The sequence below is a fragment of the Opisthorchis viverrini genome, assembly GCF_000715545.1.
Source record: "Opisthorchis viverrini unplaced genomic scaffold opera_v5_176, whole genome shotgun sequence".
NCBI classification, from domain to species: Eukaryota; Metazoa; Platyhelminthes; class Trematoda; order Opisthorchiida; family Opisthorchiidae; genus Opisthorchis; species Opisthorchis viverrini.
This window is the reverse complement of record NW_008751834.1, coordinates 106146-160186: the sequence shown is the minus strand read 5'-3', so window position 1 is coordinate 160186 and position 54041 is coordinate 106146. Positions and strand designations below refer to the sequence as shown.

At 42.7% G+C, this 54041-nt stretch overlaps 2 protein-coding genes across 2 annotated transcripts; one reads left to right on the top strand and one right to left on the bottom strand.

Moving 5' to 3' along the window:
- Positions 1-6141: 6141 nt before the first annotated feature.
- T265_07596 (hypothetical protein) lies at positions 6142-25989 on the top strand (the record flags this gene model as incomplete). Its single annotated transcript, XM_009173160.1, has 12 exons — positions 6142-6369; positions 10751-10851; positions 12783-12907; positions 14241-14406; positions 15309-15455; positions 15601-15799; positions 17879-18043; positions 20490-20672; positions 21103-21331; positions 23049-23214; positions 24965-25148; positions 25652-25989. 12 exons carry the CDS (start codon positions 6213-6215, stop codon positions 25795-25797), a joined length of 1968 nt encoding a protein of 655 aa, XP_009171424.1.
- Positions 25990-29304: 3315 nt separating this feature from the next.
- Positions 29305-34277, bottom strand: T265_14332 (hypothetical protein; the record flags this gene model as incomplete). Its single annotated transcript, XM_009173180.1, has 2 exons — positions 29305-29511; positions 34029-34277. Coding segments are annotated over 2 exons (456 nt in total), but the record flags the coding sequence as incomplete, so codon positions are not given.
- Between the last annotated feature and the right edge of the window lie 19764 nt (positions 34278-54041).

Here is a 54041-nt window from a genome sequence, read left to right as displayed (position 1 = left end):
TGCAGAGGAGAATCCGTTGAGGTTTGTTGAGTATGTATATTATTATATTTGCAATTGTACCGTGATTCCAGAATTCTGATTTCTTGGTCGTTTTCCTGGATTGGCACGCGTGACTCAAACCCAGAAAGCAGATAGCCTTAACATCTGAAGCTCAGGTATGTTGTAAGCCGTTTGCTCTCTGGACTGCCATGAGAATCTTCCTTATGTCCGTCATATGGGATTGAGTCCAATCCAGCCAATCATGCAAGCCGAAATATTACGCTCTCCTTCAAATTCACCATCATATTCAGATTCCCTGAATAAATGTGCTTCCAAAAGGGTCAATCTTTACACAATCTATGTGATAATGACCTGGCAGGTGACCGCAAGTTTTCTTCCGTTCAGCTGTCTGGGATCATATATCATTCAGCTAACATCAGGGTTGCCCACGTAGTCCTAATTCCACTGATCCCGTCTTTTTCTTCTAAGCTGTCGATGGTCCTTCACTCTCAGTCACCGACATATCCTTTCCTACCCATCCACATTCATCCTAACCGACCAGACCTTTTGGCCACTATCCAGCAGTAAATTTCCACCAACTCTTTCTGTAGCATATCCTCACCATCCACATCTCATGGCCCCAAGGGGGCAAAAGTCTGCATGGGTGACAATTGCATTCTACACCAAGTCCCTTCTCCAACGTAAGCTGAGCCTTATACTCCATCTTCTACCGTTGATTCAGACCCACCTGTTTCTATCCTACTACCCTACTCCTCTATCAGCGTCCAATATATCTTGATATACCCTGAACACGCGCTTAGTGAAACCTACTTCAAACACCACGCCTGCTCCCGCCCATGTCCCTTCTCTGTCAAACCTTACCGTAGGCGGTGCCGGCTCACTGGTGAACCTATAGATGCCATCAACAGTGAACACATGAAATCAAAAAGACGGGAGCTTTTATGGAGCGCTCGCGTCACCGGCTTAAACTTGCGCTGGCTGTGGCATATATCTCGGCAAATGCTGCTGTGAATCCAAAAGACCAATTAGAGGAGGTTGAAAAATACTGTTCCATGTCTGTGGCAACAAAGACTCAGTGAAGTTTCATGATGTAACGCTTCCAGCCTCACTCAACTTTCAAGAATCTTTTGAACTTCTTTGTACGAGGCCCGTAACATCAGGAAGTCATTCATATCCCCAGTCTGTATAGCACTGTTCACCTTAGCTCCCAACTAGTAACGTGTCCCTTTCTAAAGCTCCTTCATTATTTTTTTAAATGAGCGTTGCGGAACCGTGTCAGAAACCGACTGTGATGGCTCTCTCACCGCTTTGTTCCCAATATGCTTCAATACATTATATCATACACACACTGTTTGCCAGCTAAACACCGTCTCACGCGAGCTGGCTACGAAATGATGTGCGCTTCAACCACGATATTTTGAACCGACCACTTACCCCTTACCCCTCCTACCATGCTTTGCAGACGCTCACAGAACTAGCAGTTAGATTGGTGGGGGCACCATTCAGCTAATGCGTGTCGCTCAGATACATACATGGCCGCGCCCGTTAGCACCGACCACATGTTGCAATTTCCTAATATTTCCACCTGAAAGTGGATTCTCCTTTTTGAAATTTAGTGGTGCCGCCTCTGTTCGCCAATTAAAGGTTGCACCACTTCTTGCTTGGTGTCCTTACTGGTCGCAGTCTAACGTATGCACTGGTGCGCTTTGGTGGATGCTTTAGGTCGCTTCTCAAATCTTGAGTCATCGATGTAGAAACGGCCGGAGTATTGCCTCGTCCGTGTTGCAGAAACAAAGCACGTTGAGCCCTCAAGAGATCCAAGGATATCGTTGCTCCATAATGGTCTTTGCCGGAATTCCTTCGACAATCCTTAGTACCCTAACAACTAACCCGGCCAAGACGTCCGTGTATGCGGCTGTCCGTGAACCCAAGTACGACGCCGTGATGGCGGGACCCGACTACCCACTCAGTCTGATGGCTTGTTCGTAGTTCAACAGTTCCACGACAGCTTGCAATATACGCCCGCGTAAACAACTGAAGTTGTGCCGAAAGGCCCAACTACTGACTCTCTTATTGTACTGTTCAAAATTTCTGCACGTAGATCCGTCAATAACTTCCGTGGAGCTACCGGGATGTCACTATACAGGTGAAGATGGAATCCCGAAAGGCCAACAACTGACTCTCTTATTGTACTGTTCAAAAGTTCTGCACGTAGATCCGTCAATAACTTCCGTGGAGCTACCGGGATGTCACTATACAGGTGAAGATGGAATCTCAGAATAAAACCGCTGCGCTTATGGTTTGGTCGGCCTGGTGGGATGCCCGCCGCAAAGAGTGCGAGACATTTTTTCACGTAAGTCGCGAATGTGTGCTCGATTGTGAGTGTGTGCGGAGGCGCAATTATTGCCCACACGCCTGAAAAATTCCTTTAAGTCCAAAACAGGAAAAACATGCGAAGGAGGCAAATTTTCAACAGAATTTTACACTCCCTCATTGGATAAACTTGCTGGGACATGATAGTCAATTAAAATACGAACTCTGCGCTCAAAGTATTCCCTGAGTAAGTTTAAATTACAGCAAGCCATCTGAGTAGTTCTAACTATTTCGTATAAATACCATCAAATTATGGCTTCCGATCAGTTTGATCAGGTTGAGACATTGATGGTTTCATAGTTCACAGGGTAGACAGTGGTGGTAGGACGGTGCATGCAGTGCTCAAACAGCGTACTTTTTGTTTTTGGACTAGATAATCCTGTAAGCTTACGGCTCATTAATGAGCAAGATGTACAGCTTTACCCTGCCAGTTACGACGTTGCAACCAAGTTTCCCAGGTCTGCTTTGTTCTCGCCTTTCAGCGCATGCTGTTCACTTAAAAGACACAAGCGAAAAAATGGTGTAGCACTGTCCTTTAAGTTCTCAGCGTGCAGCAATAAGCTTGCCATTACGATGACTTGCACATGGTGTCTAACCATGATTTGAACTGGGTTATAGAAGGATCGCAGACAACGGTCGAAGGACGGTTACTCCAAGCGGCAGCTACCCGAAATCAGAAAGAATTGCCTACTGCAAGTGTGCGCTATGAGCTTGGAAATCTCATCATTCTCGGTCAATGGTGAAACGACTGTTGGCCAAACCTCGCTCAATCAGGGCATGAGTAAGCATTAGGTTTAGTCGGAGGCGACGATACTCCAAGGGGACGATTTCAAGCGCTCCAAAACGCATTTCATAGTCCACGGATTTTAGACGAGCAACCATTTTCCTAGCAGCTCGCTGAAAACGCTCAATGAGGATTACGTCCCTCTTGTGTCCTGCGTAGACAACGTGGTTTGAAACATTCAAAATGTGGCTTGACATAGTCCTTATTGAGTATTTGAGAGTCCATGTGAGTGGTGCGGGAGAAGGTGCGCCGGATCATCCGTAGGACGGCAAATGCCTTTTAGGCCGACTTCTCATCGTGCAATGAGGACTTGTTTGAAAAGAGTCAGATAGTAAAATCCGTTTTGGCACCCACCCTCGTGAGGTCTTCCATCCTATTCTCACTAAGCACGGCGAAGGCTTTCGCTGAGCCTCCTCCGAATGACATATGGAGAAAAATTTCGTCATTCAGAGAAAGATGCCAGTCCAACGACCACTGCTCTGCGGAGCATCCATACATTTGGAGGGTACTGATATTATAACTCTGGGATTTCGATTTGTCCGCAAAATAGACATGAACTTGTATGAGCATCTTGGACGTCGCTGACGAAAAAAATGGCAGTGGTCCCGAAATGGGCCTTACGGAGCTCCTATCGAGACCAACGCCGCAAAAGTGCAGGTTGAGCCTACTTTCACACAATGCTCTGCTTAACAAGAACGCCTTAATCCAAAGTAGAGTTATCCTTTTAATCCAGTAAAACTTGAGTTTGTGAAGCAACGGGATGTGTGAAACCAGTTTGAATGTTTTTTACATGTCGAAAAATATGGCAATTGATATGGGTTCCTCGTCGTTGGCTTGGATTAAGCTCTCCATAAGTACGAGCATACTCGCCACGCAAAAACGGTTCGGAGAAATCCGTGCTGAACTGGAGATATCAATTTGTTGGAAGAAAGTTGATCTAGAATGGATCGCTTCAGAATGCGTTCCGCCATCTTGCACAACATCTTAGTGAGGATAATATACCTGCAGCTTCAGGACGATATTAGGCCACCGGTTTTGTATATCAACGTGACAATCGCTTTCTTCCAACAAGATGGAAGCAAGCCTTTCTCAAGCGACTGAAGAAACAATGGGTAGAAATATTTCGCTAGTGTGAGCGACGTTTCCTTCAGGATCCTTGGATGGACCTCGTCTGGACCCATTAGAACAAGTACCTTGTGCAAGGGGCGGACGATACCTTCCACCGTAAAAACCAAGTCGGTTAGAGGCCACTTGCGGTGACGCCTTGGCAAGATTGAATATGAAGAGGACGCTTGGGATTTGGTGATTCTTATGTAGGTTGCTGACTATAGTTGCCTTTCTTTTGTGTTCGCGTGGGCCTTCGAGTTGCCCGCGATCAGCGTGTTTAACACAATGTGCGAAGAAATTTCAGGTTCAGTGTTGTGAGTCTTGTAGCTTTGGTTGTTGGGGTTGTGGCGGTGACCGTGTCCACAACCGAAGAGACAGCTTCTGAAGGAATGGAGCTGAAGTTTGACAGTTCCACGTTCTCAGTGGTTGTAGGGTTCTCGCCTCATCCCTAGATGTTGAGGTCAACGCCCACGGTTGATATGTCGGTAGGTCTCAGCGCATGTCTCCGCACGTCTGATCCAGCCCATTTCAAAAGTTTTGACTCAGGTGCGGAGTTCACTTTTGGGCCTTCATCGTCTGTTACGCATGATAACACACTATGATTGCACTACGTAATTTGGTTGCTGCGTCCACGCGAAACTCGAGCACCGCTGCCTTTGGCAGCGGGAGGTCTGTGGTGGTTGATTAATCCGGAGTCTCGGCCGGTTGCGTTGGTATGCTTTCAGGTGCAAAGTGGCTATAAGTGTGGGGTCATTGAACTGACACCAAGCGGAAGTGTGTTTCGCACCTTCACCCTAGAACTTCTGTGGTCCAGCTTTCGCGACTATAGAGGGCGATCATCGGATATACGCCAGATCGTTGGGTGGGCCTTTTGAATTTTGACAAACCGATCTAGGTTCTTCTGTGTGGCAGATGGTGTCGTTTAAAGCAATTTGTGTTTCGTTGTAGGTGAGGACACCACCAAAGAGCGACTTCTCCTGCTACGGTGGCGTGGTTTTCCTGGAGAACAACACCCTAGCCTGCTCTCACTCATGCACCCGTCCACCACAGACGTTGTGGTGATCTTAGGCACCGCATCACAGAGCTGTGCGACCTTCTTTGCAGCCGGAGGATCCGGGATAGATAGCGCAAAGCACCCGTTCAGGGAAGTAAGTTGATTATCATTTTTCGTCCACGTCGCTATGTTTTCGTGTTGTTGTCCTCCATAGCTTTAAAAAGCAATGCCTGTCCAGTCTCCCTGTTAAGGCATAGCATTCGCACTGATCTTTCTGATTTCGTTTTTGATGGCTCTGTTTTTAGTTGCGGAATGCTCTGCACCTTTAAGGTAGGGGCAGATGGTCCAGACAATGGGGTTAGGAGAGTTGACCATTTGGCTTTCCTGGTTATCCTGTAAACAAACTCATTTAAATTGCCTCCAGGCCTTGCAGGTGTTGGATCGCGTACTACGTCTGACGTTCGACGGACACCCATTCCTCCAATATCTGTTCTGGTCCATCGACGGCTGTAGAGACCGGTCTGCGTTGACATGGGTCACGATGGAGACCGGGTGCACCCCAGGAACTAAGTGCAAAATGACAAGGGTTATCACGCAAGTGTTAAGTTAGAGTGAAAAGTCAATAAACAACACCTGCAATCTCTGTAAATAAATTGAACCGCGAAAGAATTCTTTCACAAATTTACACGAGGGAAAATCGATACATATTTCGTATCGTGCGCTAATATGTCGTTAAAGAGAGAGGTTGTCGATTGAGGATAATCATAATTTCATCGTTTCGCTATCTGCATACATGTTCCCGTGGGTACTTAACTTGTAGAACATAATAACGTTTTATCTCGCACTATCAGTCTTCGGTCACTGTGTTTTACTGCCTTCACGACGAGGATCTCAGCTGGGTTTACTTATTTAAATAGGTTTGCTGTAACCGCTTCGCCAAAACGTCGCGTAAGGATGCAGGTCGAGCCACTGAAATCTCTGCAGCAAAAGATAATAAACGATGAAGCCAATCGATCTTTCACGAAGAAACACTTGACAAATAGGATTGTTGACCAGTATGCCGACAAGAAAACTTCCTTTGGTGGTTCGCTCGCACAGTGCGTCAGTCACAGTAAGTCGGCTTCCAAATGACTAGATACTTTCTTCCCGTTGAGACAACTGCAGGGACGGTTGCCTCTGCTTACGGCTGAACTGATGTGAAATCTTTGCGCAATCACGATCTGGGGGCACAATTTTTCATCGCTTGTAGTTTTCTATTCCCGAATTTGAACTTCTGTTGGAGGATTTGCATATTACTGGGGCATACTGGCCGGAAGGTCTACTAAGGAAGCACGCGTCATGGCACCCTCATATGTACGGTTTTATTACAGCTTTTGCGCTTTCAGAGTCATGTAGGACTGCCAACCAAGTTCTTGGACAAACGATTGAGAACTTTTCTGATGGGCTGATGGTATTACCCCAGCCATTAGCGAGATGGCTGCGTCGGAGCGGAAGGTCTGGGGTTCGAACCCGACCTCTGACTCTCGACTTCCCCTATCTAGGTTTTAGCAACCTGGCTGTGTCCCAGCCCTCGTGTTTCTTCGGGTGATATGGTAGCTAGTCACCGAAATGGTGTTACAGCTGTACGATATTACCACAACCTTAAAAATTTGAAATCGACGTAGTGCAAAAGTACGTGAACGTTGCCATGAGTAAGTTGGCATCCTTAACCGTGTATCTCAGCCGAGACAGACAGTTGCAACAATCGCTTGTATAGTTTAGGAATCCACAACGAGTGTGCCTCACTGGGGTGCGCAGACAATAATGTGAGTCCGGTTACAAAATGGAGACGGGAATTCCGCACGCATCTTTGATGGAAACTTGCTACTTATAGCGTGCATATTAGTATAAAATGAGGGAATACAGATTCGAAAAAATGAAAAATTGAAAGGTTGTGGCAATAGCGATATCCGTGATGAGTTACGTATGACTGTGGCTGCCTGCCTTTGTAACTTCCACCTTCCTTAAAACATTCGAGAGTGTCGTTAAAACGTATTAGAACCATCTACCAATATCTGATTTGACTAAACAGATTTTGTTGCTGTTGCATGGAAATCACCTGTTAATGGTACAGATATTCAAAGATTGGCTTTAGAAAATTTATGGTTTGACAGTGGGATATAGAAAGTATTCGACCTAGTGAATAAGGCGCTGCTACCTAGATGCTTTCTCAGACCAGAAGCCTTCACCCGTCAGATAAAGACAGTTGACCACCAAGCATGCTTCGCTATGTTAACTGGTTACCTGCGGGACTCCACACGACACTCCACTCTCAACCTAACTCGATATATTTTGGATGCATTATGCAGCCAACCAGCCTGTTGTTAGATGGTTGTTTCCCTCTAGGGAGGAAGACGACTCCAGGTTGTACACATCAGTCTGTTGTCACCAATACAAAATGCCCAACAATGCTGGAGTAGCCAAGCCAGTGCAAAGTCATGACTGTCTAGTGGGCTGTTCCTTTCGGCCAGTCCACATCATTCATGATCTTGAATTTGCACAGTTTAATTTACACATCCATCAGCTGTCAGAAATGGCATGCTTCTGGGAGCCAACACATATATGAGAGCTCAGGAGAGCATCCCTCTCAGGCACGATCAGAAAGCGCAGTAGCAGGCTGCTGCTGCAGTGGCAATTAATGATATGTCAACCATGTCAATCATAACATTCTTATAAGGAGAGTTCTGAATCTCTGCACAAAGTGGTGGGGCCAAAACACAGCTGCTATCGTCTTCACCATAGACGATACACAAGTAGTCATACAATTTGATGGCGAGTTTGAAAGACAGCTGCAGCCCGAATGATCACCGGTAAGCTTCATGGCAGACTGGAATCAGTGTCCAATGCAAGTAGCGTAGGGCAGCACCGTTGAAAAAGACTAAAGCATGTACTTGATCAGTAGTTGATAGTGACGCTTGCTTGGGATGTGCCGGGGCTCAAAGCTGGAAAGGGAACACCTCGTGCTCATGCTCATATAGGCTAAGCCATCGTCCCTTATCTGTGTGGAGCTCATGATAACATATTCGTGTCTGTTCAATCAAAGCTCCGTATTAAGGTGACTAATGACTGACCTCTTGAGGGCTTAGTGAATATCGCACTCCATCTACTTATGTTCATCTATTCATGTAAGGATCTGAACAATGAATGATACATTTGTTTTCAGTATCGGACGTCGCAGACGGGATATAATTCAGGCTGATGAAATTGCTGACATTGCACTACGCGGATCGATGACATACCCATCTGGACGCACCTTCCTTTCATTTTGGCATAACATGATATCTCTATGCTTTGAGCAACTTGTCTGTCGTACCGTTCAAAAACGTTTAGTACCGTTTTAATGAAAACGAATTAGGAGGATACCGTTTTCCCCGTCCATTTTACACTCGGTGACCCTCGAACAAACTGGATACTGAGGTTCCAAAGTAGTTGGAGCATTTTTCGAAGGTTTCGTTATAGAATTTGCATGCATCAGTTACCACGTTCTTCTCTGATGCTTACTGACTTACTGATCGCATGTTCATAGATATCCCCAGGGTCGGGGTGAGCATGTCTTGTGTCAACGGCCTTCCTCCTTTCTAAAAAATCTCGCAGCCTGAATGGCAGATGAACAGATTCCGTTCGGTTAGCTTTAATGCGTCGCCAGTCCCGCAATCATTTATTTGAAAGTCAGTGTCTGTCGGTGCTCACTGCAGTGAACTGAGGTTGTCCGTCTAGAATAATAAAGTCTGCTCAACATAAGGTTTGAGAGACAAAACACAGGTTTGTTCTTCGGCGAGCCCTGCCCCGTTTGTGTTTTTCAGATCGCTTTAGGTTGGATCGACAATCTGTTCATTGAAATGTTTATCTAGTTTGTGCACTTTGGAGAGAACAACTGCCCTCTACTAAAACTTTGAGAAGATTCACGCAAGCGTGATAACCACTTTCCATCGACAGTGGGTATCCATCGAAAAAATTTCGTTTCTTTGGCTCAGGCTTCAATATATATATATATATATGNTATACATCTGAATGACGACCCTGACAGCTTTAATGTAGCATAAATGGGAAAAGGAATGAATGCTAGTCAAGTGGACTGCTTTGATGTTAATTTTTACCCTCAGAAGTGACATGAGAACATCCACTCGGTGATCGTAAATCTAATGAGTCCTCTTCACAGGTTGGTCGATTATTGCGAAATGTGTCTGGTCGTAGTTAGTGGCGTGGTGGCCATGTTTTTATTTTGAGATGGGCTCTAACGCAGCATACTTCCTGCAACGGTAGCCAGTAGCGATGCCCGTCTTGTACTATCTCTTTCACCTCTCCCGCTTCCGGACGGGTTTACTTCATTATCTCACACGGTACATATCTTTAATTATATCACTTGCGGCTCCTGTATCTTACCATTCTTCCTAGTGTTATTTTGAGATGGGCTCTAACGCAGCATACTTCCTGCAACGGTAGCCAGTAGCGATGCCCGTCTTGTACTATCTCTTTCACCTCTCCCGCTTCCGCACGGGTTTACTTCATTATCTCACACGGTACATATCTTTAATTATATCACTTGCGGCTCGTGTATCTTACCATTCTTCGTAGTGTTTTGACACGACACTTGAAACCATTCTGTTTGCCTCTTACGCCTCGAGGGCGTGGCAGGTCGAAATGCTATTTGGTCATCCATACGCTGGCGCACTCATGGATTGGATTCTTCAAAAGCATACATTGTTTCGATTAGTGAAGATAATACTGCAGCGAGTTGTTGATGCCATGATGATAACAATCTTCATCCGCGTGATGGGGCTTACATTTCATACCAGCAAAATATGAACTGTCACTAGACTTGGGAATCCAAACCTTTCGTTATGGCTGCACACTAACAGCTGGCGCAGACAGCCAATGGGTTTTGATTAACCGTCGAAAGTAAAATGGTTTCTTCAACCGGAAAAACAAGACCAACTCTCCAATATCTGTGGCATCGGATTAACATTGGCCATCGACCGTGGAGAATACACTATTCCGTAGCACCGTTAAACTCAGTGCAGTTAATTTCATGATTCAGGTAGCAAACTGCCGGTCACTTTTAGTATTAGCTCGACACGCTATTTTTTATCCCATCAATAACCGCCTTTAAGTTACCGAAAAAAATTGCTATGCTACTGTGTTTTTATCCGTTTGAAGCATTTTCTGATTACTTTGATCGGTATCATACTGTCATGAAGTCTCCTGTTTTTTTTTCATTGGACGGGCTAGGTATGCTCATTGTATTGAGGCTTCAAGATGAATGTAGCGATTTTCGTATGCTATCCGTCGACTATTCTGAGTGACAGGATGTACGTAACTGGGTTTAGGTTACTTCATTTGTTTGATAATTTCACAATTTCGGGAACCGCCATCACTCAAAGCCAGATGTGAAAGTGAATGTGTTTTCCCAGAAAACTAACAGGAACGTTGTCTTTCCTGCTAATTCTCTCCAGATGCTCGTAATCCGCGGTGCATCCTTCCTCGCGCTTGTGATTTGGATGCTTACGAAGCTTTCCGGGAGTTCTTCGACGCCGTTATTATAGACTACCATAAGGTGAGCTACTTAATCGGCCTAATACCCTCGTGTTTCACCAAACGTTTCCAGCTTGTACGTTGAGGTTCACCGGCTAAAATTTATGGTACTTAATTATTTCAATCTTTTTATTAAGGTGAAAGGAGACAAAATAACTCATCCCAAGTCAAATTTTGGTGATCTGAATTCCTTGAACTTCAAAGATTTGAACGCAGATGGTAATATGGTTGTTTCCACTCGTGTGCGACTTGGGCGTACCGTGGCCGGGTATGGATTCTGCCCCACTATTTCCAATGAGCAGAGGCTTGAGTTGGAGAAGAAGGCAAGTGTAATCTGATTCCTATCAATCGTTGTTGGAACGTGCTTTTTCCCTTCTGCAGACTTATTATGTGGCTTCGAAGCTACAAATCTGTGGAGAGGATAATTGGAAATTTGTTGATTTTAGATATTTAACACTAGACACTTGGTGGCGTAAGGTGCTTTCTTCAATTAGTGCTGTAAAGTCTGTATTTTTGTCTGTACTTCACCGTTAGTAGACATGTGTCGTACTGTATTATGTTGGGCTGACTCGTGTTGATTTTTATCTATTTCACTAAAGGCTACAAATTGATCTACGTACTACCCGTCTTAACATTGTGAGCATCCGGAGTGCTAGACTTGGTGCAGTGCTAGAAGCGACTTCCGTGACTACCGTCGTACGAATCAGGCCAGTGGTTGACTGGCACTACCCAGTATTATCCATTGTATGCCTCGGGTGTGTCTTTTGAGTGAGTTTGCACGTAATATGGGCTCTCACTGTTCAGTCAGCTCATTTGCCTACTATAGACCATCAGTTGGGCCTGTCTATGGATTTATCTCCCTACCCACTCTCCGGTCTCATCCTCACTGGTTTTCAGCGAGAGGTAGGTGTTCGTTTACTTGCACACGTCTCTGGTGGCACTGCATATGACATTACCCACCCTGCGCCGGGATCCATGGCTTTTTGGTGTGACAGGTAAACCCGGTAACCGACACCAGTTAGAAACCACGCCTCATAGTTGCAAAAGGTGGTTTTCTGTCAAAAGGGGTGCCAGCGACCTCCAATCTGTCAAGCCTCTTCAATTTAACTTGTGCTTGAGTTAATGATCTGTTTTTGAATACTGCACATATTCCGGAAACTTGGACTTAAGACCAATAGCCTCCAAGTGAATCACCATTTGTTCGATCTTTGAGTCAATGAAGAATGAGGCACTCGGCACCAACGTTTGTGTTAACCGTAGGAAGCACAATGATATACTATCGGGTCGGTGAAACCTGAACAGATGGAATTGCGAATTCAGGACTGGTTTCGAACGACGAACTATATAATCAGGAGCTCGAGTCCTCGTCCTTTTGCTATCTTGTGCCATCTTGCCTTGTGCACTTACACTGGCTATAGCTGCCGCAGCCTTACCCACTGACGATCTGGGAGAATAAAATGGAATAGCTGCGCATCTTTGTTGCATGGAGTCAGAGGGTAGAAGTGGGATTTCCATTCGGAAGTTCAGGTAGAAGCTATTAATTAACGGCGATCGGTTGGATGCATGGGTGCCGCCGAGCGTGCAATCGGATTGTGCTTTCCAATTTCCCTATCCGTTGGTATGTCCACTCTCGAAGTCTTCATCCGGGGATGCAACGATGACCAACGCTACCGAGTGTGCTAGAAACGACTTTCCTCCTTCGCTACCAACTTCGCCTCCCGTAGTTATTCTCTACTCTGCTTGGTCGTACGAGTTCGGGCATAAAATGGTGTATTGCAGATCATTTGCCAATTCGGCCATTTTCTGGCACGTGCGGCGACTGTCCACCGAATTCCCGGATTCACTACACGACCTGTCATTTAGGACTCTTGTTACGCTTACTTTTGATAGATACACGATCTTGTGTGCCAATCAACCTGTCCTTACCGTTGTAATTTCTTCATTCATTCAAAGATTTCCACAGCACTAAAAAATTTGACCGGCGAATACAAGGGCACTTACTACCCGTTGACTGGGATGAAGGAAGAAGATCGTAAGAAGCTGGTGGAGAAGCACTTTCTTTTCCGCGACGATGACAGGTTCGTTTTTATGTCAATCCATGTTCTTGTACTGCTCGTAACATTTCACTGGAGCACAACGAGGTGCCTTTTTACTGTGCGGTTTAAGTTCATGAGTTCGTATATCCTACCACGTTTACTTATTTCCCGAACACCTAAAGGGGCTTTCCAGAGTGACCTCTGGGAGGTGGTCTCCTGAGGACTATCTATATGGAGAACGACAACCGTAGTTCATAGTTATTTCTTAAAAGAACTTTCTCTGCTTGATGAACAAACTGGGTCGTTCAGAACCGATCCAAAACGAGTTGATAAAATCCAATGATATCCGTTGAATACTACTGAGGTTTCCCGGTGCCTTAGAATACAACACTGAGTGGGCACAAGCACGATGATAGATGTGCTTTCTTGATGCAGTTCTATCCATGATGGTGGTAGTCTCTTCGCTAGTGGAAGGCACGTTCACTGTTAAGTTATGATTATTTTCAACACCGATTTCAAACCATCGTGTTGAAGATAATATATTCGATGCTTTATATGAAAATAGTGCAGAAAACGTTTTTCAGTTCGCTGTTCACTGATGCAGATTGATTGAATATTAACCGAATACTCTACGGTTTCAAATGCATACCATCTGTGTTCCACAGTCCTCTTCTTTTTCGTGTTGTGTTCAACCTCAGTTCGTCAGGAGGTCCTTTTTTTACCCATATTGATGGATAGAGAGCAACAAACCCGTTCAAAATCAGCTTTATACCGGAGTGATCATCGCATAAAACCTCGATTGTTTTAACTTTTGTTCTCGTGGAATCTACTCCTAATTCCCCCTCTCTTTAGGGTATCCGAGCTGGAATTAACACAGCAGGTGGAAAAAGAGCTACTGTCCATGAGATCCGTGGTTCGGACCCGAACCCGGCTTATTTGTAGCCTCTGCTTAAACTCGGGTTTCATTCTGGCAGCATGACAGCAATGAGCCGAAATAATAATAGTGGTAAAAGTCGTTTTGCTGTATTTCCCTTTTATCACACGACTGCCGTGCTACCCGAAAGCAGCACGCGCTTAGATACTGCCAGATTGTCAAAGCCTAGACAGGAGCAGTGGAGAGGCAGAGTTCGTGTTCGAACCACGGACCTTCTGGTCACTTAGTTCGCGACCTAACCACTGAGCCATCTCGAGCCAAAAGAATATTACAGCTGAAAAAAACAGTCAATGAGTACCCAGTTTCCATCGGTTGAACAGCTTTTGTTCCTCTTTGTCTCTCTCTATTGGTACGAAATCAGCCTAACAAAATGTTTGAACTGTTAATAACTACTTTGAAGAGATCAATATAAGGAATAATTTATCATCTGCTCACTCTCAGCGTGTTGCGCGATGCCGGTGGTTACATCGACTGGCCGAATGGACGTGGGATATTCATCAACGACAAAGAAAATTTCCTGGTTTGGATAAATGAGGAGGATCATATCCGTGTGATTTCTATGCAAAAGGGTGGGGATCTGATAGCCGTTTACAAACGTCTCGCAAACGTAAGTGCTATATCCAGTCTTGTCTTGTTTTAAATGTTGATTTATCAACGCTATCAAATATTTTGAACCGCTCTCAAGCTAGAAATCATCTGTAAGGTAGTTGGCGCGGAAATCTTTTGATGGAATAAAATAAGCTTAAAAATCATCACCCTGGAAGCGCGGTGGTGCTTGTTTTACCACTCCTACTGTTTTGCCTGGTCTTTGATGGAACCCTTTCAGGCTCACACGGGAGAGACTGCAGCTGTCCACGGTACTGTAATTGCCAGTTGTGGTTATCAGGCTTAGTTCTAAAACTTCATTTTGGTGAACTAGGCCGTTTACAATTCCTCTAAACGAGTTGAATCACTACCATCTGAAATGCGTTTATAGACCACATCGCCTATCAAATATTATCTCTTCAGACACATGTATGTTCTTAACGGACTTAAACTTGCTTCGGGTGACGTTGCTGCTGGAATACCGGTAGTTTGGTGCTGTCTACTCAGCCATCTCTATAAAAGACGACGCTCCGGTAGTTTGGTGCTGTCTACTCAGCCATCTCTATAAAAGACGGCACTCTTCTGCACCATTAAGTTTAGGAATTCACCAGCCACGATGAGTGAAGATATCCATGTAGATGCGCGGCATGTTTATGTTCGTTGAATTAATGAACGCCGCTTACTCGTGCAGCTACACAACAGCAGGTAGTAGCGGGTTGAATAAGTGAAGACGTGTGCTTCAAAGTCAACAAGAATATCTCCTACTCACATAGCTTCTCAACTGCATCGGTGTCCTTCCAGCAGTTGTTTCATTTCGTCCCTTGACTTTATTTTTCTAATCTTTGCAACCAATTTTTCATGATTGTTTGCGCGCATTTACGATATAATCTGGAAAAATGTCGATGTACTGCTGTTCTTTTTCAGGCGATTTCAGAATTGGGCAAGACACTGACTTTCGCGACCAGTGATCGATTTGGTTTTATCACCTTCTGTCCCTCCAATCTGGGGACTACTCTTCGCGCCAGTGTGCATGCTCGTGTCCCCTACCTGTCAGCTCTGCCGAATTTCGAGGTGAGATATCAAAACAAGCTCCACTTGAAGGAGTTTTCAAACTTTTTAGGATTACTGTTGCACGTAGCATTTCGATTATTTCTGAACAACCTAACAGGTGTCCATACTGCCGTGCAAAAAAGTGAGCCAGTTTTTTTTCTTTTAGCAAATATGTGAAAAATACAACATTCAGGCCCGAGGTACTCATGGTGAACACACCGCGTCTGTGGGTGGTGTCTACGATTTGAGTAACAAACGCCGTCTCGGTCTGACTGAGATTGAAGCCGTCACGGAGATGTACAATGGTGTTCAAGCCCTCCTTGATCTTGAAAAGCAGTTGGCTGATTACAACAAGGACGCTCCTGGTGGGTTTTGCTTTACTTTATTATTCTATTTCTCATGAGAATTCGTCGCCCTTATCGTCACCAGCAACCATGCATGAGTATTACTTGCCGATGCCCACTGGGCATGCAGTCACACCAGAGGCCCGTCGACAAATTCCCTCCTGTTGTAGCCACAACTCTAATTGGTGCATCATTCGATGCCAAGTAAAACCGGGTGTTCGCACAGATCGAGAATCTTGATGAATTGGAAAGGCTGAAAAACTAACAGAAGCGAAGAAAGCTGGTTTTTCCACGTGACTCATCCAACATGTTCTGGGAATCCTCTTAATTTCGAAGCTGTCTGCGTAGTAACTCTCTGAGATCTAGCACAAAAGGAGCGTTTGGGCCGTTGGACGCAGTACTTAGAACAATAGTACAATTGGCCACTGGCTACTTCTCATCTTGGCTGTCGGCCTTTGACAGAAATATGGAATATGTATATGGGCGCCATTTAGCCTCAAGTGGTTAGAGCGCGAATTTACTGACCGGAAGGATCGTGGTTCGAATCCGACCCCCGCTTCTCGACTTCCCCTGTCTAGGCCTGGGCAGTCTGGCAGTATCTCAGCCCTCGTGCTTCCTTCGCGTAGCATGGCAGCTAGGCACCGGAAGGGCGCTACAGCTGAACGCTTTATTTCTTTCTTTTAGCCTCAAACGTGTCCGGGTGTACATCCATACGAAAAATGATTGTGGTCCTAGTCTCGGCTGTTTTCAAGAGTTGTGGTGGATCTCCCAGTTTGTGGCTGCTTTAACTATTTGTGTTTATCTAGGATGTGATCGGCAAGGATACCCACTTCCATTTTCGTTCAGCCTCGTCATCTGCGAAATGGTGGTAAAACTGTAGGAAATCCTGATGTTCATATTTCTTTCGGCAAGAATCTCATCGGCCTGGATTGCACAGAGCACATCGTTCCGATCTGTGAAGTTGAGGACGAAGGACAAACACTGTGGAGTAAACTGTCTGCCACCACCATGTTACAGTAAGCGCCTTGCATGTACAAGGTGCCAAGTCCTACTTCGGAATATTCCACCTCTGAACATACCCCCTGCTATTCAAGGGGAAGCACTGGAGGTCATGGAATATTATACATACCTCGGTAGTTGTATTACCTCCGACGGAAATTTGTCCGATAAAATCACTTGACGAATCGTGTATGCCAAGTTTCGTCATTTGTGGCCTTTACTACGCATATCACTGGGCCCTACGGGCCCTGTAAATTACGGTATGGTATGGGTTGTGTTACTGTACGGCTACGAGATATGACACCTACGGACAGACAACTTGAACCGTCTTTTGGTTTCCGACCGCCAATATATCCACTGGAAGGAAGCATGAGGGTTGAGATACTTCTAGGCTGCCCAAACCTAGACATGAGTAGTCAAGATGCTGGGGTTGAGTTGGAACGATAAACTTTCTGACTAGTAAGTTCGAACTACTGAGATATCTCGAGCTCACTTATTGTGGTGACTGAACCTCCACCCATTTTTTCAGGACAAGTTGTACAGTGCACAATCAGTGGAAATGTATCGAGGTCTTTGGTGATGAGTTACGTCGAAAACTTGAAATTGGCTGACCTATGTGCTGTGCGATTCTGCTTATCAACCTAAAACAACATGCGTTTTCGTAGGCTGAAGTCATATAATATCTTTTGATCCGTATCACAAGCTCCAAGCTTCCTTCGTACCGACCGTTAATGTGGAAATACATTATAACCAATTTTTTTCGGAAATATTTTGTTTACGCAACTGCGAACCCCTTAGGCTACCAGAGTTCACATTCACGCCACTAGTTTGGACAGTTCTGTCATAGTAATTAATCATTCGCTTGAGCAAACCATTTTGTGGTTAAGACAATCGTAACCTACTTGTTTCAGACCCTCCAATCGAAAAGAAGAACCTAGGAACTCGTCTCTTTTCGCATTAGAGTCCTTTGACGTCTAATGTTGATGGCTGTGTGTTTGCCTTTACCCTTCATTTGTCATTGATTTCCGATGAATTACATGGACTCGTACACCCTTGTTACCACACCAATCATGTAAATCCCATGTACTGTGCATTCTACAGCTGGTGTTATGCCGGTTGAACCGCTTCCCTATCTGAGCCGCCTTTTGGAAGCTGCGGACCCAGTGAAGAACTACACTCGCAAACATTTGACTCCGGAAGTCATTAAGAAATACGATGGCGTACGCACTACGCACGGTGCCACTGTTGCACACATGGTTCGTAACGGTAAGTTATGCATGAACACACTGTTGGATTGACACTTTGGTACTATGAGGGGGTTTGTTCTGTTCAGACTTCAGAATTGGACTGTGGCACACATGAAATACTGAGCGCAGTTCCGATTGAGAAGGTCTTGTCGCAGTACCTGTTTTTGCTTTACACCACTTTAAGTAACGGCTAGTACTATTCATCAGTTGCTAGTGATTGATCCAGAGGTAAGGTAGCAACCAATGTACAATGACTGTCATCAACTTGCTCACCTAACTTCATGTGTCGGCTGATAGTAATTCTGCATTAAAAATAAGGAGCCACTTACTCCCAGTTGTTCGTTCCCAGTTATACTACCACCACAAAAATTCTGAATACTCTAAGGTTTCCAGTTCATATCACACCATATTTCCATCGTTAATAATTTATTGAACATGGTACATTATTAACATTACTATAAACACGTTCTGGCACGGAGTCTGCTGAGAGGCATACGTATGATGGGCTGACGTCCGTTTTCGGATTGAACCGTCACACCGAACATGGTGTTCTATAGTTAGCCGTGATTGGACTGGATTCCGTTGACACGATATAGCTAACTGAAAGTCACATCTAGCACCGTCGCGAGCTCAGTGCACCGAATTGCTTAGTATGCTGGGGTAGGTTTTGGTGTTTACGCCGATGGTCACAGAAAGTCACTTATAACAATGTTGCAAGTTCAGCTACCTGATAAACTCAGAATGCTAAGACAGATATGATAAACTGACTTCATCTACCAACGTTTTAACGGTGGTGTTGCATTGAACGTCATCGAAAAATGCCACAGACCCTGTGATTCTCAGGGCTTTAACAAATATGCCTCTGATCAGACTTAATTCGAAAGCCTGTCCCCGGTTCACCAGTGATGAGTAGCTCATCCACTTACAACTATTCGTGTAGTTTATGTCGACTGCACAACTCGGTGACTATCTTAACCGAGCTTTTATTCGATCGGGCACTAAGAAAATCACTGACAGTGCAATCGGCTGTGTACTGAAAACCGACCATCTGCACAGTCTGGGTACGTCGTTTGAGATTGTTTACCGTGTTCCCGTACACAAATTCAGGGTCGGAAGACGTCTTTCACCAGCCACGGTTGAGGCTGTTGTCAGGAAACTCAGCCGACCTGCAATTTGCTTACCAAAGAGTCAGGTTCAGGTTCCCAGACTTCTCTGGTCTAGAACACTGCCCCCTTTCCCATAGTCTAACCAAAACCAACCTCAGAATCCCGCAAGCTCCCATCCACACATTTAGCCGGGAGTCACAACAGATGAATACAACGTAGTCGCACCACGCCTCTGTTTTCCGCCTTAAATTTTGTCACATTTTGCTGTATTGGTCCACCGAGAGCTCATCGAAAGCGATTGTCTTTTTCATGTTTTACGATTATATATNTATATATATAGGCTGGTTGGCATAGTTTCAGTGGCATAACGACGCTAATTGTAGGGCTGGCAGTCCACCGTAGGATATTCACATATCCCGTGATTGGAGACAGGCCATCTAACACCGGATAGTGTTGTTCTCCATAAGTGGTCGATTTGGTAGCTAGGGTGTGATCAAACGGTTGGTTTCTTGGACTTAACGCACTTCGCACGAAGATACTGAAGTCTCTTCAACCGCGCAATACCGGTTTCACCCTTCTTGGGGATCATCAGGTAGACACAGTCGAAGTTTCCCTCAACTTTATGTTCCACTTGAACCCAAATTGGATGAATTCTGACAAGTATTGGTTTGCACAGGAATTCAGTTTTGACTGCAAACTCAACTGAATTAAGCCAATTCTTGTTTACGATGGTCTGCACCAGACCTCTTGTTTCAATTGGTACGATATTGGAAATATTGCGTTAAATCGTCTAGACGTACTGCACCACTCTTAAGGTTGCTGAAAACTCTTGGATAGCTCACGATCCGTTTCTCCATTCCTGGGGCTCACCAGGTAAGCATTTTACTAGAGTTTCGAAGGTTAAATAAATGCGTAGGTGAAATAATCTAAAACAGTCACTTAACTGAGACTGACACTTGAATAAATCTCTCGCCTGTCGTGCTTTCCAGCTGAATATGCGGCGCAAACGGTGCCTCTTGGTTCAGGAAATCAGATCTTGGAGTACAGACGACCGGTTACTTCGTTGGGTTTAATGCACACGAATTTCTAGCCATATCAGACACTTGGGAGCATCAGAAAATCAACCTGTTAGTCTGCAAAGCCTGCGTGCCCGACCGTCACATTCCTTTCTTTCTATCTTATTAGCTACTCTGGTGAATGTGCATGATATTTTAAGGCGTCACACGAGTAATTAGTCATTAGGTTAAAGTCATGCATTCCGGACGTCTCATCGACTGGGGTTAGTGGCTGTTGATTCTTCGCCAGCATCGTTTTCGGAATAATGTCACGAACCTAAACTTATCTTTTGCTGGTTGTCAGGTGCTTACAACCCACATTCAATCTGTCCGCGTACGGGAGAAGCTGAATGCTATACAAAGTTTGTCGACTACCTGGATGCTGTGATTTTGGACTATCATGGAGTGAATGATCCAGCTTTCAAACACCCACCGCCAACTTTCGGGGACTTGAACAATCTACCCTTTGGTGACGTCGACCCTGAAGGTACTTCAGTTTCTGCTGTTGAGATGCTATTTTTCCTTGTTGTTTAACAAAAATTTCAACAATTCTACCATACATCAATGAAGGGAACTTTAGGCCTCATTGATACACTAATTCTATTGTGGATACCAGTGAGCCGTTAACTTTAGTCTAGCTCGTAGCAGAACACGGCCTACTTTATTTTGATATGATATGCGGTAGGAGCGTCTCGATTTACTGTCACCCCAGGTGGATCCTTTTTTTCTCGCCTTACCCCTAGTAATGCACTGCGTTATAGTCACGAGGCCACATAGTTCCGGCGAACGGATATCTCTTGTTCGGAATTTTGGAAAACATGTTAGACTGAATTACTCTATAGATTTTAAATCCACAGATATTCCATAACCCCACACCAAGCCTAATACTTTGTTTACTCACTTTCTTCCTCACCAAGGCAAATTTGTGGTGTCTACGCGTGTTCGGGTTGGTCGCAGTGTCGATGGATTCCTATTCTCAACCATTATGAGCAAGCAGGATCGTTTGGATTTGGAAACAAAAGTTTCAACCGCCCTCAAAAGTCTCACAGGTGAACATGCCGGTTCCTACCATCCGCTGGCTAACATGTCTGAAGCCACCAGGAAACAGCTCGTGGAAGACCATTTCTTGTTCAAAAATGACGATCCGTAAGCTAATTTTTCAAGCCAAATTCATCCTGTTTTATTCATTTTGGTTATTTGATTTCTGACTCAGCATCACCACAGGGGAACACCGCAGTTGTAAGAAAGCCTGCGAGGTCAGGTTTCGATCTACGTGGATGTGTAGTGCAGGGTGTGATATACACGAATGACGGGGTGTTACTAGTAATTGGAGGTGAACTAATTTAAAACCATCATGTGACCCTGTCAGGCTGTCAGTGACCCTAGCTAGACATTCAACCGGTTGTAGTTTAGAGGAGGTAGATTCATTTATGTAAACCCATTGTATGAAATGAAATGCAGGCCACGGAACGGAATAGTGTTGATACAGATCTGAATCAATTTAATGGTGTGTTGTTTCGGGTTGTTAGAATATGAAGAAAAGGAAGAATCGTCAAAAAGAGTGGTGTTCTGGTGGTTCGGATAAAAAAAACGAGGAAAGGAGCGCAGAAGGTCAACATGTAAAGGATAACTTTAGAGACAAACGTGGGTGATACAGTGGTTACTGTGGCTGAAGGTTTGAGATAGAAGTGGTAATGTCTGCCGTGGTAGTCACTCAGTCGCTCAGCTGCAAAACATGTGCCAATTGTACGTGGTAATACTGACTGAATGAAGACCTGTGCCTATAGTGATCAGTGTACGGTGACAATCGGATGTCAATGGTGACAAGTACTCCAGAGTGAAATAAGTACTATGGGTTGGCTGGAATGGTGTCATAGAAGCACTTTGTGCAAGGGAGAGTTTGTTGGATAATAACCGTCCAAGCATAGCCAAAGATGGAATGTAGTCAGAACCCGTGAATGATCGAACTTCGAATGAAACACCAGGAGAAGTTAATATTTGGAGTGTTTGAATACTCAGTCGCAGCCACCGAGGAAAGTGAATCATCTAGAGCTCGAAATCACGAGGAATATTTTATTAGAATGAAAGGTCAAACTAGAGGGTGTATTCGAAGTGAACATTTAAAAACGTGAAGATTCAAGCGCGTCTGCTTTACTTGATGGGGTTTTGGGTTTGGGATAGGGCCAACTGAACCGAAGATGTGTGGCATGGATATCGAAGAATGAAAGATGGGAGCGAAAAGTAAGCAAACTTACCAACTCAACCCTCGAAATGAGGATGTCTTAAAGTTCCAGCTGAAATTTATTCCCGCAGGTGATATCTACCCATATAAAAAGGCTAAAAAGCGTGGTGCACCTCGTTTATTCTTGTTCAGAATCATAAATCTAGGCAAATTTCAACCTTTCACCTATACCTTGTAGGCATTCTGCTCAGGTTCAAAGAAACCCATGAATCTTCCTCCTAAGAAGTTATCAGTAGAAGAGCCATTCGATATAGGATCACGCAACAAAAATACTTGGTTGTTGGGTAAGCGTCACCGTTGCCCACTCAACTGCAAGCTAATTGCAGTCTTAGATTAATCTCCATAGCAATCTGTGGAATGAAGCAACTGTACTATGCCGTTAGGTGTGGGTTGATATCAGTTGAGGGATCAAACATGGATTGGGATCTATTCTGTCGCATTAGTTTGGTCCAAAACGCATCGCTTCCTCATGGATTTCATTTGGTTAAGCCGTACAAATGCAAGGTGTTTGGTTGTGCCAAGTCATCAGCTGTGCGACCATTTTTAGTGATGGTTGTTATCGGTAGCCTGTCACTTATTCACATTCCTCGATAACATTTATCCCCGCTGCCATTGTAACAGTGTGCTCCGTGACGCCGGTGGATATCGAGACTGGCCCCATGGACGTGGTATTTTCCACAATGCCAACAAGACCTTCTTGGTCTGGTTGTGTGAAGAAGACCACATGAGAATTATCTCTATGCAAAAGGGGGGAGATTTAGCAGCTGTGTACAAACGACTCATCCAGGTGAGTTTTACCTGTCAGCCACTATTTAGTATGTGGTATTTTCAACAAGAAGCTGCTACTGCTCTGTCTTCTTGGGTCTGTTGTTATAACCCCTCCCGAATTATTCTGTTCGGGTCCGGATGACCTTAGGATATCTTATCCTGGCGTTCCTTTCATGCTGTCATTTCTTTATCCTACATTTTCGATAATGACAAGTTATTGGAGTATGTTTAGCCGAACAGAGTCTATTGGCAGTTTTAGTTTTACTGAGCACGCCACTTAGAGTTACCATTCTAGGCAAGGCATATCTTTTCAGGTTCTCATTTTCCCTCCCCTATGTGGTCGTGTGACGGGTTTTTGGCAATCCAATGTGCCCTTCATCGCTAGTGACTCGGTTATTTTCTGTGGGCTGAGACCGAATCTTGCCTGCTATGTTCGCTAGCTTAACTTGCTTGAGATTTTTCAGCTTAATTTTCGAAGAATGTGCACTGATTATCGGAATAGATAACGATACGTTATGTGAAGACATTCATATTGATCGAATTGGAGTCTTTGGAATGGTACTCCATCATATTATTCACTTAGCAAATGCGTCTCCCACCATATTTTTCTGTTTCATGCTTCCACTATTATTCTATCGCCTCTGGCTAATTTAAAGAGACCTCAATTCACCACAATTCACTTTCGTCACGTGCTGACAACTGAAAAATGAGCATAAAAGGGCCACTAGCCGTAGTACGAATTGGTAGCTTACATTGCTGAGTTTTTCGGGACTGATTCACGTTTGTTTCTCATTGGCCATCATTGATAGTCGTTCTTTCCACATTCTTTGATGCAACACACCGAATCATAGCGCAGATTGTTCTAACGGGTGGTAAAAGTATGTTGTGGGAACAGATTACACGTTTTGAACCAGCCGATTGCCAAAAGACGACTCGCGGCAGTAGCCGAAAATGTTTTTGAGGCGACTGGAACCGTCATTTGGGTCAGTGTTTATATTCACCTGGGCGTTCACGTTTTACTCCCGCTTCTTCTCGAGCAGAGGATGACAGGTTGGCATAAAGCTGAGACATCAGGGCAGCTGACATCAATTGCTGCCTATGTTACTCATGTTGTTTCTGCTGTCAGCTTTTTGTCCCAGTTGTCTAAGTTATCACCTGGAGGTGTAAATTCTTCAGATGTTTGCGTAGCCATCACCAGATCCTTTTTATTCCTTCTGTTGCTTGAGTTTATCTGACTAAATTGGCATGGTTCTATGACTGGAGCCCCTGCCGATGATGATGACGATGAGTCCGACCAAGGAAAACCTCTTAGACTTGGAATTGCTCTACACTTTGGAACACTACTTTTGCACGACGTTCATCTAAACCCCATGGTCTCCGTCTAAAATTGTGCTCACTTGAGGAGCGAGTCAACATCACACTCTAAGTGAACTACTTAAGTGAAGGATAAATGGCGCTATACTCAGTATGGGTGCTTGATAACCAGGCATCTGATCCGCCGCCCGGTTGCCAAATAGAGCCGGTAACTACCAAAAAGGTTGGGAGTTTAAATCTTCCTAAAAACTGGCCGACTACGGGGCTCTGATGGTCTCAAGCTGGCCGAAACAGCTCTACTTTGTCCAACACATTTTGATTTCGTTTGCACGATACAATCCTGACATTGGTAACATGACCTTAAAGCCACTGGTAGTCCACTTTTGGATGGATTCTTTATGCGTCTTCTTGCGTTATCCTTGCCCTAAAACCCACCCATCCCTTCTTTTGTTCAGGGTATTCAAGCCATCGAAAAGACACTACCATTTGCACACAGTGATAAGTATGGTTATATAACCTGTTGCCCGAGTAATTTGGGAACCACAATGCGCGCTAGCGTTTTGCTCAAGATTCCCAAGCTGAGTGCACAAAAAGCCAAGCTGGATGAAGTCTGCGCCAAATACCGTCTACAAGCTCGGGGTAAGCTACAAATTATTTCACTTCAGGAGCTTAATATTCCCGTGCTAATTTGTCCACACTGTCTTCTTCAGACTACAGTAGAGAACCACTTTTCTGGCTCTGCGCGCCAATTTTCAATAGCTCAGAGGTCAAACGCCAAACATTTGTGAGGGTTGGCGTGGGTAGTTGATCCGTTTCATCCGTATGCCACCACAACAGATGTGCATATCCCGGTAACCAATGAAACATCTCATAGGTTCATGTTAGCCCCCATTCTGGGGGAGGCCATCACCATTCAATATCATTACGCATTGTACGCATCTGGGCGGTCAAAATTTCGACCACGAAAACGTTGATCTCACTGCGAATCGGTTACCGACGTTTCGAAGTTCGGGTATTCAACTCTGCTGTCATGTCAAAACTCATACATCTTGCATGTATTTCGGCTCCCGTGTTTTCTTCAGGCTATGTGACAGACATTCACCGAATTGATGCTAACATGTGATTCTCCCTGTTTTTCGTAGGTCTCCACGGAGAACACACTGAATCGCCAGAAGGCATTCACGATATCAGTAACAAACGACGTCTTGGTTTGACCGAGTTGGAAGCTGCCAAGGAAATGGCCGACGGTGTCGCTCAAATGATTGCTATTGAAAAATCCTTGCCATAAGGCTCGCTACCCGATTGGTGATGCCCAGAGCTGTTACCCGTACCACAATCGACCTCCGGATTCGCTTCAGTGACTTTGGACAGCAGCGTATCTAGATAACCCTCCTAGTTTACCAGACTCTTATCTCTGTTCACCCTATTTTGTTCATTTTTGCCCTAGACCGGTTGAAATAAGCAAAATATTTAGCGGATCTTTTCTCTCTCATTCGACTCTCGCAGTATTTGGGTGCAACCGAGCTCTCTGGGAATCGTCTTTTAGTTTTTGGCGGTCTAAATTGGGTTACGTCATTTTTAACTAAGGCTTACTGACATGAAGTCACAATGCATTGAATGTGGAGATTTGCTAAATTTCAGCGATATAACCTACGTTCGGTGCGGAGTTATGGTGAGGAGACTTCATTCTGAGCGTAGGATATTACCCACTTGCTCAGTTTACTGCCCACGCACTGGCAGTCCCACTTAGTCCATCAAAATATAATATAATCGAAATCGAATATAATCGAAATCAGCTTGCGGTCACTAGCATCGTGTCTCAAGGAGAGTCACGTTGGACTCTTTCTTGACAGCAGATCAAAAGTTTATTGGTTCATGTCGTGTTTGAATAGGGTACGTAGTTGTGGCTTGCAGAAATACTGTACGATGACCGTCCACGACTCACACCGTGAAACCGATGAACGCGTACTGCGCTTGTGTGCTAATTAATGCAGTTTTAGTTTGTTTACTGACGTCCTTACAAAGGGTGTTTTCATGTAATAGGCTCAAATACTGACAGAACACTCGGCTTTATTGCACAAGACTGTTTCTATTAGTTATGGTCCCACCGAAGTGAGCAGTTACTGAATTTCTGGACTGCACCTTTTTCAAGCAGTAGTAACACATTTTGGAACGGTTTTATGGCAATTGTCGCTCCTTTAATGTATTTGTTATCCCGTCAGATCCGTCCACTGACACGTCTGTGTGTCTGACTTGCGTCTGTGACTGTGTCTGGTAGAAATATCAGCAATCCATTGGCTAGGCTCACGCCAGTTGTATGCCAGCCGGTGGGAGCAACTATGTGGACACGGGATAATGAAGATGGAACATCAGTTGTATTTTTTCGCCGATCAATAGGTAGTATCTGCACGGTGATAACTGTGCCTAAACAGGGTACCCGCGCTGTTTGAAAAGCACTTGCGCGTTGCATAGGCTTTTCTGTCTCTAGTCTATTTCACAACAAAATCTGGTGAATTCATCAGGCTCAGCACGGCGGGAAGTGGGCAAAAATGTACGCTGTTACAACGGTCTGTTGGTAGCCGGACCAGTTTCGAAGGCTATTTTCTAAGGCTGTTTTCGCGTTTCTCCGTGAATGTCTCGTTGACTTCGTAGTATCCCTAAGTGTGATTTATGTTCATAATTGATCACTCGCGATTATGAAATGAGAGATCGCATGATGTGCTATATTGGATGTGTGCAAAGGTAAATGCATGTGTACCTATCCGGGAAGTGACAAGGAGGAGCCTGGTTCCTTCAACATTTTTTCGCCGCTTATGCTTATTACGAAAGGATATTAAACAATTTACTGCGACCCACCACAAACGAAGATGTGGTACCGGTAACTCGGATAAGTACATGTGGTTACCGATCAACTAGGGAATAACCCATTCAACACCAAAGATAGCACCTAAAACGGGCTAGGCGCTGCTTTTAGAAAACTACGTGCGATACGAAGACATTAGTCAAACTCTGCTGTTGGTATTCTTGACGGTGACTTCCTACGGTAGTTGAATCTTCTGTAATTGGAAGAACTAATTTCGTAACATGATGGATCATCGCTCAACAATTTCCAAAGAATGCAATATTCGTTTGTTCAGTATTATTTCAGTTAAATCCTGCAGTAAATCTGCTTGTTTAAGGGCCATTTATGGACTCTAGGATGGCTTACTACATGATAGTTGTCGCTTTTTAAGGTACAAAACAAAATAATAGATTATCCTGTTAGGAGGCATTGAAAGCTTTTCATACGCATCTGATTTATGTCGGAAGAAGTCCGTAATTGAGTATACAGTTAGTAACCACCACCACTTTACTTTCTCTTGAAGCGGTCATTCCAGCTTAGATAAAATGTGCCTGCTACAAACACGAAAGTCAGGTATTCTTTTTTGTACGACGTTTCCTTAGGCGTCTATTTCACTTCAACCACTGTCTAATCCTAGCTAAGTGGTCTTATATTCGCCAGTAGACTATTCAGAATACAGACACAATCAAGGTCAACAGGACCAATCACGATAAAAACTTTAGTCAGGACAGACAAAGCGCAGATGCTGTTGTAGCATTTAAAATTAGACAGAAGGTACGTCTCTCAGTACGGTCACACGGACGGCTTTCATACTTGGTGTGAACACGTTACAAGCTATAGATCGAGCACCGGTATACCGCTCATTTCCAGTGGTCGACTTAATGCCGACTGTACCGCAGTTGTTCCGGCAAAATATGAATTTTTCTACGCATTTATTCGATCTATCGCTATTAAGGTTCTTATCTAATACAGTGCTCTCCCTCCCATGATCAGGAAGATGATTTTCTAATCATTAAATGGTATTCATTGTGATCCCTATCGACAAAGCATAGCTTCCATAACCTGAGCAGAGACCGCCTGCATCTCCTAGAGAGTTCACTGCCGAAGTACCGTATGCCACTCAGCAAGGTCATTTTGAGCGAATGACCACTCCGATGACTTTATCTTACACACGGCTGATACATTAATGCGCCATACTAATGGAATATTTTTTTATATATATGCATGGGGCTGTGTGAGCGTCCACTCGAAAAATGTATCAAACATAAAAAATCAGAAAATCGTTCAGCTGTAACACCCTTTCAGTGCCTAGATGTTATCCCACCCGAAGGAAGCACGAGGGTTGGGATACTGCCAGGTTGCCCAAGCCTGGACGGAGGAAATCGAGAGGCCGAGGTTGGGTTCGAAACACGGGCCTTTTAGTCACACAGCCCCGTGCATGGAGAACTTCACAGTTGAGTGACCGATTTAGGTTAGTGGGAGAGAGAATCCTACTATTTCTTAAGGTTTCCACAATAACTATTTTCATCGCTGTTTAAGAATGCGTTTCGTGACAGCTTATATTGTTTATGGATTCCTGATTACATTCAGCTGAATGAGAAAGCCACTAGTCCTGGATGAAGAAGGCTGGCGAATATCAGACATATCCATTGTGTTGTATCTGTATGCGGGACCTACTGGTGTGCAAGTGTGTTAGGGTCTGGAGCGTCTACTTCTGACGAGTGTGAAAATTTCTTATTCATTCCTCTCTTCAAGCAAGCTGTTGAAAAGAATCCCGATAAAACTGTACAAAGTGAACGATGCTGGTCTTGCCGACCATCCAATGATTGGGGAATATCTCCGTCGAGAGAACAGTCTGAAATCCATCTAAAGGGCATTTATATGTGGAAAATGTGAATTAAGAGAACTAGCAAGAAACGGAGAGAATGTGAATAGCCGGTTTCACTGGGGTGGTCACCATATCTTTCGTTTAGCTGTCCAACCGTTTCGGTGGCTAGCTGCTACGCCAGGATGCACGAGGGCTGCGGTAATTTCAGGTTGCCCAAACCTAGACAGTCGAGATGCTGAGGTTGTGTTCGAAACACAGACCTTTCGGTCCGTGAGAGGGCGGTTTAACCACCGAGCTATCTCGTCACCACATGGACTCAAGTCCACGGCTCTCTGAAGTGACGTTGTTCACAAGTGCGCTTTTGACTTCTCAGGGTATCGGTAGACTCCGGAAACTGTCAGTAATTAACGATGCACAAACAGGCATACATTGTTTACCTTGTTGCTTTGTCTCAAATTCACATGAACCCAGCCAATCACGACTCACTATACTGTCATGGGTGGGGCGCTGTTTAAGTCGGGTACAAGAGAATCAGTTTCAGCCGAACAACAGGATTGTGGAGAAGCCCATCGCTGGCGCTTTGTCTGGGTCAGCGGAATGTTGATGCGCTGGATCTCGCAGGATTGATATTTTCAGGCCCTCAATCACATCTGTCCATAGTAACGAGGTCCTTGTTTCGAAAGTTACTGTTTGCACTATCTGTTCAATTAGATGGACAGATGAACCAATTCAGGCGTACCTGTGAACGCCTTCCTCGCCATAGACACGATTGACCATTGATGCATGAAAACTGGACGGATTCTATGTTTAGAAAATTCGTACCGTTTTCTGCCGTCCAACAGACATTTGTTTGGATCGATTAATGATGAAAAACGCGTATTATCCACGAAAAAGCTGTTTATATCCCTTTGACGAAACACTGCCCACCTTTCTTTAGGCTAATCAGATCTTCGAGTTTCCGTTAACCTTACGTTCTTCTTATGCACAAATTCGTCAAATAAACCCCACCGAAAAGCCTTTTGTGTCTCCTTGAAATATGCCATGAAAGCGTTAGAAAACTGCCCGCTACTTGAAAAAAGAGAAGACTCGTTTACGGCTGCCCTAAGAATGGTAAAAAGTGTGTTATGGATAAATTGTAATAGTGCTAAAGATTTCGCATACATGCCTGAGTAGCTTCAGGTCTCTTGTCTATAACAGCATGAAAGGGCTTTTGAGCTCATTGGTCTGTGTTGATATTAGCTTTTGCGGGTAAGCTAAATTGCATTTTTGGCGGAGAAACGTTTGCTTGCTAATTGTCGAGTTCGGTGAAGCAACTGATCATCGGCAATTATCCACTGTTCGTACAGTCGAACGATTTAGATTTTCATTGATATGAGAACAAGAAAAAGCCTATTAACAAAACAGTTATTTCACCTATTCCGCTTATCTCGTTAGCTGTTTAAGTGCTCCCAAATCCAGGGTTAGTGCAGAATAACTTACAGATGATTTGACAGAAACACAGTGAGTCAGTCCCGGTGAAGATCTGATAGAAACAACAGGGCTGTATGCATGATTCGGCACCGACTTGATCGAGACAAGTTAGTCACATACCGCTTCGGCCAGTCTTGTTTTTTGCACTCGTTGCAGTCCATGAATTGGTGAGTGATTACACTGGATGGGACTTACAAGCTAAGTTCTTTGGGAGATGCCCAGAAATTTTTCTCGGTTACTCTGATGAGATAGACGAAATAGTCGAATTCAATTTTTCCTTGATTGCAGTCAAGCACCTACAGACCTGAATAGTAGCATCAGTCATTTTGGCTAAAAATGATTGTTTTTCTTCGATCCCTTGAATTAGCGAAACCCATGGGTTCGCCACTGTGTCCACCCACAACATTCATATGCAGCCATCACAAACAATTCTCGTGTGTCCAAACTGACGTTTGGATTCTCTCAAAGTCTTTGGTTAAAATCTATCGAACGCAAAGTCATACTTACGAGCATTCACTTGGTCACACTCCAGACTTTTCTATCGTTGTTATATTCACTCGAATTTTCTCAATTTTTCTGATTGCACAATTTATACGTTAGCTCAAGTTTCAATTTCATTAATCTAAATAGTAAGAAAGCGGTCTGAAACAACTAAGTATTCGTTGAAATCTCAGTTTGTCATTTGTTTGCCGAGCCATTTAGTACATGCCGTTTTGTGGACACAAATCTTTCACTCATTTCGCTCACTTCCCAGTACGCAGTCAGATAAAGTAAGTGCTTGTAGAGCGCAAATGATGAGATAACTTTCCCAAACAGCCCATTAATCATCTCAATCCGTAAAGTTAATTCAGCTGTCACTTTTATAAGCAGTTGCACATGAGAACGTTTTTAGCTATTATTGGTTTGTTACTGATGTAAAGATACTGGAATACACTGTGTTAGACAGGCATTGTCAACGGACAGTTTCGTGAGGGGGATGAGTGCTGCGCACATTGAATAAAGTTTCCTTCCGCCGTCAGAGGATTTGAAGAGAGGCAACTTATTTAGTGTAAAGCGATTGGAAGTATGACACCTTAGTATGAAGCAAAAATGAGGAATTTCGCACGCATTTTGGGCAGAAAATAGATGAGAAAATGTTGTCAATCGTTAGGTAGGTCGAAATTGCGGGAATCTGCATGGTGATGCCGTTGGTTCTGCCTACAAGATAAAGGACATGAGTGCAAATAATGGTGTATAACTAACAGGAAAAGCGGTAAACTCCCAGACCTGTGGATGAGTATAGATTTTGTTCGATTTTAGCCATATTGTAGGCACACGCACTACAACATTCCGAAAAGGACATATTTTTACGTTTAGATCATGTTGCCTCTGCAATGCTCTAAACAAAGGCTGCTTCTCTCGGAAGGTCGGTAACAGCATTTCCAACTAATCACGACCTTGTGTGTGATCAACAAAGGAAAGGCAAGCTCCCGTTAAATGATCAGTGTTCTGTGTCGCGACGTGATTCTTCTTTGAGGTGCCAGTGAAAATGAAATTCAGAATTGGCCTAATGTATTCAGAGGACAATTTTCATTACTATCATTTTTGTTGCACTACTATACTAAACATTCTAATGGCTACCCACCCAACATTTTAACCTTAAAGATGAAGACATCAGTAACTACAGGGTTAACTGAATACCGCTAGATTATCCATTAAAACTTTGATGGTGGGATATTGGGAGGCTTCTCGTAACAACTGCATGGTGGTATACTAGAAACAGTGCGGTATTACAGATGATGGCGGCAGCTAGATGATAAACAGGTAACTGATACTGATAACTGATAACTGATGGTTAATGTTATGCCATCGTTTTTAAGCAGACTGATGGATTGTTAGAATAACTCTGCAAGTTAGTCCGTCGGTCTTATTTCACGGGTTACCTTGGTCTTGCGTGCAGCACCAGATTCGACGCGGCGCATAACATCTGTCGCCTACTACCTCATGTAGGCCTAAATTGGCATGACCACTATTTACCGTCAAATCCGATTCAGATACCAAATCTTCATCTATTAGAATCAAAATGTGCGCAAATTTTCAAAAGCAATCCAAGATAATTTCATAAAGTAGACTACTCACAAGGTTGCTGAAAACTCTTCGACCTTGGAGTAGTTTCCTTTATGAAAATATACTGTGATATCTCGAATATCGTGCCAACTGAAACATGAGGCGGCCTGTGTACAGCACTTTCAGTTGTAGAATATCATAAACGAGAGATTCAGTTCAGTCTCTCGCAAGAACCAAATTGATTTGCAAATGAGTGTATTCTCCACTCCAAGATAGGTTTACACCAGTTTGGGTCAATTAACTGGGGTTAGCAAGATTGCCATATGGTAATATGAATGGTACGGTATTCTGTTTATTCGCCAATTTCGATTTGAAATCCTACATATTCTAGCTTACTATTTATATTAATTTCTGAAATGAAGAGTCTCCTCTCCATAGTAAGGTCTAGACGCATTTTCTAAGAGACTTGTATAGCAAAGGTCCTCCGGATGAAGCGTCGCTGAAATCCAAGTGCATACGTTGGTGTTTCTTGATAAGTTAGTTGGCTCCCTTGGTAAGACCTACGGAGGTTCACGATTAGAAAGTCAGGTGCTGACTATGAACAGTATAAATCATGAAGCACGAAACTAGCTAACTTTCACAAATTTAGATCCATTATTGTTACCACCATAACATCGCACCAAATGCGAATTCCTCTCTCACAAGCCTATTTTAGACCCTTTGTTTTTGCCATAATTCGTCGAGTGAAATTCGCTAGTGATAAAATATTCGCCCAACATTTACCGACTTTTATTCAATGGTGGCACGAGTGGTACTACCGCATGAGGTTAAATGACCTTCCAAGTAAACGGTGGCTATTGGTGTCCGACCAACTTCCTTCTGAACAAGGACAGATGTGCCCCCAAAACAGAACAAGGCCACAGAAGCCAAAAAATCCACTCACCGTGATGGTCGACCTCCCGGCGGATAAGTACGCCTCAGTTGATCATGTAAAAAGTGAGCGGTGTTTGAAAACGAATTTCGTCCTTAAAGATAATCATTGTTCATTCAGTACCCACTTTGTAGCCACACTGGTTCAATCGCCCGAAATCCCCAGTACGGGAAGTCATGATAAAGTGAAACGGGGCACATCGTATCTGTTACTGGACCATGGCTGCATACATTGTCTTTTACTGGATTGAAGCTATGACCTAAAACACCTTCTGAGAGGGATTGGCAAGCATCAAAATGAACAAGGAGATCCGGTTAGGGCACACAACGTATAAGTACAAGAAATAAGTTCCAAAAAGAAAGCCAGTCAAAATGATTTCAGTCTCTGGAGAGTAAAACTGACTCCCTGGTGTGGATCTGAGATACTAAGAGCACATCGTTCAACTGTAGCGCCCTTTCGGTGCCTAGCTGCCATGCCACCCGAAGGAAGCACGAGGGCTGGGATACTGTCAGGTTGCCCAAGCCTAGACAGGGGAAGTCGAGTGGCGGAGGTCGGGTTCGAACCACGAACCTTCCGGTCAGTAAATTCGCGCTCTAACCACTTGAGCCATCTCCGGAAGCCAATCGTTTCTGCATAATCGAAATTGTCTGACTGGATACAGGATTATTTCTGTTTTTAATACATGATACAATTCACTTCACACTATCCTGAGAAGTCCGCACTAAACTAAAGGTGAGGCTGACGAAGACGGTGAAGGAAATCCAAGTTAATCCATGCACATACCCATACGAGGAATATCGGAGTGATTGATTTAGAAAATGGACAACTTGTGAACAGGTGGTAAACTTATTAACTCTGTTAATAATCTGACAACCTAGAATGATTACCAGTGTTGTTTTGGTTAGAAATACTTTTTCATGGTTAAAAGGTGCTTTTTGGGTGCTTTCACTTCTACTCAGATTCGAACAGAACCTCTGAATTAATTCACGTAGCGACAGAAAACTTCGGCACCCTATCAACCAGTGCTACTCCATTAGTTAAATACAAATCTGTAGAAAGGCAATTCGGGTCGATCTAGGCCAATTCGCGTTTGTTTTCGTAAGTCATAAATGTGGAAAAACTTATCGACCTTTTAAAAGCGTGATTTCTTAGTATACCTCATGAATTGGATTTCCAAGAACATATGACTTCCCAAAAGCCGTGGTGTTAAACCTGAAAGTTTCCTTGTGGTGGAACTGAGAGTTAGCAGGCTTATGAGAGTAGGATTTGATTACGTTACTGATGAAGGGGAATGAGGTTGGCTCTGAAAGGCAGTGAGCTATGCTTTCCATCATCGTTGTGACGCGTAAAATGGATTTAGTAAGCCCGTATTGATAAGTCCTGATCAGTACTTATCAAGGCGCATTGGTTTAATCCACCCTTCTTTACGATTTAAAAGTAGTCTTTGGGTTGACACTACTGTAAAGACCAGATGTAGCTAGTGATTCCGGTCTCACTCAGTGTTTTCTTTGGTAAATTTCAAACCAGATTATATCAAAATGGCAACCTGCATGCTCATATGTTGGTTAGTTAAGTGGGATTGCTGCGTTCGTGCTATTTAGCCAAGAGCTCCCGTGTCGCCTCATTCATTCATGTATCTAAGTGACCTTTATCAGTCGATGTGTAGCGTGGTCAACTTGAATACCATGTGTGAATCGGTTTCTTGAACGTGCATTTTGCGCTTTCGGGTAAAGTTTAGGGTATCCCTCAACTCCATTTCTGTCATCTTGCTTAGTCTGCTTGCCACCAGTTATCAAGGATTATCGGGCAATGCCATGGTAATGATGAGTAGGTGAACAAGGTTGTAATAAAGGCAAATAAAACGAAAAACAAAAGAATACGAATAAACAAATGAAAAAGTTGTCTGTGTCATAGCAAAACTCACCACGACTTACTGAAGATACTTGAGATGGATCACTGATGACTAACGCTGGCTAGTATCCAAAGCACAATATCTGTATAAGTTAGGAGATGACGGTACACTTCTGTAACATTATAGGGAATGAACTGAACCAGTGAACTCTGCTATTGCATCCATTTGCTACATAGGTAACGCAACCCACAGACCAAATCGGCAGCCGAACTATGGCGTAAGGACTAAGACACTACCAAGTTGACCAACCATGGAGAAATGCAGTTAAAGTGCCAAGAATGAGCTCGAATTGCGCATACATTAGTCCGAATATCAAGCTGCATTCAACAGGTTGGGTAGAAATAAGGCAGTGAATTTTGTTCTCCGAAATTGTTCTCAGTAGTGGCAGTTGAAAATCGTCTCCACACTGCCAAATATCAAAATAATACTACCTGGAATACAATTACCACACCATAGGACTTAAGTTTGCACCTTATTGAGGAATTTCATCCTGTTAGGTTCTTTTAAACAATAATAAAGCAGCATTCCAAACGTGTATGAGGAAACTGTAGAGGTCTGTCGGCATCAGTAGGGTTCGGACCCTGTAAAAACATGAAGAATCGATGCCAGTATCTGAACTTTGACACTAGCTATCTAGAGGCATTCAAAAGAGCAAGCTTTGAACTTGAAATGCCAGTATTCTGAGGTGAGTATCTCAATTAGTGCAAAGTGAAGAACATAACTTGGCGAAATATCGGTGTGTTTCATACGTGCATGACCGACACGATTGTGTGCATCCCGATAATGTCTAGACAGTGTTCATAGTACGTGTGCGGTGCTGCCACATTGTACTATGAACACGACACGCACTGCGCTCTCGTTCATCGGAATCAGCTAGTTGTGCGCAAGTGCATGAAAGTATTGATTATCAAACTCCATTTTGAGATTTGAGACGCTTTGCGTGGGACAACCATGTGCAATACGTGGACAGCATGTTTTTTTCTGGTGTGCTCCAGATCACCTTGAAATAAGCTTTAAAGTTGTTGTCAATTAGCGAAAATGGATGACACAGTATGCCCCATCCAGTGTACCACATTTCACTGCTTATTCGTCCTCATTTTCCGCGCGCCACTTCCACCCTAGTGAAATCGAGGCTATTGATCCATTGATCGTTAGTTTTAGAAAACTTTTGATGTTTCCAAACAATTCAAAACTGCGTAACACATTTCTCCAAGAGAAATTCCAAAGGATAGCCCTCATCAATGTTCGCAGAATAAACTAACCGTGCTTAGCTCATCATTCAACTATATGAATTTCACGCAACGATGCGTTTGCTTACTGTCACATTACAAGAAATTGGTCGGCAAAATCTGTGGCACTGAACACAACCGTAAGCAATGAGTATTCAACGAAATGGATGGCTGAAGTTGCTCTTAACATCGTTTGGCTTTATATGGCTCACCAATGACATTACTTGTGGAACAAAGTTCTGTGCTTCTCATTTGAGACAGCGGAGTCGAAGGCGACTCTTCACTTAGACCGCTTCAGTCTTAAAAACGTGTCTCTTGAGAAGTATCACCGTTCGTGTTTTATCACTGTAGAAAGCTCCTCGACAGAGCTTTGTTTTCTAGTGGTTGTTGAAACACATCTTGCAGGATTTATGAATAAGTAGATCTTAATCAAACTTGAATAGCCGCGATCGCCAAGTAAACTACGCTGCTCACTTGTACTTAAAATGAAAAGGCAATTTTTCTGTTTTGTTTGTACCTAGCCACATTATTTTTTGAATGAGTGACCTAATTCTACATAAAACACCATGTGTACTGTTAGGAAATTCTTTTCAAACATATGTGATCTTTCTGACGAAACACACTGTCGCTAAGGTTGCTGAACAATGCTAGACAATTCACGACGCTTTCGTCCTTTTGAGGACTCATTAGGTAGACGCAGCTCATCAAACAGACATTCTAATTGGACATTGAATTGCGTGCAACTGGCAGATTACACTCACTTGCAAATTACCTTGGTGTTCACGAACAACTCAACTGATACCCGACAGAATCTCTAGTTTATGTCGTTCAACAAATTGTCGAATATCGTTCGGAGTAAAATATGAAGCACTACAAAAAGGGTTATACAGGGTTCCTAAGAATTTCCTTGCTAACAACGGGTATGATTTAGCCCACTATTCTAGGCGAGTTTTTAACAGTGAGTTCAGAATTGGAGGCAGAATGCATATTTCTTCCAGACGGGTGATTAGAAAGCCGTCTGGTTGGGAAAGGGCACTCCGTGCTTACTATAGACTGGGAATAGAAACATGCGTAGATGTGAATAACGCTGCTAAAATGGCTTCCTCCTTAAGACTAAACGATATAGACTTACAGTTGAAGCCTAATACTGGAAACGGGTTTACTCAGTTAGTCCATGACCAATATTCGACTGGTCAGATTATTGGGACGTGTTATTTATCATCACTCGATTCAGCTGGACGGTCACCTAAGGCATGCCTTGTCAACAAAAACCGGAACAGACCGACCTATCCGGATTAAATCTGATGAATAATCGCAGATACCCTCCAGGTTTTCAAGTCACAGAGGAGCGACAATTTTGAACAAGACGCAAACGAAATTCCTTAGTGTTTGATTCTACAAAACAATCGACTACGCATTCCGTTTGGATTGAGACTGAATCCAGTTTTTTAGCGTTTGTGTATGAGGTTAACCCCACATCACAACATTAAGTGGTCGACGATGTAAATGAGCTAATTTAAACAGATTTGCTTGACTTAGCACAAAGTTCGAAAATTTTTCTGGCTTCTTTCTATTGATGAACAACCAGAATCGTTGCACTTTTACATTGCTCGAAGATGATCTGATAACTATCAGTTCATGTGCTTGAAGTTCGGTAAGTGATATATTAAAACTGATTATCTGCTAATCAGAATCGACCATGACCACCGGTTATATTTCACTTAATGAATCAAATGTACGGAATTCTATAATTACGTCTTGCTTATCATGAAGTCCCCAGTGAGGTATTCGAAAAGTCAAGATAATCTCCTTCCGGTTAGATTCTCGAAAAAATTCTGCGCAAGTACCAAACCGTGAGAAATCCATCAGAAGATGCAATTTTCTAACGGATCAGATCAAAGCAAACCGGTAGTGGGCTGTCAAACAGCCAGGGTTTGTTTCAAGTAGTGATGTGTCGATGGATGGGAGACAAGTTTTCCGATTTTGGTAGGCTTAAACTGCGTTTGTAACGATGCAACCGCATTAAATTTTTTAGGTCAAGTTTATCACTGCACATACACTGAGCTGTTGCGCCTCATAATATCGTTGCGGCCAGTTTAACTGCCCACTTCAAACGCTTTCCTGAAATCTTAGCAGAACCTACGTTGATTCCTCCATACAGACTACCTCAGTTTTCTAGAGAACTGTGTTCTTGAGATTTCGTTCCAGTGTAAGAAATCAGGACAGTCTGCTAATTCTTACTTGTCTTTCAGCAAATACTAGTTCGGGAAGCCATAAAAAACTGATCAAATCTCACCCACTTGTCATTCCACCTGCCCATTAATCCTCAAGTTCCATGTAGCGGTAGCCATAAAAGTCGATGTTAATTGTATGACGTAATTATTAGTTTCCCTATTCCTCAGAATAATTCATTACCTTTCCGGTTTCGCCGCAACGACCGTTCGTCGTTGAGTTAGACTCAACCTTAGCTGTGAGATAAGACAACTAGATCGTCAATTTAGGCCCGTTAACCGATTCCTTGCTTTGGAAGCACGGCCTTAGCACAGAATCGTAAACTCAGTGTCGAAGTAAACTTTGCAGTGAGTATGGAGCCCAACTTAATGAATTTTAGGGGAAACATGCTTGGATTCCATCTCGAAGGCTTGTCGATTACGTAATTCTGCTGATTATAATTGAACTCCTTGTTAGAAGTATTCTGAGTTTTGACTTCATGCTAGGAAACCATGCATATAGTTACCCATTCAAATTAAACATTCCTGCGTGTCATTACGTCTATGCCCATAACATTCGATACCTGATAAAATTTGAGTGAAGGTGGACTTAACGTATGGTGAGCACATTTAAAAAACGAACCCATATTGGGCGAGCTTCTTTACTTTTCGTTAATTCAGTGTTGACCAAGTCTGAAGAATATCGGTTGTCAGATGGAGTTCTGCAAACTTTAATGAACTTCAGACGACTTCCTCGGGAAACGGTTTCCTGACATCATAATTTCCAAATGTCTAATTAGGTCTTCAAGGTTTTGGTACACATCGTATGAAATTCCCAAACATACAAGTCACTTTGTGACTTGATAATTTCCACCTTCAGAGTATGACATCTGTTCCATAAAGTTTCCGTCATTTGGAAATCAGTATCACCAAGTTATAACAACCTTATCCGACGAACCACCAGCCAGTCTGACCGTACTTCCGCCCAATCATTATTCCCGAGTACCGTCAACTTTTACTTCTATGAGGCGATACAGGAAGCGATTGAATGAAATTCTTGTGACGACATTTACTCGTGCTTTTATTGCCAAAAAATAAGGAAGTTGCAAGTGCAGAAAAAATACATTCCGAGGCCTTCAGGACATTAAAAACCCCTTGCTTGCCACAGTATGCCAAAATGCACTTGAGATACTAAGAAATCTCAATAATTTGCATATCCAGGGAAGTTTGTAAAATTTGTCACCGAATAGACCTGCCAAATGTCGTAACTCGGCTTGCACTCAAAGTAAGGAGGATATAAAAAGACAGTGAACAAAAAGAAACCCTGTCGGTGTCTCTGTCGTGTGAATTATTCATTCACTCCGTGACGAATTTTCGGATGAACATTTCCAGTTACAACAATCCAAGAAGATCATTGGATTCATTGGATTCATTGGATTCTGAGTAACGTGTCACACGTTTGTTGTTTTTTGAAACCGATATCCATTCCATCCAATTACAACCTATTGCTTATGAATGAAAATTTTTCAGTTGAAAACGCGTTCTTTTGATCTGGAATGTATCATTCGCCAGGGTTTACAATACTGTCTTAACCATTTATTCATTTTATGTCCGAGCGCTGTGTGCCGGGATAACTGTACTTATTTGAGCCCAACATCACTGCCCACAGTTTTGCAGACGAGACTGCAGTGACATGGGTAAAATTTACAGACTCAAGTGGATTTGAAAGCTGCTTTTTGGACTGGGGATGAAACAGGGTTGGCGAAGTTATTCAGTAAAGGCTTAAATGCTAACAGCAAAAAGATTGCCCACGTGTGATTGTTCGCATAATTTCCCATGAGAATTATGAACAGACAAAGGGCTAATATACCGGCAAATAGACAGAGTTAATACATTCAAATAGCGTCACCTATATAAAGTCACAAGTCAGCTGTACAAAAAATCTCACCCCCTATACAACAAACGTCCAGTCTTTATAAACATTTACAGGTGGAAGTTGATTATTTTTAGTTGATGGTCTTTGCAGGCCTGGTGTCTATGGCGAATATTAAAGGATCGGGGGATAGACAAATTACCGACGGCGGTGGCAAGACACCATATCCTTCCTCTTAAGTTCTCAAACAAAAATGCCCACAACGATTTCGAAAGATGCTGCATTTACTTGATATGTCTTTCGGTCAGGAGCTTTCGGCCAACAGTATGAACACCTTGCACTCCGATGGCACATAGCTCCAGTAGTCTTTAATCACTCAGTTCAATTCCGAGGTACGGTGTTGGTCACTTCCTCGTACGATGATCTGTTAAACTGAAGGTTCCGGGGATAATATCTTCAATTCACAGATGACAAAGAGAGCGTGAATTTTTAAGTGATTTTATAGATTTATTGGCGTTAACCTACACCGAAGAACCAAGAATCACTGTGCGGATGTTTGGTCAGGGTTACCCATGAGTAACCTTAAATATTGTACGAATATCCAGTGTATCTGTCAATCCGTTGCCAGGTGACTGAAATTCTCAAGCGTTAGAATATGCAGTGCGAATGTTTATGTCTGTCTTAACAAATGGGTTTCGTCAGCATGGAAACCGGTCAGCGGACACGCAACTGGTAGATGATTCTACGGGGAATTTATAAATTTCATGCACGGTTTGTTTTGTTACAGTCACTATTGATTCACAACGCTCTTCAGTTAATTATTTCAAAGGGAACCTCCCCATTTAGTGTACGTGATATTGACTGTTTTTTTATCTCCTCGTTGGCTACGGTTTTTCTCTCAGCAGAATATGCAGCGCAAAGCCGTCCTAGGATACATTTGGGTTGGCATCCGTCATTATACTACTCGTAGGGTCGTTGAAAACTGCTAAATCAAACATCGGTCTCGCCCAGTTTAAGCCTAATATGACATATTTAGATGGATTTTTTTAGGCAAACAGTGGTAGCTTCGGGAAAGGTTTTGAAAGTTTGTAAAGTGCTTCAACCTGAGAAAAAATACTTTAACTTTTTGGAAAATTGACTACCTGCCAACGAAGACTTATCAGTGTGATCCGTCTTATGACTGAGATTGTCAAAATAATTGTAAAATCTCTAGAAAAATTAATACCCCCCTCAATCCAATTAATGTGCACTATTGAAATCTCTGTTCGGTTGTGACAAAACGCAAGCAGATCCGTGCCGAGCAAGCCTGATTAGAACGGACACGCCCTCCGTCCTAAAAATTCACAGATGCGATATTCAGGGAGGTTGTTCCAACCGTGTTGAACAAATACTTTTTACTTGTTTCGTAATGGGTGTAACTGTTATTTTGCTGTTCCCATCATGTGACTGGTTGTTTATGTGCACATTTCGGAACTTTACTCGGGGAAGGAAGTCAAGAACGACTTCAGATGTGTGTACAACGAAAAAGGTTAGCATATTCGTCAATGTTATGTACATCGCGCGTGTTAATGCTTTTCAAGAAAAGCGAGGTGATTGCCTTTGGTAAGCAAAGTAGTGTTGTGATGGTACATGGCAAACTGGAATCTTTGGGCAAGCTTCAGGATATGACGGGGTCGAAATTTCCAGATTCGAGGCTATGCACACCCCCTGCGTTGAAAGCAGTAGGTTTTTACTCATTAAGCATTCCCTAAAACCATATTTCCGATCCTCATTTCAGCGGGGACGAACACCGTATCGGAAGGATCCTCATTCAGCAAGCTGAGCAACTTTCCACTCTATACCAACCAGTCTACCAACAACCAGGCAAACGGCCACTCATGAATATACATTAAGAACGTTTCTATGCCAATAGTGGTTGAAAGTTTAGTGAAAATGGTTGAAACCTACTTGAATAATCCAAATACCTTGCTTTTCCGCACAACTTGCACGCCTCATAAGTTCCGCCCCCATGATTGCTTACATATAAAAACTTAGGTTGGTAAACAAAGTAGTGTTGTGATGGTACATGGCAAACTGGAATCTTTGGGCAAGCTTCAGGATATGACGGGGTCGAAATTTCCAGATTCGAGGCTATGCACACCCCCTGCGTTGAAAGCAGTAGGTTTTTACTCATTAAGCATTCCCTAAAACCATATTTCCGATCCTCATTTCAGCGGGGACGAACACCGTATCGGAAGGATCCTCATTCAGCAAGCTGAGCAACTTTCCACTCTATACCAACCAGTCTACCAACAACCAGGCAAACGGCCACTCATGAATATACAATAAGAACGTTTCTATGCCAATAGTGGTTGAAAGTTTAGTGAAAATGGTTGAAACCTACTTGAATAATCCAAATACCTTGCTTTTCCGCACAACTTGCACGCCTCATAAGTTCCGCCCCCATGATTGCTTACATATAAAAACTTAGGTCAATATTTGGGCAAAACAAAAGCAGGAAGTTGAGATAAAGGGCAGAAGTTAAAACTAAACCATGCGAATGTCCGCAAAAAAATTTCCGGTATCAGTTCTGTTTTGTGTTTGCACTTTTAGTTTAATTCACTTCGTTTATGAACTGTCAACTACTGTCAACTACTGTCAACTGTCAAATACTACTACTATTTTTGTTCCATATGATACAATATAAAGCACAGGAGTGTGGGAGAGTGGGAGGGCTTTAACTGAGCAACCAAGACGAGGTCATAATCAGTTAGTTCCTACCGAATCAGCCTAGTTATTTAAAATAATCAAGAAACTAGGCAGCTGCGCTTTCCTGTCGTTGGATTTGATGCAAACGCGCCTCTGACTGCCTGAAAGAGCCAGGTCTGTAAGAACCTACTTACGACGCAAAGGAGGGTCCAACAAATTTATTTCAAAATGTAGGTAGGCACAGAACGGAGAACGAGAACACACGGTGACGCTAAAAAAGGAAATTTCATTTTACTGACAATCATGGTGGGATAGGATGAAAGAACATTTCAGGTCGGTTGAAAGAAAACTCAACTAAGATAAATCTGCTTCTTTGCAGCTACTTACGGACTCGAACTGTGCAGTTATAAGCGTAGCCAATTTAGATACATCAGTCTCTTAAGTGTTCGCTTCATGTAAGTAGATTTTACAACACACTTGTGGTAGCAGAACTTGCGTACGATAATCTACTAAGATTTCTTGAGGCAGCTCAATTATTTTGGTGCCAGCAAGCTCGAGAATTCCTGTCATACGCTAAGACTTTCCCTCTTCCATCAGAGGTTATCCAGGTTGACCAAGGTGCTAACCGTTAACATTGAAGCAACCTAGGAAGCTATGTCAAGGGAAGAACAATCAGCAAATACAGGCAGCAAAAACTCTAAATCGGTACTTGCTTTGCTTTAACTTGATATGGGGATAAATCTCACTGGTCGTCGAACAGTTCTTTCAGTCAGTGAACTTCTCTACTGGTTTAATTTTCCTATTCACTCATTCAACTCTCTCAATTGCGGTGATGCTACAGGTTATTTTTCGTGAACATGTGGACTGGATTATGTCAGACCACGCTAGTCTATCCGGATTTCGAATTTTTCGCCTCCAGACTACCTAAAGAAGACGTTGCTGTGTTCATCTGCTAGGCTGTTCCAAATGTATCTCCTTATGGCGCGCAATATCCCATAGTCGTAAGTCTACAGGGACGCTAAAGTTGTCTCTGTTGCAAGTGCTTCCCAGATCAAGCTAAATACTATCTAGCGCCAGCTGGACATATGTGTTTCTAGGACGAGGCTGATGACTGTGATGGGCATCACAAACGTATGCAAAATCCAAACTGCGTTTACGGTCACAAAGATTACGGGCTTGAGGGCTGGTGGTTAAGATTACAGAATTATCTAAGCTTTCTGAGAAAGTGGTAGCTTGCAACATACATTGCGGTAAAGTTCAGACATCTGTCCTAGGCAACCATTAGTGAACGCACCGGTCCAACCAGTAGTTTAGTACACTTCCGGTTACTCATTCCATCAGCTGTACGAAATGACTACTTGTCATTTGTTTTTTTCACATCAGGTAAATTCTCACTGACAACAAAATATAATGAACTTTGACCACACTCTAACAAGCATTTAACGATTTATACTGCTTTCAGTGCCATAACACCAAGGTATCCAAACACTCAAGTGGACATCGGGACAGGGTATCTCTATCCACGGTGCTTCACTCATTCGTTTTGTTTATATATTTGATATAAATATATAAATATATGTTTTAATATAACCCCCATGCATCAAAAAGTCAACATAACCAGTCCTAATATTTCGCTTACTGTTACAGCAGTACCAAAGTTAATTACGTGGATCGACGTGTGTTTACAACTCCTCCATTGGGAAACGTTTTTCCAGGGACTAGGTTTGTATGTTCATAAACAGTGCATATCTCCCGCTATTGCTTTTGGTATTAAATTTGTAGTTGTGGACGCTTTGTGGTTTGCATCGTCACGATTAAATCTGCGGCCACAACAGTTTCCCGTTGGCCAAATTTCACAGCAGAACAAACAAATTGTAGCTCATTTATGACGGAACTTCTCCAAGTGTAATACGGTACGGGTAAGTCAAATCTTCGTCTGAATAAGGTTTAAAGAAAATAAAGCAGAAATAGTGTGATATGGTTTGTTATTATCAACGTTTTTGCCTGCAGATAACCTGTTTCAAACGTGATTCCGGCGTACTGTCAAACGTTTTCACAATTACACTGCCGTGAAAACAGCTCTATGGACTGGTTTCTACTTTGTTCACTGTGTGGAACCTAATGAAAAAAACCAACGAATTCCATTTTTGATCAACAAGTCTTCGCATTTTCTGTAGATATCTAAGAAATCAATCGAATTTGCATGTAGTTTAACTAACTTGATCAGGACATGCAAATGAGTTGCGTGCCTCTATTACAGATATTCGATTCTGAGAGTTCTATTTTTTGGTCTTAAAACCAGTGTGCACAATGTACTCATTTCCCGAAATTGATTGAGATAACCATTTACATAAAATGATTTGTTTGATGAACCGCTTTTGATTGATGTTTAGTGAATAAAACCTCCTGTCTCCCTGAAAGACCTCACAGAGCGGGAGCCTAATTGTATCTAGATGAACCGCTTTGATTGATGTTTAGTGAATAAAACCTCCTGTCTCCCTGAAAGACCTCACAGAGCGGGAGCCTAATTGTATCTATATGTTTATCATTGATAAAGCCGGGTGGAAAATTACTAGCGTCAAACTTTAGAATAATGTGGTGGCTGATTTGCGAGCAGAAGTCTTTTGTCGCGTTAATTTTTGATCAAACTGCGCAAAGCACGTGTGTAATGCTTAGAAAGATGGTTAGCATAGCAGCATTCACGCTTGAGTGGTCAACCGGAAGTTACGAGAACGTTCCAGAAATGATAAACATCATTTGGGATAACCATCGACCTAGATACTGCTGCCTCAGCAGGCGGTGAGTAACTCACTGGAACAAACAGATCAACATGCAAATGGCTGAAGATAAAACCACCATTACGGCATGGAGATTTTCATAGAATTACTTTTGGGAGCAGACGTCTACTAGTTTGTCTGGCAAGAATAATAGGAACTAATTACCCCACCATTGTGACCGTCCTGACACTCACTGTCAAAAGGGGACAGAATTAAAAAGGGCACGTGATTTCAGAATCCAAATGGAACAGTAAAACTGGCTTGATATCAAAAGAATGCAGAAGATGGAAAATGGGTAGACAAGATTTGTTAATTGGAAAAGAAGTTCACCCCATATGCTAATGGCATGCATTTGTTTCTTTAAAACGTCCAGCATGCTTCCCAACTGTTTGATGTAAGTATAAATCCGAAAGTCTACCGAGATAGCAACAAAAGCGGGTTCTGCGAGAACTCAGTGTCATAGATTAGAGTGTTTTTGATTTAAGCCTTCCTAGCAGGATTCACTGGATGCTTCCGTCTTCGACACACAGAACTTCAAAAATGTGTCTACTGGTTATTCAGAGTTTCTTATGGGTGGACTGTGTGGTGTATTCATCCGTTGATTGACTTTTCAATCACACTACATGATAAGACTGCGGCCTTCCATTTACATATGGCATACTAAAAGTTGCTGAACAATCTAGAGACGAACCGGATCAATACAAAGTAGTTATATTAGATACTATACAATGCGTATTTTAAGGTGTAGTGTTAATTATCTCTTGTCTGTCTTGCTGGGCTGCTTGCTAATCGCCGTACTGTCATGTATTACTCATCATCACCATCAATGACAACATCATTCGGTGAGTGCCAGTATTTCACTCTCGTACAGCCGTGTCAATGAATTTGAATAGGGCTTTATAATGGAAAGATAGAGGAAATAGAGCAAACAGGGGGACCTGTGAGTGCCTCTAAAACTCAGTCAGGTAGTCTAAATGGGAGCTGGCACCAAAGACGTAGCTGATATCGTTTGGCTGCCAAATTGTTCAATGTCTCCATCCATTATTGATTTGTAAAGGACTGTTTTGCATAGATATCGTTCTGAAATCCAAAATGCTCATTTATACTCAATTGCAGTTGGTAAAGAAGCTTTTGTGGACTTTAATAAATACCGCTGAGAAGAAGAACCATTTAGCTCTGGCTGGTCAAAGCGGAGTATGCGTCAGCTGATAATACTTCACTTAGCTTTACATTGTCGAATTTTCATGGCATGAATGTAGCGTTTTATTCATGTCTTGTATCCGTTCAACGACTTTATCAGACTCTGTAACTGCTAGAATATGATAGACACGAGTTTTGCAAATAAAAGTAATTAGTATTTTATTAAGTAGATTCCAAGTGAACTTAAAATGTTTGGCAAAAGCACGACGATATGGAGAATGGAGTATAATTATTCCAACGGGCAACTTGAAAATTTCTCCTTTACAATTTAAACAATTCCTAAATGCACTCAAATGCGAAAACCAAAACATTGTAGTGTTTTATAACTTGTCCCCAAAGTCGTCAATTTTTCAACGGGATCTTCTCCGAATAACGCACCACTTGGTGCTCAAACATAGTTATGGGAGTTGGTTTACTCTGGAGCAACAGGCTGTCTCCAGCTCAATGCCAATCCCTTCTTCACACATACTCAATCCTATATGAATAAAGGACTTGGATTTGAGTGGCTTATTTAAGTTGGACGGAAGGCGCTTTGGTTATATCTAGCGTGAAGAAGCCGTTTGGGTGTGAGCCCCATGATTGTGGAAAGTCTTCAGTAGCTGATCCATAGTGCCAGATGAACTGCGAAGTTGAAGACATAGCACTGCCCTGCCGAACAACAGACAAAAATTGGGAGATTGACTTCTAACGTACCTATTCACCCATGCACTCACGGTTGCTTATTACCAGCACAAAAGTCCGAGCAATTTTGTTGCGATACCATTCAATCTCCGTATGTAGCAGTTTTTCAGCTCCTGAAATTGAACGCCTTGCGGGAAAAACTTAGGCAGACAACCTTGAACTGTCGTTAGTTGTAGCATAGACCTACAGTACAACTGGCATTGGGGGTAGTTTTTTGGCGGAAACCAGCCTGACTTTGTCGGTAGCTATTTATTTTACACGAACAAAACAACGTATAAACAGTAGAGAGTAGTTCAAAAAATACATCCAACGGACATGTAATGCAATCCCTATCATAAACGAATTCGTCTAGAGGTGGAAGAGCAGAGGTATCGGTTTAGAACAGGAGCCCGGGCTTTCCCAGATCTAACAGTGTAATTCATGCATTGGTACAAGAAGAGCGGTGGTGTNGGGACGTTCTATACGGAATCCGAGACAATGGAATGATTTTGAATATCTTGCTGCTCAGACCGACTTATGTAAGAAAGACAAACGTATTAACTTCAGCTAGCATGATCTCAGTTGGTCTGTTGAATAAAGTGTGATGGATCTGACCGTTTCGAAATTCATGTAGGTGAATGCGGGAACCTAAGGTAAACTGAAAATTTGGTTGATTTTTTGGTTATGAACGTCTTGAAAAGTGATATCGTTGTTTGAAACAGTCTGTATCCTGCTGTATTGCACTTTTTCTACACCCGGATAAATGTCTCTCTCGATCGTTTGGGGTTTATTACACAACAGATAAGTTATTCTCACAAAGAATGACTTCAAGGGCCAATTCTCTTTGGAAACCCAGTCGTCGTTTTTCTCTTCTAAACAAAGGNAAGTTATTCTCACAAAGAATGACTTCAAGGACCAATTCTCTTTGGAAACCCAGTCGTTGTTTTTCTCTTCTAAACAAAGGCTCATTCCTACGTGAATAATCTTTATAGGGATAATGCTGTCGCCCGGAAATTATCAGAAATGCAAGAGTGACATTCATGCAACATTTTCCGGGATAACTATATTTGTATTTTATCTACCTTGTGATCATTCTACAGTAACGTATTGAAGGCAGTGCTTGAAGTGAACAGATATGGGCATTCTACAGCATGAAAGCACAACAAAATCTGAGGGGTATTCATACGCCTATACGTCAGCCTCTTCGGCGAGCGCTTAAAGAAGTTTTCATCATCAAAGAGTTTTTGCAAAAGAACACCGAGGCATTGGCTGCATGAGGTTTTAGCCGATTATACAGTTCATCCTTAGTCCTAACGCTATTCATTTGCATACGCATCCTGACACAAAATTCATCCAGACTCCTATTGATTTTTTAGCGGTCTGGTAAACTTGACCACATCTGTGATGTTTCCCCTCTGGGATATATTGCTTAGCATAAATAAGGTTTACCCCAAAAAGCATCCAAAAAGCTTAGCGGGAATGACTGTCCATTCAAAAATGACTTGCCTGTCTGATGTGGGCAATAGAAAACTGGAGTGAACTTTGCTGGAATCCAGATCAACATATTCTACCCTAACAAATGAAACAGGTGAATCAGTTAAGTACGACTAAAAACGTGTGGTAAAAATTCACTATTATAGTGTTATGCACATATATATAAGCGCAAATCCTCTGTGAACGTTGACAAGTAGCTGCATCACTAAGGCAGGTTGGCGGACAAACGGTAAATAGACAACGTTAAGAGACTGTTAAAAAGGCTCTTTATAAGCGAAATTTTTTGAGATACTAATAGTTGCCAAAATTCGACTTCATTGGAGCCACCAAATCTGATACAGCGAGTACATTGAGCTCAAGCCTTATCATTCAGAAACGTAAAAGCCCTGATAGTACATACGGTAGATCCATACCATGGGGGGGTGAACCAATCAGGGCACAGAAAAGTGTGCGGTCCTGGGATAGGTCGTCAGTCGACATTTTACAGTTGAACTAAAGTATCACATATGTACGACAGATGGTTCTATTTGTGTATTTTAACGCATTATCTTTTAGATTTTTCTGGTAATGTCTGGAATTTCTTTGGCTAAATTTTCCAATCTATGTTTAAAAAAAGTGGCCGGGTTTATAGTGCCCATAAAACTTAGGCGACAATCATTGTGTATCTGACGACATCACTTAGCTGCATCCGTCCATCTTGACACGATTCATCTTTTCCTGATTTTTCGTTTTTGCGAGTGTTTGTGGCTGCCAATATTGTCCTAGCTAGCTTAAAATTCTGTGTATTCTTCAAAGTTTACTGGATTACTCATTGATTGAACAAGACAGAGAAGTAAAGACGTCACAAATTAATTGCCTGTCGTTCGCATGTATCATGGATGGAATCAACAACAGGAAAATTAGTGTGGCATTTAAAAACGTTCACATTTGCCATATCACAAGTGCTTTTGCGGGACCAGGACACTAGGAAAATCAGTAGGCTACGGTCAGAACATTTCTCTCTCCTTACGAGTTATAATCCTTCTTCAATTTCCATCGTACAGTCCATATTCCTTTTTCGCCTAAAAACTACTAGGCGCTATTAAATTCTCACTTTCCAGCATACTGATTTCATATCCCCATCCATAACGCCGCTAATATTTGCAGTCTTTTTTGGTTTGACATCTTGATCAAATACGATAAAATCATCGAAGATTCATACGTTGTCCAGCCAATTTAAATAAAGATAATGCAACAATGCTATTTTAAGTGACGGTCACAACGACGTAAACGAGACACATAAATGATAGATTTCAAAGGGAACAAAAAAACCGTCTGAATCCAGGCCTTCGGGGTTCTGAGCCCATCGGAAAAAAGCTATTTATTGACAAGCAGTTTGAATAAAAAGTTATCCTGTCTAAGAAGTCGGCAAGTCACATGACCGTACATCTCAATATAATGTCCGCATGAGGTGTTTTGGTTGCACGTACATTCCCGCCAGGGTTTTTTATTTCTGAAGTAGAAGCTCGCAGACTGAATACATTGCTTGTTATAACTTTATGACGCGACCAATAAAGGTGTCGGACAGGCCACTTTTAGTTCCATCTGTTGGAGGCTTATTAGGCAGATAAAATTCCCAGTTTCATCAATATTCTTTGGCATTTGAAAATAAAATCTCACTCGTGTGAAGTCAAACATTCATTCCTGGTGGATGGTGACTCACTCATATTCCTATATTATAATATATATGCACTTTTTAATACTAAACTGTAGGTATACATAGATACGACTACCCAGAAATTCAGTTGAGTCCTGTATCGACACCATCCTAATGTGCAGGTGGTTAATTAACTCCATGGGATGCGCCTGTATCGATTTATTCCAGACGCAATTATTCACAGGGGCTCCATCAAGTGCATTCTGATTTCACACCATTTGTCGATATTCTCCAAATATCCAGGGGATGATTGTTTCCTGGCACCTAAATGCGCTTACAAAGCAATAAGATTTGTGCTATTTTCTTGGCCTCGCACTCGTTTTTCCTGGATTTAGATCACTCTAAAACGACTTATCATCAGTAAATAATTCCATCTGGAACAAATGAATTAGAATCTTGGTTTTTGTCCGTGTAGTAGTATGGTGTCAGTAAGTCGGGCAATAAATAGCATAACGTATGTTAGCCTCAAAAGAATACCTTGCTATATGAATTCACTGGGTTTGTTTCATAGCGATACGTTGTGCGTATTTTAGTGTTGCTCTAGGAAGCAGTATCAGTAAACAATTTTGTAGGTTGTCTGACGTTACATGCACCAAAACAGTGAATCAGCTATAAAGGTTTAGGAATTTCTGTTCAAGCGCGACTGCAATGGCTGCATTGCAACCCACCGATGGCTACCTGTTCTCCATTGGTTCAACAGTCAATGTAGGCAGTCAGTTTGGATTTTGCCTGACTTTTGGGTGAATGCAAGTCTGACTGTCATTTGCACGGTTCGTATTCATCATCTGTCTGAAATGCTTGTCAGCAAGGCACTGTTTGCCACACTGGCAGTCACTTCTGTACACCGTATGTGTCCCTGACCGACTGTCTCGAAAAATGTTTGCAAAACTTGGATTTCGCTAAACATTGTCCTAAAATATGACTAGTCGAAAAGAACAAACAATCAAGAGGTTCTAGTAGCCTCCCTGCCTGAGCAACACGTTCCTTGCAAAAAGCCACTGTTATTATCCTTAAAACTCGAGTGATGGCCAATATTGACTGTAGTGTTTCTGATAAATTAGCAGTAGTTTCAAATAAGCTAGCATGAATATCCAGAAAATTGTGAGCAATCACTCCTTAGAGACCAACATGAAGAGTTTACTTTCCGAAATGACAGTTCCGTTTCCATTGTGCTGATTTTAACCCAAGGAAGTCTAAGTATTTATGTATTTATGCAAGAAGTATTTATGTGTGTATGTATGCTTTTATGTATGCATTTATGTGAAGATTTCAGAAGAAAAACTTAGGTTGAAAGGCATAAACCTTAGGAGTGCGTAAGGTAATAACTCATCAAAGCATAGATATATCAAGCGAATACTGGTCTCAAATGCCAGCCTAGAAAGATATCGCTATTCACCAAGTCTTTAACTCAATCTAGCATGTCCGTGAACCCCACGAAGCCTTAACACACATCGTTGTTCTATGTGTGGCATTTATGTACTGTAACATGTTTATATGGATGCAAGACGCCAGCGTCACTAAATGGCGTATCCATGCTGACAGATAGGACACAAATAAATTTTTTTCAAGTCTAGGTAGATCTGTAGCACATATTTAGTTAGAAATTGCCTAACCAACGTGCACATCAAATGCTATTCCGGTAGCCTTAGTTGAGGTTTGACTGGAATTATGCTGTACTACGTGGGTGGTCTTTGAACGGAACTGGCGCAGTGAAACAATAGTAGATAGGAAATTTTAGGGCTAAACTTTTGGATGTATGCGGAAAATTTCTTGACGTATATCGCAGGTCTGTTGTCTGTAGCAACACCGCTGTTTCTCAGAAAAGTCCAGAGCTGAATAGACCCTACGAAAGGCACACTGTAAAGGACGGAATAACAACGATCAAAGTCTAAAAACAATGCAAATAGAAGTATTCAAGCTCACCCGTTATTCTGTGAGTTTATTTAAACGAACACACATCACCCGAGATGTAGATCAAAGTCAGGAAGTTTGCTTGGGGTGACATCGAATGATGATCTCGGCCGACTAATACTTCACAGTCCGTCAGCATCGTAAGGTTCGATTAAACGTGTATCCCCTGAACAGCGCTCAATATTTACAGAAAGCTTTAAGGAGCCTCTATTCTTAAAGGTACCTCTTCGAGAGACCACTCTTAGCAGAAGTAGTCAACATCTAAATAGCTAACATCAAACCAGGATAGGCGATTCTGTAATGAAAGATTAGTAGCATTTGATTAATTTCCTCCGGTTTGGTCGCGAAACCAATTTGGAGTGGCACAGTGGCAGAGGAACGTCAAATTTCTAAACAAATGAGTTGTGTATATTGACTTTTCGAGTTTGATCCTTGGTATAGTACAGAGACTGCTGTCACCAAGAAAGTTAACGAAACAGTCGTAAATCTGTTTCTTCCAAATTGTACAGTATCTACACCAATTATTTGGAGGTATTCTATTTTCTAACTGACAGTGCCTGGTGAAAAATGTGCATATTAAGGGGAATGGGCGTTGTGAGCCCTCTAAGAAAGACAGTTGGAATATTCAAAACCGTCACAAAGGAGTAGCTGAAATTATCGACTGTCATCATTATCATCATCATCAAGGACAGCAACATCAATGTTGGCACTGATGCTTCACTGCCGTACAACCATAAGGTTTGTCTAGTTATATGTATATATATA